The sequence below is a fragment of the Mustela nigripes genome, chromosome 9 (assembly GCF_022355385.1).
Source record: "Mustela nigripes isolate SB6536 chromosome 9, MUSNIG.SB6536, whole genome shotgun sequence".
Lineage (NCBI taxonomy): Eukaryota > Metazoa > Chordata > Mammalia > Carnivora > Mustelidae > Mustela > Mustela nigripes.
The window spans coordinates 54,908,573-54,973,315 of NC_081565.1; the positions used below are offsets into that span (position 1 = coordinate 54,908,573).

The window sequence follows — 64,743 nt, forward strand, 5'->3', positions numbered from 1 at the left end:
AGTTTGGCTATGGTGTGAGAGAAAGAAAGCAATTATCTTTCTTGAATGAGGCTGAGCATCTGATGAGTGGAGGCACCATTTCTGAACCGGAAATTTCAAAAAGGGACAAAATTTCAGTTTTGTTTATGTTTAGATTGATGTTCATCAGACATTAAGGCAAAATGTTATGGAGGCAGATAGATACGGGGAGACTGGAGTTCAGGGAAGAAACTGGGGCAAGAGCTATGCTTTGGGGAATCAGCATGTAGATGCCATTTAAAGATGTAGAACTGGATGAAATACCCAGGGGAGCCATTTCAGGTTAAGAGTTTGTACCAGAATTGAGCAAAGGGGTATTCTTGTGTTTGGAGATCAGGAATGTGAAGATACCAGCAACACAGCATGCTAAATAGCAGGCAAGTAGAGAATGATACGATCCAAGACAGAGTAATGTCCTGGAAGCCAAATGAAGACAAATTTTTAAGAAAGGAGTAATCCAATGTGTCAGGTGCTTCTGAGGTGTCAGTAAAATAAGGGTCTCAAAAGAGCCATTTTTTAACATGATGAAAGTGATTGTGTTTTGATAGAGTTGGGGATACAAATGTCTGATTGAAGTTATTCATGGAGCTTCAAGTGCCTTTATATTCACACAATGGCAGAGAGTCCCTAATGTATTTCTACATGTTGACAAGTACTTAAAACTTTATGTCATGTGATTAGGGATGACTTGTAGTACAATTACTGGAGTTTTCTGAAGCTTAATTAAGAATTCTAAGTTGGTCAGGATGCCTGGCTGGCTCAGCTTGTAGAGCATGTGACTTTTGATCTTGGTGGTTATGAGTTTGATTCCCATGTTGGTTGTAGAGATTACTTAAAAAATTTTAAAAAGGTTTCTAAGTTGATCATCTAATATATTGTTATTTGCAATACTCTTAAAATGTATTATCTTTAAACTTTCTAAATTCCTTAACTCCAAATTACCTCCTTTCCATTACAAGACCAATGAGTCCATAAAATGGAGAGATTTATATAACTGGGACAATTCCCATTTTTCTGGGAGAGGAAGAACTGAGTGGTCAGAATAGTTTGAAAGGCACTTTTGCTTTAAATTTTTACCCCATTTCCTCATGGTGCTGGCGGAGATCAAATATCAAATGCTCCAGGGCAGAGATTAGTAATGGAGATTACTTAGTTGAAAGTGCATTCATTCTTTGGAGACCAATAAATTTGTTAGTAATTAATGTTGTTCAACTGCACATTCTCCTCCTCTTAACATTATTGACTTATATATGATGCTAACATCTAAATCATAGACTTCATATTTGGTATATTTTACCAAAAAAAAAAGACAACTAGGGATATCTGTAAAGCCCATAAAATATGAAACTCATAAGGCCAAAAAAAACTGAAGTATTCTGCCAATGTTCATTATAGGTTCCTTAAAATACAATTCATAAATGAAAACTTCCAGAGGAAGCTTCTCCTGTATTATACTCTCGCTTTTTTAATTTCCTTTTTATAGGTGGGACAGTCATAGTTGGCAAGGGATTGGCAAATAGCAGGGAAAGTTGATTAGGAAAGGAAGAATATGAAAGAAATTTGCCACATTGAATTTACAACCTACAACTGTGATCTGAGGACAGAAATCATCATTCATGTACCTGGCTTGTTCTAGGAAAAAGTAGGGTTTTGATGGGGTGAGAATTTGCCATTGATACCTCTTATACACTTGCTGTCTGCCCACTTTCTTCTTACTTAGGATGTTTCCCCTTGCAGTGCTGTAGACATATGGTTACGTATTTCATTATCCTCTTCTTGAAATTCATCAGTCATGGTTCTAGAGGTGTTTTCTCTGGTTGGTCACAATGCACACTCTTAGATTTTAATGTGGTAAATGATCTGTGCTAAAAATTGCTTGGCTTAATTCTAGGTTAAAATGGAACAAAATAGCCAACCAACTAGCCTTTACTATCTTGAAAGTAAAAATAAGCAGAAGGGGGAAAATATATTAGTAACAGTTCACAAGTGGCCATTTACCCAATTCATCTATAGGCACAAAACTAACTCTGGACATGTGAATTCAGGAAAGGGCTTGGACAGCTCAATATTGGGAAATGTGGATCCTCACTGATTGGGAGGAAAGTATTTTGTTGTTTGTTTGTTTGCTTGTTTTTCTGTAGTGGGATTTCATTTGCTTTTTTAATCTTTATTATGATTTCAATATGTACCAAAGGGAATATTCAGTGTTAATTGTTATGAATAAGACAGACCCAAGTTCAAATCCCAGTTCTGAGCCTTACTGGGAGATTTGATACAGCTACCTACATTCCATGTGCCTCAGTCTCCTCAAACACAGAAGGGAGACAATCCTCACATAATGAAATTGTTGTAATGAGGATTATAACATCAATTCATGAAAAAAGACTAGTGTAAAATATAGACCCTGTGGATTTTAATTGGAAATTGAATAACATATGTTCTGGAAACAAACAATACATTTGACAAGAGTAACAGGTATATCTTAACAAAGGAAATATTGGGGAAACCACTTTTTGAATGTGGACATTTTTCAGTTATAAACAGGAAGACTTTTTGATTCATATTTAAAGTGTTTAGTGCAGAAACATATATCATTTACAAAGAACAGATTGAAATCTCAATAGATTCACTCATAAAAGAATCATCAAGGTAAAAGAAATTGTGGAGGATTAATAATATCACATCAAAATGAAATGTTTATTTGCTACATGAGTTATATAGTCAGACATCATTTCAGAATACTAGGAGATTATTTATCTACCCCAGGATGAAAGTATATCATATGAGACTTCATAAATCAATAGTGATTGTACTTTCCACTCCATCCATCTATCCATTCATCCATCCATCCATCAGTATATATGCATTTGTGTGTTTATATGTCATATCAGAATTGTAAACATCTATAAATAAATATTTGTAACAAATATTGTATGTACAAAATCTCAAAATACAATTTAGGAGACCTTAACCTCTAATCACCTATATATACCTAATCTCAATTATTCTTTGAAATTTATTATTACACAACTAAGCCTCTATCATTTGAGTTAGAATCACTAATGACAAAAGTACAATCTAAAGTATGACGTCAAAGTTGAAGTGAGCGGATCGCATACAGTTGTGGCTTCCAAAAAATTGTTGTGTAGAGGTGTGTGACTAACAGTACTGTTGACTTTATACCAGGAAGTTTTTGCCTAGAAATAATGCCTAAGTTTGTTGCAACTATTTTGTTCAACCTACTATTCAATAATGAACCTCAGTATCTTCTGGAAAATGAAACTTTTCATCATTTAAGAATACAAACAACAAAATTAGCTGTTATCAGACTTTGTTTTATTGCAAAATTTATCAAAGACCTTTTTTTTTTTTTTTTGTAATCCCTGATCCCTTGCCCTGAAAACAAAAGCAAAAACTTAATTATTGCTTATTCCTTTTCCCCCTACTTTATTTGTGCCACTGTAGTAGAAGGGAGAAAAATCATTGTAATAAATAAAAACAGAGATGCAAGAGAGAAAGATAAATCAGTCCAGATGAGAAATATTAGAAGCAACAGAATTATCATCAAGCAGTTTCAAAATAAGCTTCTTTTAAAAAGGTTGTCATATAAAAAAAATCACACCAAAAATATAGCAGCAGAGAAGGATAAATACAAGTTAATTGCACACCAATCCCATGCAAAAAACTGGGTCATTAGCCAAAGCAGTAGTATTCAGAATCCAGTTTGGGGTGTTTGTGTAGGGCTTGTGAGTCCTCTATTATGGAGCTGTCACTGAATTGGTCCAAGTCTGATGGGGTCTGATGGCCAGGGACATCATCTGCCAAAGTGTCCAGAAAGCTCCCCACAGAGATGCCATCCAGCCCATCGCTGCCATCATGGAGGCTATTGTAGCTGCCACGTAAGGAGGTGCTCTGACTCTCCAATAAACTGCACAGGCTCCCACTCAGACTGCTGCCTCGACTGGTAATGGTGGCTTTCTCTTCAATCATCCACTTGATGGACTCAATGCTCTCATTGATAACAAGCAACTGGCGCATGAGCCTGACATCTGTTGCTCTGAGGTTAACCTGCGGGTAAGGCAGAGAGAGCAAAGACATGTCAGTTATTCTACATTTTTGAGAGACTCAAAATTCATTTGGGTTCTCTCTTCTGCAGGGCATAACTTTACGTGCACAGAATCAAATATAAATTCACTCGATCTCCGGATCTTTTGAAAACTGCTGGCCAATGCCAAAAGTCATAATCAAAGAACTCACTCCCTGCTCCAAAGGGGACAGTGAAACTAAAACTCCCACTGCACACCTGACCCTAACTCCACTGCCTGGAAGAATCATGCTGAAGGTCAGGTTCTCTGGTAACAAGTATATTCTCTCTCTGGCCAGATTAATAGTTTATCCATATTAACTTGAGTATAGGTATGTAGATGCTATGAGGTGGGGCGAAGAGAAATGTGTAGTAATTAAGGAATTATCATCATCACCATCACTGTAGCAGCTCCTAGTTTCTGAATGATGATGTGCTGGAAATCATTATGCAGATTCCAACCTTCATTACACTGTAGCATCCTTAGACCAAGGGTATTATTTCTATCCCTATTATACAGGTGAAGAAATGGAAATCCACAGAAGAGTATGGAAGAGGTCTGCACTCTCTCTGACTATATGGAAATATATCTAGTTCTAAATAATGCTTTTGTTTTTAAGAACTACATTGCTTTAAAAAAGTCCTTGAATCCAAAGGATGCTATCACACTACTCTGTTCTACTTTACAAGATGAAGCATTCAGATGTCTTCCTTAGATCTGATTATTTGCCTCAGATATGTCAGGGGAAGGCCCAATCAAATTTGGTATATTAACTCTGAGAAAGTTCTAGAACTCCCTCAGATGCCTTCTAGGTGTATAGTCCTTCTGACAGTTCTATACTACTTCAAAGAAATCTGTCTTCACAGCACAAAGCAGAATTTCTTTGTAGATCCTACTATTAAACGGGAACGTTTGCTAACATCAAGAGTGTGGTGGTTCTGTGGAAGGTGGAGAGAGGTAAGGCTCCATGAACTCTCATGATTGCCCATGCCCTTGTTGTGAGTGAAGAGATGTGGTTCTTATAAAGATTCTAGCACCTGGACTGGCCATCAGGGATATATTTGGCCACCAGAGGTCACATTCATTATGATTTAAAATAGATTTCCTTTCGGGACGCCTGGGTGGCTCAGTTGGTTAAGCGGCTGCCTTTGGCTCAGGTCATGATCCCAGGGTCCTGGGATCGAGTCCCACATTAGGTTCCTTGCTTGGCGGGGAGCCTGCTTCTCCCTCTGCTTCTGCCTGCCTCTCTGTCTGCCTATGCTCGCTTGCTCTCTCTCCTTCTGTCTCTGACAAATAAATAAATAAAATAAAAAAAAAATAGATTTCCTTTTTTTTTTTTTCAGTTGGGGTCTTTAACCTAAGAAGCTGGGCCTTGCTAATTATTTCTTTAAGATCCAAGGCTAATTCAGATGTGTGGGTTTCTAGAATTCTTAAAGACATTAAGTTATGAGTGACTCAAGCCTTAAGGAAGAAAGGAGCCTATTGTCTTCAAATGTATGCATTCATATTATAAAAATATTTCCTGGTTAGGAGTTAATCCATAACCGAAGGTGAACTTTGGGTTGAGTGAATGTGATGGACAAACATTAGGAGAAGATGGAACTTCCACCAATGACTTCAGAAATGTAACATTACAGGTCATGTATAAATACGCATTAAAAAAGCATAAGGTATGATCTTAAAACTCTCAATTTTGCTAGACTATTACATAAAGGGACTTGAGTGACTTCCTTGTCTTCTCTAAAAAAAGCACCATAAACAAACTGTATACAACGTAACTGTGAAAATCATTTGTCTCTGACGTGTCTATGGACAGAAAAATGTTAACTTATTACATTTTGAGATGTTTTTCTTTCTGTTACACAGTGCCTCGGTGACACTGTTCTATCAGGGACCTCGCAGTGACATTGTATTAAGAAAGGAGGCTTTCTGGCAGTCTTTATGTTCAAACTTGCCCGCACACCCCATGAGCCATCAACATACTGTTCAGGTTACATGTAATACAACAAATATTTATACACCAACAACTCGTCTAGGTCTACTGAGGAGCCTAGAAAATCAATAGGAGCCAAAGTCTTACAAAATTCTTCTGTTAGGCATCTGCAGCTGATAAAACATGCTGTGCCCATTGTCGGCATGGTGCAATATGAATGGGACCGTTTCCCGTCAGCTCCCCCAAATGAGCCACAGCTGCATTTGTCCACATCCCCGCCCTGTCGCATGGAAATATTCTGGTCCCAGCCCAGATATGGGTGTGTTCCCTGTTAGTCTCCTCACTTGGAATACTTCCTGTCTTCCTCTTCCAATCCTCCCCATTCCTAAGGTCCTCTTCTTTTGTTAAGCACTACTTGCTGATTCCAGCCCCTTCTGCTGGTCCATGCAAAAAATGTCTTAACAATTATTACATATCTTAAGATCTGACCCAAGCATCATTTTTTTTTTTTAAACTGGCATAAATTTAGATCTGTGAGAGTTCAGCTCTTACGGCAGTTATAATGCACATTCCCAATGACTGTGTCACTCTGGGGTTAAAACATAACCGGGACAAATTTTTTCCAGCAGTTTTCGCCTGAGTTACACAGTGGCTGCATCAAACACAATTTTTTCAATCTTATTGAGCAATGCAAATCAGAGGAACAGACTATGAAGTAACAAAAGCTGCCTTTGACCATGAAATGATTTATTTAGAAAAAATCTTTTTCTTCTGAAGGCAAACATTCACAGGCCATTGAACCACTGCTGGGGGGGAGAATGACGAAAGCGAGTCCGTTAGAACACGTTGATCTGGCTGATAATGATTACAGACTTAACTTCTAACTCTGTCCTCCTGGGGAGAGAGTAAACATCGGCCCACTGTGGGAGCGCTGGGCCAGCCAGTTCACACGGTGGCCTGTCCATCCCCTGGCCCCGCCTCACACCACTCTCTCCTGGAACTAAGGTGTGGATATGCTGTTGCAAATGAACCTTGAAAGTCTGAGCAATCCACCACAGAAGGAAATCACAATGTTGCTTCTGTTTCTGGTAGCTGCCCCACCTTTCCTCACTGTTATTCATGTCATTGTTAATGAAGTGGGGCCGTCTATTAAGGAAACAGTCACCTACCCTTCAGCGGGAAACTGGTTCTTTCACTTAAGGTCTTGTAAGGTCCATTTCATGGTCCAAGTTTAAGGTCCACTTCTTGGAGAACCCCTTCCTGATTGATATGGAATCCAGTGTCCATGCCTAGTTTAATACTACATTTCTGGGGTTTTCTTTGTTTGTTTTCTTCACAGTATTTATGGCTAGTTGAAATCCTGCTTATTGTTTATGTATTTTTTTGTGTGTTCCTCATGAGCATGTAAGCAACACAGAATGCAGGGGATTTGGTCTATTCTGTTCACTGCACTGCGCACAAGACCTGCAAGTGTCCTTGGCACATAGTAGGTGCTCAATTCGTAGTTCTTCAAGGGCTGAATGATTGTTTCAGATTGTACCATCTGTCAAGGATACCCCTCCCTTGGGTTTTGCTATGGGTCAGTGATATCTGGCTTGAGTGGAAGGAGAAAGGCGGCTCTGAAAAAAGCATTTCAGCACTGAAGTGTTCCCAGCATGCAACTCCATTCTGATTCATGTACAGGATTCAAACACCCTATTGCTAGCTTAAATGTACAGATTATTGAGATAGTATCTCTGAAAGGAATGGACTTCCAGGTGTGAATATTATTTTGTTTGTTCCGAAGTGATACCTGGTGTTGGTCTTGGCAGAGACACAGGGATCTGTAAACACTTGATGAAATGAGTTAAACAAAGGGAACAAACAGGACATTGACAAAAAAAGAAAAAGGAAAGAGCAGGGAATGGAAGAAAAAAGAGAGGAAAATTAAAGAGAACAAAGGAGGAAAGAAGGAAAGAAAAGAAAGAAGAAAGAAAAGAAAGAAAGAACAAACGAGCAAGAGAGGAAGGAAGGAAGAAAATGTTTGCACCATTGATCCAAGGAGATGTGAATGTTCTTTCCTCTTTTCCTTCACCACCCCTGCCCCCACTCTGGCCCTTGCAGTATTGTGATGTGTTTCATCTTAATACTTAACTGAGGTCTCTCATGCTTTAGGATTAGTAACAGGTTTCCAGACTAGGTGAATGCTGAAATTTCCTATCATTTTTAGACAAGTAGTGGACTGGGTATATGGCAGAAATTAAAACAAGGGATCCTGAAAGAACAAATATTCTTAATAATATTTCCCAGATCTGTGTTTTCTTCCTGGCTATCATTTTAATGTTGAAAGAAGATAAAAATTACAAATTAGCATAATGGAATCCAAGAAGGAGAAAAGGTGGTCAAATTTTCAATGAATCAGGGAGTTGCTGAACAAGTCAACTTCTTTTGTGGTGCTATCCCAGGAATGCGGTATAGGGTTCTAGTCTGCCACTGTCACTCTCTGCCTGTGACATCTGGGCAAAATGCCTTGGCACATGGGATCTCAGCCTCTGTATCCAAGAAGACAAATGACAAGGTTTTATTCTCAGCTCCAGTGATCCAAAGGTCTCCCCAGGTCTCCATGGAGGCTCATTTCTGCCGGTATTGAAGAGTTAAGATGACTGAGGAACCACCTATCTCTTCTGTCTGCTTTTCATGTCGAGGATTTATTTAAGAAAATAAAGAATCTGCAGATCAGATTGGCTCAGGATTTCCCTCCATTTTGACATAGTCTCTGGTTCTTTTGTCATTCAATCAAAGCATTTGATTACTAAATTGTCTCTGCTTTGAAGAAACCATGTGGGCTATGGAGGAGACAGAACAATAATTTTGCTACTCAACAGGTCCAGCAAAATCTTTAGCTAGAAAACTCATGGCCAAAGCTAGCACTTTGAGCTCTTTGTGGATTTTAATCTCCTTATCAGAAATTGTGTGGTAATGGTAATATTTAATTTTGGCTCTTGCTATTTGAGTTAAAAAAAATCTTATTTGTGTTCTGCTCCAGGATAAACATATGTACCATCTTTCATATGCCTACTTATTAACGGAAACATGTATGTGAGCTGTGGAACGTATCTTCCAAATAGGAGCAGTGTTCACTCTATCCTGGCATATAGGAAGCTTGGATAGCACCATGTACTCCTGTCTCTCATAAACCTCTCCTCCACCATTTTTATCCTTTTAAGAGAATCAACTAGTCAGATACAAGCAGGCCATCTCCTAGTTATTATATACTTCTAATATAAAATCTACAATAGCCATGACCTAAATTCCAAATGTCCAGCAAGCTGTAATATGAATTAGAAGGGAGAAAGACTACTTTATAAATTCATAATCATGTACATGAAGAAAGGACACCAGATTAGATTTTCCTTTTATTTATTTTTTAAAGATTTTACTTATTTTTCAGAAAGAGAGAGAGAGAACATGAGCAGAGGGAGAAGTAGGCTCCTTGCTGAGTAAGGAGCCCAATGCTGTACTTGATCCCACCATCCTGGGATCATGACCTAAGTCATGCTTAAATGACTGAGCCACCCAGGCCGCCCCTAGGTTTGCTTTTTTTTTTTTTTTTAAGATTTTATTTATTTATTTGACAGACAGACATCACAAGTAGGCAGAGAGGCAGGCAGAGAGAGAGAGAGAGACAGGGAAACAGGCTCCCTGCTGAGCAGAGAGCCCCACGCGGGGCTCGATCCCAGGACTCCGGGATCATGACCCGAGCCGAAGGCAGACGCCCCAACCCACTGAGCCACCCAGGCGCCCCCTAGGTTTGCCTTTTAATGTGAGACTCTAATCCTAGTTTCTAATTCAGAGCAACAAATTCTTCAGATTTGTAATTGACAGAAGGCCTTTTTTAAAAAACATATTTATCTCTAAATTTACAGATAAATTAACATATTTTTATATCTTATTAAAAGGCTGCTATAATTGTGCTTGGAATATTATTTTTCTAGTTGTTTATCCCAGTTTCTTTGTGTGCTCCCTCTGCATAACCGAATTGAGTCCAAATCTTCCTCTCCAAATTCACCACATTCTCAATCTGATGATCACAGAAGGTTTTCTGCCTACCTATCTTTAAAATTTCCAGCAATCTTATTAAGAGCTGTATTTATAAAGCATTTGTCTAACTTTATTCTCAGAGGATCTCTAAGGATATTATTGTCTCTTTGCAGCTCAAGAAGACATTGTACAACATGTCCGCCCACTGCTCTTGGTTTCAAATGCTTCTGGAGAGCAGCCTGTGGCCCTTGACAAGGGCTGTTCTGCCAGAGCTTGTCTCTGTTTCCTCAGGCAGCTAAAAATTTACAACAAAATTTCTTTCTAACTGGGCAACAGAGGATCCCATTTTTCTATCAGTCAGCTTTGTCTCCCTCCATTTGTGTTGTTTATATGTGGAACTGAACAATAACTAAAACGGTTCTCTTTTTCCAAAACCTTATATATAGAAGAGTAATTTCCCCCAAGACCAAGCTCCATACACAAAAACACTGTCATCAGCACAGTTAGCTGATGTTTTGATAAATTAGAAAGCTGCATCTGGTTTATTTGAAAGGGGCACAGGTGACTCCCCTGAATCTTAGACATAAACTACTGCCATCAGGCCTCCTCCTGAGTTCTGCGCAGTTTCTGCTGATCAGTCCTCTGATCGCCAAAATACGACCCGGGAGATTTTCAGTCCCATCCTATCAGGTGCTAGTCCAACCAGTACTCAGACGCCTGTGATGTCAATTTCTCGTCCACACTCTAATATGATGAAAGCTGTTTCCCCTAGTGCTCCCAACATGTATATGCAAAGTGTCACTGGCTCATGAAAGAGACTATAAATGACCTGAGTAGAAATTCATTTGGGAAGACTGAAAAAAAAAAAAAAAAGAAACAAAAATGGACTTCAGACATTTGTAGCAGAGCAGCTCACAGGAATGAACAAAGACTCAACAAGAAGTATTTCCACTGGATTATAGTGAATGTTCTCTCTGCATCTGTGTTTTTCCAATTTAGAACTTAAGGTGGGATTTTATATGGGAGATGAAGATATGATGTGCTCCTCCATGATTGCAGTGGCTGGGCTTACACTGGGAAGGAAGGAAGATGCGCACGGTGGCGTGCTGCTAAATGTTTAACAACCGGTTCCCTGGGAAAACTACACACGCACCCACACACATACATTCAGGAGGAATCGTGCTGATAGAATAGATGGATAGCACACACTTTACAAATCACACTAAAACGTATGTTACCTTTTATTATACATTTTATATAATTCATTGATTCTAAAAGAACGCCCTTTGTTCATTTTTGCTGACTTTTTTTTTTTTTAACATTTATTTATTTATTTCAGAGAGAGAGAGAAAGCCCACCTGCACTGGGGGAAGGGACAGAGGTAGAAAGAGAGAAAGCTCAGGGGCTTGATGCCACCACCCTGAGATCATGACCTGAGCTGAAATCCAGAGTCAGACTCTTAACCAACTGAGCCAGCCAGATGCCCCATGACACACTTTTAAATTTAATCTGCAATATCGACATTTTCTCCATCACTGTCTTAAGACAGTCAACCAGTTAAAATTAAGTTCTGATTTATGGTGTTTCCCAGTTTCTGTGCTGTCAATACTCCTACCATAGCTAATCTCAAGCTGCCAATGTGATGCCAAATCTGAGTTTGAGGAGAAATGCTCAGTTGCACAGCATTATGTAATATTGTCAGCTTAGGGGTAAAGTACATATTTTAAATAACCTCAAGAAAATTATTAATAGTAAAATAGTTAAAAAGTGATGAGTTTTGAGCATTTATAACCTTTTTTTTCATATAACTTCTTAATTTTTAGGTTACTATGCATAATTTAAGGCTTTTTGAGATATGATTGACATACAAGATTGTGTTTGCTTTAGGTATACAACATGATGACTGATATGTACATATTGTGAAATAACTACCACAGTAAGTTCAGTTATCATTCATCACCTTGCATAGTTACAAGTTTGTTTGTTTTTCTTGTGATGAGAACTTTTTAAAAAGATTTTATTGTTAAATAATCTTTACACCTGACATGGGGCTCGAACTCACAAACCCGAGATCAAGAGTCATCTACCTTACTGACTGGGCCAGCCAGGTGCCCCGAGATGAGAACTTTTAAGATCTATTCTCTTAACCATTTTCAAATATACAATACAGTATTGTTAATTGTTAGCTTCAGCCACCATGCTGTGCATGACATCCCCAGAACGTATTTATCTTGTAAATGGAAGTTTGTATCTTTTGGCCACTTTCACCCATTGCACCTATCCCACACCCTCCCCCTCTGGCAACCACAAAACTGTTCTCTGCATCTGAGACTTCTGGTTTTTTTAGATTCCACATACAAATGAGATCATACGGTATTTGTCTTTCTCTATTTCACTTAGTGTAATGTCCTCAAGGATCATCCATGTTGTCCCAAATGGCAGAATTTCCTTCTTTTTATGACTGACCAATATTCCGTTGTGTATATATACACCACATCTTCCCTCCCCATTCATCTAGGGATGGACAGTTAGATTGTTTCCATGCCTCGGCTCATGTAAATAATGCTGCAGTGAACATAAAAAGTGCAGATATCTTTAAGACTTAGTGATTTTGTCTCCTTCAGATATATATACCCAGAAGTGAGATTGCTGGATTGTATGGTAGCTTATTTTTAATTTTTAAGGAAACTGCATATTGTTTTCCATAGTGGCTGCACCAGTTTGCATTCCCACCAAGAGTGCACAGGGTTCCCTTTTCCAGCACTCATTTATTTTCTTTTTGATAACAGCTATACTACAAGGTGTGAGGTAATATTTCATTATGGTTTTCATTTGCATTTCTCTGATGATTAGTGATATTGAGCATGTTTTCATATACCTATTCATATACCTGCTGATATGAAAAACCTACTCTTCTCTCATCTTTTAAAAATCAGATTTTTTTTGCCACTGACTTGAAGGTACTGAAAGAGTAAGGGCTTTACCTAACCTGCTGAATTTAATGATAAGTAGATTAGAGAGTTTAATTTCTCCCCAAGGGCTTTTATTTTTCTATACAGGATTAAAAACTCAGTGTAATTTTGTCCTTTCCACTAAATATAACTTGAAGGAAATTTAACTATTTATACCAAAATTATAAAAAAGTGTTTCCCATGGAAAGATTTCAAATTGAATGTAGATTATTATTATTATTTTTTAAAGATCTAATTATTTGAGAGACCAAGAGAGAGCATGGCAAGGAGGGATAGAAGGAGGAGAGAGAAACTCAAGCAAATTCCATACGGAGTGCAAACTTTCATGCAGGGCTTGATCTCGGGACCCTGAGATCACAACCTGAGCCAAAAACAAGACTCAGAGGCTTAATCAACTGTGCCAGACAGGCACCCAGAATATAGATTATTATTTAAGTATTATTGAGACATGAAATATACTTGGAAAGAGGATTGTGATGTATCTAAAACTCACTTAAGCATTTGCATTTTTATATTATAATTTTTAACAGATATATTTCTAACATATGCTGCATACTTCTCTATCTTGATAAAGAGAACCACATAGAACCAAGCTGAATCAAGTAGAAACAGCCACCATTATAAACAGCATTTTTAATGCAGTTACTCAGCAACATGATTAAGGGATTTGGGGAAATAGGGCTGTAAACTTTTTTTTTTTTAAACTTAGTTTCAAACATCCACTCTCACCCAGATATTTAATCTTCTCTATCAGGGGCTTCTTGGTGCTGGTATTCAATCTGTTCCTCACAGTCCGTATGCCCCATTTCTTCCTCAGGCTCCCTACTCTCTTTCCAATCGGTCTACAGCACTGTGGTATTTCAGAACTTTCACTTTTTCCTCTTCCTGGAAAGGGGAGAACTGAGTTGTGAGGAAAACTGATCCCACCTTGGGAAGGAGCATCAGTGGGTAAGTAACTTTCCACAAGGAAGCCACCCCTGTGGCAGAAGAAAGAGCACGGGCCTTGCTCCAGAGTGCAGGGCTTCTCCTCCTTCACCGGCACACCGGTCACCTCAGAGTCTCGTTAAAATTCAGGTTCTCTCCACTTGTTCCAGGATTCTGCACTTCCAGCATGTCTCCAGAGTATGCCTGGGGAACCTGGAAGCCTTCCAGAAGTCCCCTCCTGGTGTCTGCATCCCTGTGTGGTTCCCTGACTTTGAGCGTTCACTGGGCCTATTAACTTGTTTCTAAGGAACAGAATAGAACAAGCATGATGGGATGTCTCTTCTGAGAAAAGATAACAAAAAGGTCCGGTTTCCGTTCTGGGTATACGCTCCCACTGGCTCTGAGGAGAACCACCTGTTGGGCTGTGAACTGTCCTATTGTGAGATCTCCATGATAAGGAACTCGTATCACTGGACAAAAGCTAGCAAGGCCAAGGCCTGCCAACTGCTTACTAGCTCTATGAGTGAGGCTGGAAGCAGATCGTTCCTGAATTGAGCTTTGAGATGACCGCATCCCCTGCCGACAAGCTGGTTGCAGACTTGTGAGGAGAGCCTGAGCCAGAGACACTCAGTTAATCTGCGCCCAGGATTCTGACTCACAGAAGCTGTGTCGTAAAATGTCTGTTGTTTACATTGTTAAGTTTCAGGGTATTTGTTATTCAGCATGAACAACTAATACACCAGTGCTGGTATATGGACACTTGATGGAAAAAGGGCCTACAGATCTGTCTAATTGTGGATGATTTTGGGTAACGGATGCTGGACCACCATCTCCATGGAATGCTACTCTACTGACTCACTGTTTTACAGTTTGGGGGAAAAAAAAAAGTAAGAAAACAGAGTAATTAAATATTTAGTGATAGAGACAGAAAATGCTCAAGGAAGCTAAGGTCTTCAAGAGAGGGCCATCTACATCCCCCACAGGACAACCTTTTTTTCCCCTTATTTAGAAAGAGAAACAACATTCCACACCTCTGGTATCTGAGACATGATGCTTTCAGTGGAGGTCACATATAAACATATTCCCTATAACTTGAGGGTCATAAAAAGGAGGGTATACAATGATAAAATAATCAACTAAACTTAAGTAATAGCTTTCAGATATAATTTTAAGAGTTTAGAATACAGTAACAGATTAATGAAGCTGACATCGCTGAATTTTCAATACTGAGGATTCTACCACATTGTCATCTTGCTTTTCATAATTCTCCATTTAAATTGAAGAATTCCCTTTAATTTGGCCTCCCCAGGGGAGAGCAGGGAGGAAATTAGGGTAGGGATTAAAATCGCTTTTATTCAGAGTCTCCTATGAGCCAGTTATCCCATTTTCTTTAGAAAGAATCTTCTGGGGGCACATGGATGTCTCAATTGGTTAAATGTCTGCCTTCAGTTCAGGTCATGATCTCAGAGTCCTGGGGCGGAGTCTGCATCAGGCTCCCTACTCAGCAGAGACTCTGCTTTTCCCTCTCCTTCTGCCCTTCTCCCCAAATGATGCTCAATCTTTTTCTTTCTCTCTCTCTCAAAAAAATAAAGATCTTTTAAAAAAAATGATTAAAAAAAAATCCTCTGTAGAAAGGTCCTTTTGTGTAGGAAACATAAGTGAGGCACTGGCATTTTGATACAATCATTCATTTTTACCTAATGTTGGTAATTTGGTAATGTTGGAAATATTTCACTTCGTGATGCTGAAGATCATTTTGTTTTGTATATGATGCCCAAACACTGACTATTTTCATCTGGGAAAGTTTGGGTGGGGCTTTCCAGATGACACTAGTTAGAGCAGTGATCTCACATCCTGAAGAGTGGCCAGTGAGAAACACCTGCTACATTTCAACACTTGCTGGTAATACATGGACTGTCTTGTCCAGTGATTTATTTTGTCTCATTTATTTTGTTTCATTAGTTTTAAGAATTAGACACATCTGCCATTTATTGAATGCTTTGTATGTGCCATGGCCTTACACATTAACTTGTCTAACAAATTTAATGGCATTGTTACAACAAATAGGTGATGAGGCTGATTATTCTCATTATGGTTCCAGTCTGACCTGTAAAGTGCTTAGAAATTACCACTCCTACCTTCACAATAAGAAAAAAAGCTGAACAAACTGAAAACCACAACTCTTCTTAGATTCTGCAGACAACTGAGGTCATGGGGCAAACTGCTGCCACTGGGAGATTAACAGGTAGATGCAGAGACTTATGGCTTACTAAGATCATAAGTCCGGAATCAGAGGGCCCCAGGTGGAGCTGATACCAGCTGATAACAGTTTAAACTCTAACTGATGAATTGTTGGAGGTTCAGTGTAGAGTAGATTGAGAGTTAAAAACTCCAAGAGGTCCAGTTTCAGGGAGACCCCTACATGTTTATGAGTATCAGCTTCAGGAACCCCACCAGGTTCTCACTGTCCTCTAGGCTTCTGGCAGGGAGAGGGGACAAGATACCATTCTGAAATATGCCCATAGCCCTCTGTTCTTCTTAACAAGGCCTGTCCTCAAGGCAAACTATTTTACCAGAGCCTAATGTACTAGGATTTTTGCAGAGCCTAAGCTTGTGGGGGAAGGGAAACACCCAACTCAAGCTCATTAATTGAGACCTAATCATGGACCACAGAAGGCTTCTTCTTCCCCACAACTTATCACCATGTCAACAGGGCTCCTGGGTACTAAAAGAGGATTTCAGCTAAAAGTATCACAGACTTCAGACTCTCCTTCGGGAGTCTCTAGGAAAACCCAAAGAAAACAGAATGGACATAAACAAATAACTAGAGGAAACTTTAGTCTCTGACACCTACTGCTACAGCAAACAATAAACAGTCTAACTCCTAGTCAGATAAATGTAACACCTTGCACTAAAAACCTACCTATTCTGGTTCCTTTACACCATAGTCACCTTTCAACAAAGAACTACAAGGCATGCTACAAAGCAAAAACAAAGTCTGAAGAGACAAAGAGAGTATCAGAACCAGACTCAGATATGATACAGGCTTTAGAATTATTAGACTGGGAATTTAAAATAACTACAATTAATATAATAAGGGGTTTACAGAAAAAACTGGACATCATGCAAGAACAGGCAGGTAATGTAAACAGAGAAATGAAAACTTGAAGAAAGAATCAAAGGGAAATGCTTCAAATCAAAAACACTGCAATATAAGTCAAGAAAGCCTTTGATGAATTTATCATTAGACTGTACATAGCCAAAGAGTAAGTAAACTTGAAGATATATAAACAGTTTGAAGGGGTCTTCAAAGATATGCTGAATCATAGCCAAAACATTATTTAATTATCTGTGGGGATATACCTTTTGTGACCTGCAATTTACTACTACTTTGGCTCAGATTCATGAAGTTATTAGCTGACTTGTAGATTTGTATCTGGAAGACATGAAAATAACTTCTCTCCAATTGAAAAAAATTCAAAGGTTATGGTTTTATTGTCTTACTAGTCATTAAACAATTTGTCTATAACTCAACAAAATAATTTCATATGTCTTTTTTGAGAAAATAGATTAAACATTCCCATAATTCTTCTGAGCCAGTTGATATCATCTTGCTGGTTCTTTCATTAAATGAGATAACTAAATCTCCAACATGTGTTCCCTCTATGTTCATATGAGAACCATGTTTAAAATTCCTTGAAAATATACTTTGATAGATTTGGAGGCTGAGTGGCTTACCTGTTAGAACTAGTTAAATGAAGTTGCCTAATTGACTCCAGACTCTCTTTTCTTCTGATTTTGTACTTTCTATTCTGGTTTGTTTGCTTTGTTGTTGCTATTGCTTCAGATCTTTAGCCAATAGTTAAGTGTTTTCTTTAACTAACTGTTTAAGTCATATCCATTTCCACAAGTGGATACCGAATCCTCATGTGTAAAATGTGTGCGAACAGCCAGTTCCAGGGACTGGTGGATACTGAGCCACGTAGGTCAGTCAAAGTCACATAATCTGTAAATTATTCCCCATTTGGGATAGCACTAATGGGCAATTTGATTTCATGATGGGATCATTAGGTGATGTCTATTAGGATGATGTGAATCTATTCTCTGTTGGATGAGAGACAACATGGAGTACGGTTAGTTGGTCTATATTTTTTGTCTGGTGTGCTCAAATCTATGTAGAGGATATTCCATTCCCACTGAATAGAAAAATAACCCTTTGAGAATGTGGGTTCTATGTTTTCTAAAATGTGCTCTGTGCCTGAGGTGGTAGAACTGAAGCTTCAAATTCTGTGGAAGGCTGTGCATTTAACAGAAAAAAAACATTTTATTGCTCATTGATAGGAAAATAATATATTTTCCCATTTCTAGAGTATATTGATAATTTTAAAGTCTCTTAAGATAACAGAGATTTTTCTAAATATAGAGGCTAATAAATACTTGCAAAAATTTAGTATTCCAAGAATTTCAGGGAAATAAAGAAACTGAACTCTGATACACTGAATGTACTGACCTTTTTAAGGGAAACAAACAAACAAAAACATTTCTCATAGATAATGCTAACTCAGAAGCATGTTTACAGCAGAACCCAAGTGAATCTTTAGACAGTAACTGCGTTGGTAATTTTAGGTTATAAATAGCTAAATTTCTTTTCCTTGCTTTGTCAGTATAGAGAACAAACATATATCGTTGACCCCTGAACAATGTGGGGATTTGGGGGTGCTGACTCCTGCACAGTCAAAAATTCATGTATACATTTTGATTCCCCAAAAACTTAACTGTGCATTGCCTACTACTGAGCAGAAGCCTTATTGATAACATAACACACATTTTATACATGTATTATATACTGTATTCTTACAATGTCAACTAGAGAAAAGAAAATGTTATTAGGAAAACTGGTACTATAAAAGATATGCATATTAAATGGGCCTCCACAGTCCCAACCTGTATTGTTCAAGGGTCAACTATAATTTAATTTTATTTTTTGAGATTTGTATTATTTTCTAGTGAAAGAGACTAGGTTAATATTAACTTCCTAAATCTGTGGTGCTAGTTTATTGATGAGATAAGCTAATGATTCTTCCATACATTGTTTAAGATTAAGAAAATATTGTGTATTTTCTATATGGGATTAGAATTCTTAATTTTTTTTTTTTTTTTTTTTTTGAGAGAGAGAGAGGGAATGGATGTAACGAGGGAGGGAAGGGGCAGAGGAAAAGGGAGAAGGAGAATCTCAAGCAGGCTCCAGGCGCACCATGAAGCCTGATGCGCGCTCAACCTCAACAACCCTTGATCATCAAGGGTCAGACCTTTAACTGACAAGTCACCCAGGCACCCCTAGAATTCTTAATATTTTTAATTCAACTGTAATTTTTTCCTTCTGTGTCAGCTTGAACATAATTTGCAAGATATTTACTAACTTTAGAACTTAGACTAGTATTAAAATAAGTTAATAAAAATCTTAATATCTGTATAATATATAAGGAAGACAAAATGAAAGCTGGGTCACCGATTCTTATGAGTATCTGTTTTTTATTTTAACAATATTAAAGTGGCTATATTTCTGGGTCATTTTAATGAACATTAATTTCACGATCTTACAAAGGTGTGAAAGGTTATGTTTTTTGCTGTGGAGATTTTATAACATAGTTGTGTAAGCTTTGCTGGTCTGCTAAAATGCTTTTATATGGCAGGGAGTGATCACTCCCCAGTTTTTCTCTAAAGGATTAGTAAATTTGATGTAAAATTATGGCTTATATGGTTGGTTGAGACTTCTCTAGGAATAATCATGGCAAAGGACCATAACTAAAATGTGTTTTTGTTTATCAAAGAGGGGAATATTTTTGTTGTCAAAATTGTTTGTTCCAGAATGTGAGAGGAGATAGTGAAGAATAGAACTTACCTTGTTATAGAAAACTGATGTAAATACAAAATAAATAAATAAATAATATCTTTATTTGCCCTGAATTATATCTTCTACTAAGAATAATTCTGAAAAGCAGTAAAAAGTGTAAAAATGTTAGTAAACTTTGCTGAGTTTTGAATGAATTTATTAGAAGATAAATTTTTAAAAGAACTTGTGAATAAATTACTTCTAAACATATTAATGCAAAGCTAAAACTAATTTTGAGTTTTTTTCCCTCTGTTGGAATGAAAAATTAATATGAAAGAATTCATTTTGCTCTTACCAAGAAATAGTAAGATGTTATTCTTCTATGAAATCTGCTCAGATAGTAGAGATTCCTTATCTAACCTGAAACATTTTCTGTGCTTTGTATTGACTTTGGCACACCCTTGATATGAAATACAAGGGAATAATTTAGAATTGTACTGTATTCTTATTCTAAACTATAACCATTTATTGTTTCTAGGCACATGTGACAGTGTTCAATCAAATAACTTAATCTAATAAAACTTAACCCTTTTAATTTTGCCTTCCCAAAAGAGGAATCTAAATTCAAAGGGAAAAATTTGAGATGTTTTTTTTTAATTTTTTATTTTTTATAAACATATATTTTTATCCCCAGGGGTACAGGTCTGTGAATCACCAGGTTTACACACTTCACAGCACTCACCAAAGCACATACCCTCCCCAATGTCCATACTCCCACCCCCTTCTCCCTAACCCCCTCCCCCCAGCAACCCTCAGTTTGTTTTGTGAGATTAAGAGTCACTTATGGTTTGTCTCCCTCCCAATCCCATCTTTTATATTCAAGCTATTCTTGGGGGTCTTTCTAGGGGCCCCTGGGCAATTGCTTTAGTTGAAGCCTGCTGGACCACAGCCATAGTAAGTGAGTGGGTGTGCCTGGGTTCCAGTCAGAGTTTCATAAAAACAGATAAGCTAAATTCAGGCAGTAGGTGGTCAAGCTTCCAGTATTACAGGTATTAAAAAACATGAAGACAATTCCTGGTGAATTTAACTCAGCATATCGTTCTTAATGGACTATTTGCCTTCTGCTCCTCTGTTTCTTTCTTTATCTACCTTTTCCATCTTTATGGTTCCCATTAAGAGTTAAATAAATTTTAACCATATGCTTGCTTTATATTTGTGTGAGTCATGTCTTATTTTTTTACTGAAAAATGTACTTAGAAAGAATCAAATAACAGAGCCACAGAGAGAAATCTTGTTAGAACTGGCATAAATGGGCCCAAAACAGTATAAATAATGCAGATAAATGTGAAGGAACTTAAAAAGTTCCTTTTTAAGGAGGGAGGTTTCTGTTCAACTTCCATCCCTAGGTTTTGAACTCCTTTTTACTTTTATTAAATCACTTATATCCTATTTATTAGGGAAAAAGTTACCCTTATTGCATAAGAGAACACTCATACCCTGAAGTTAATACTTCAAATTAGACTAAATAATCTTTTGTCTTTTCTGTGTGAACCAAGGTGAATTCTATGAGGAAGGAATGGATTTGGTCTTTATTTCCTATGGATTTATCTCTCTGATTACCTTTGATTCAGTATGCACCAAATATTGTGATGATCTAGTGCTCATAATCTTACTGAGCTATTTACATTTTATTTTCTACAATTTAATGATATCTCAGGTACAACAGATTACCAGTAATTAAATTTATGTATTTCTAACTTCAGTCTTTCAGAAATTTCAGGATTGAAGCTTTCCCTTTGCATGATACCACTCTGAAAAATTGTTTCATTTATTTTAAATGAAATTAGTTACAGTCATGGATGTAATGTTGTCTAAAATGTCATTTTCATTTTTCCAATATAGTTTTCTCCTAGAATTTTACTCTAATTAATGTGGATGATTTCATCTGGATATATAAGATGTTGTTCTCCTTTGAATATGATGTAAATTGTCCTAGTTATATCTACACTGAACCATTTTCAGCAAAAATAATATACAAAAAAAATTTAAAAGAGAGATGATGGCTGATTTGTTTTTTATTCACAACTATGATGCCCTCTGACTCAACTACCCATTGATGGCATGTGTTAGTAAGAATGGCAAGGTTGACTAAAACTTCTGTTTAAGTCTTTGTTCCTTAAGAATCTGTGATTTGTAACAAGTCAACTAATCTTCCCATGTCTCCATTTTCCCATTAGATGAGAATATTGGAGATATTTTAAAATTCCTTCCAACCCTAAAATGTCCTGATTCTCCAATTTAGCACATTTTCTTCCTTTTAAAGTAGGTTCCATGCCCAGCATGGTGCTCAACATGGAGCTTGAACTCAGGATGCTGAGATCAATACCTGAACTGAAATCAAGTCAAACAATTAGCAGACTGATCTACCTATGTGCCCCTCCAATACAGTGTATGATAAGTGTACAGTTTTCATGGAGAGGTGAAGTCTCCTCCATGTGCCCAACAGCATTCTATTAGAATGATCTCAGAGTTTGAGTCTGGGAAGTGGCTGCATTGGTAGAAAGAATTTACATATCAACAAGTGGATTTTTTAAGATAGAGAATTTTTCAAGATATGGGAGAAACAAACACATCTGTGGTGACGGAATACAAAGATAGGCAACAAAGAAGGGGTAAGCATGAAATCCAGTGCAGAGGGTCTGTCCTGCCCATAAATTTTAATTTCTAACTGGCTTCTAGTACATGGCAAATCGACAAACATGTTTAATGAGAAAATTTATGAAAGGGAAAGTAACAGGGACATATGCATATAATAATATAGCAGAGAATAAGCATGGATTAATTTGCTTTGGGGAAGACATGCCAGTTAAGTAATAATAATAAAAAAAAGATAGTTTGGATATAGAGAGATGGGTATGTGTGGGCTATACCAAGATGGACGTTATAGTCTGAACCTGTGAGGGGAAAAAAATAAGGAAAGATCTAGAGATGTAAAAATTCATTTCATGCTCAGGAAGTGGCAAACTTATGAGAAGGCTTAGGGTCTAGAATGTGGTGGGAAGTGAAGGTGGAGAGGTAATTGGAAGGCATATCCTGGCTAGTATGGCGAGCCAGGATAAGTCTGGGAAATGCTGTGCCAGTGCATTCCATAGTCTTGAACAGAAGTTCTTGATGAGACTGACACCTCACTGCTGAGATGTGGGTACTGACACTGAGCCACCCTCCAAAGAGCTTGAAGGGGTTTCATCAGTGTTTTGGGCCTGATCTTTTGTGTGGGTAAAATTTTACTAATTTTTACCAACTGCAAAAAATATTAAAGAAAAAATAATTTGGCTCTACAGTGAAATTAGATAAGGACTACAGGTTCTTGACATCAGTCAAAATTTATGTTCAGCTCTTTCTGGAATGGATTAATTTGGCTCAAGTACTATTTCATTCTCCTGAATCAAAAGGATAGATTCAGTTTTAGGGGGAATCAGGCTGAGAATTCAGAGTTCATCTGTATATGTGAAGCAAGGTGGCTTTGCAATTTTTTTTTAGTCAGAAGGAAAGCTGGGGTGAAGTGCTTTTCAAGGATATGCTTGCTTTTTAAGCACATGACACAGAAATGTCCAGAGATCTTGACTCCAAATTCTTTTGATCTTTCATTTCTACCCATAAACTCAGTCTTACTGTTTTTTAAAATTCTCGTGACAAATGAGTTTTTCCTCTTGAGTTTTGATTTGTTCTCCTTATCTGGGGACATACTTAAGTTTTTCTGAAGTGTGTGTTTATTCTGCTTTTTTTAAATTGGATACAAAAGAAATTTGTTACATGCCTTTCCAGTGCAATAATATTAAATATTACTAACTTAATTACTAAACACACTTTCTTTTAAATGAGTCTATTTAAAAACATTTTTTAAAAGATTTTATTTATTTATTTGACATGGAGAGAGACAGTGAGAGAGGGAACAGAAGTAGAGGGAGTAGGAAAGGGAGAAGCAGACCTCTTGCCAAGTAAGGAGCCCAATGTGGGACTCGATCCCGGGACCCTAGGATCATGACTTGGGCCAAAGGCAGATGCTTAAAGACTGAGCCATCCAGGCGCCCTATGGCTGAGGCTTAACCCACTGAGCCATCCAGGTGCTGCTTAAAAACATTCTTAAAGCAGGATTTCCTTTTTAAATTATATCTTTGTATCAGTTTAAAGAAGTTAATGCAGTAAAAATTTCATAAAATGATAAGATGATTTGAGACTCTCATGCTTCCTTTTAGAAAAAAAAAATTGACTACTGCTCCATTCTAAGGAACAAGAATACAGATGTCTAAGAAATACTTCCAATAACTCCTAATTCACTTCACCGGGAGCAAGTTTCTTTAACAGCTTTAGCCATCATTAATATACATAACCACCTTTAAAATAATATCCTGATGCTACTTCCGAGAGATGTAGTTAAACTCAATTAGTTATAGACTGTGGCGAGATTAGATGTTCTTGGATCAAAGATATTCTTGGATGAAATATACTATGTGGTACTACTGTGTGATTATTATAATTAGGACATCACATCTCAGTTTATGCAACAACTGGGGAGAAAAAATATATATATATATTTTTAATTTTTTTTATTTTTTATAAACATATAATATATTTTTAACCCCCAGGGTACAGGTATGTGAATAGCCAGGTTTACACACTTCATAGCACTCACCATAGCACATACCCTCCCCAATGTCCATAACCCTACCCCCTTCTTCCAACCCCCCTCCCCCCAGGAAACCTCAGTTTGTTTTGTGAGATTAAGAGTCACTTATGGTTTGTCTCCCTCCCATCTTGTTTCATTTATTCTATATATTTTTTTAACCAAGAATAAGAATGTGATTCTTATTATGTAAAAGTCCTAAATATTTTCATTTCCTTTCACCCCTTAAGTTTCCCAATTAATTTTATGCCTAGTCTAAATAAAAATTAGTGGTACCTGTTTGTTTTAGCTTGAGAAGAGAGACACTTTTCCATTAATTTACAAAGAATCAGCCATTCAGATGATTTTAACAGATTGTTGCTCACACATTTTTTATACTACTTAATAGAAAGATTTCACCTACATGCTTTCTCTAAAATCAACTAAAGAACAGTAGATTTTGTTTTATTTTATATACTTTTTTTCCCCCTTTGGGCATCTTTGGGAATTTCTTTTCTATATCCTTATGAAGTTCCAAATGACACACTGTAGGGAAATTGTCTCCCAGACAGAGTAATACCCTATAAAGAACATGAGTTTGATCTTTAAAGACAGGGATAAAATATAATTCTTCCCTTAATTAGCTCCTATATTCTGAGCAGTTGGACATATAACTTCCTCTACATCAATTTTTGAATCCATAAAATAATGTTTATTATACACTTAATTAGGAGGGCAGTATGGTTGGAAGAACTATATGAGATACACATGTAGCATAAAGCCTAGCTCAATGGTGATCAATAAAGTTCAGTTTACCCCTGAATTTGATAGCAATAAAAACACCTCCATCAGAAAAGGAAAAATTTCTCAAATCAACAACCTAATTTTATACCTCAAGGAACTAGAAAAAGAAAGAGAAATCAATGTTGCAGCAAGAGGGCATTTCAAAAAAGATTAGAAGAGAAATGTATGAAATAGAGAATACAAAACAAAATCAATGAAACTAACAGTTGGTTTCCTGAAAAGATTTAAAAAAACAGTGACAAACTCTTGGCTAGACTAAGAAAAAAAAACCTTAAATATGAAAAATCAGAAATTAAAGAAGAGACGTTATAACTGATGCCACAAAAATAAAAAAAGGATTATGAGACTACTGTGAATAATTATATGCCAACAAATTGGATAATCTACATGGAAGGGGTAAATTTCTAGAAACACAAAACCCACCAAGACTAGATCATAAAGAAATTAAAAAATGTAAATAGACTTGTGATGGCATTTAGGATAGGTTGCCCCCCACCACAGCACCTTGATATATTGAATATTTTAAGCTGAAGAAGTTAGTGTGAGAAAACAGCAGAAGCAGGAAGGTCACTCTGCTTGCTTTCCTTCATTCTTCTCCTGAAATAGGTCATAAACTTTCATGTGAGAGGTGCCCTCCCTGTCTCCAGGAAAGCATTCTTACCTCCAAAGACAAGGGAATGCTGAGAAGAATCTGAACAAACAGGACTTGTTAAGTTTCCCCAGTTTATTACACTTAGGTCATACCCTTTGACCTGTCATATTTCTCCATGACTGTCTACTCTTCATCAAACCTAACATAAAAAGACTCGGGTTTAGCCATTTCTTCAGTTCTTCCTATTTCTTTATGTAGGCTCCGATGTCATGCAAAGCTTATGCTAAATAAATATGCATGCTTTATTCCTGTTAATATGTTTTGTTCATATAATTTTCAGATACAGCTGGGGATCCTAAGAGTGTTGACGAGAACGTTTTCTTCCCCTATAGCTAGGACTAGTTAGTAAAAAAATTGAACCAGCAATCAGAAACCTCCCCAAAACAAGATAGTCCAGGATTAAATGGCTTCACTGAAGAATTATCCCAAACATTTAAAGAAGGATTAACACAATCCTTTTCAACTTTTCCAAAAAATCGAAGAGGAGGGAATACTTCCAAAGTCATTTCATGAGGCATCATTACCCTGACACTGAAGTTAAAGATGTGACAGGGAAATAAAATTATAAACTACAAATTCTGATTACTGATGCAAAAATCCTTAACTAATACTATCAAACAGATTCAAAAAACCTTTAAAAGGACCAAGTAGGAATTATTCCCAGAGTGCAAGGATAGTTTGACATAGGAAAACCAATTAAATATACCACATTACAGACTGAAGGCCAAAAACACATGATGATCTTAATTGATGCAGAAAAGGCACTGGACAAAATTCAGCACTCGTTCATGATAAAAACATTCAACAAACTAGGAAGAGGTGAAAATTACCTCAATGTAATAAAGGCCATAAATGAAAAGCACACCTCATGACAGTAAAAAGCTGAAAAATTTCCCTTTGTGTTTAAGAACAATGGGAGGTTGCATTCTGTATCACCATTTCAGTGCAGTTCTGAAGGTTCTAAACAGAGCAAATAAAAGGCAACTAAATTGGAAAGGAAGAAGTAAAATATGTCTACTCATAGATGATATAATCTTACATGTAGAAAACCTTAAAAATTCTACAAAAATAAAACCCTGTAAGAACTAATCAATAAATTCAGCAAAGTCAAAAGATATAAGATCAACATGCAAAATTCAGTTGCATTTTTATACAGTAACAATGAACAATCTGAAAGGAAATAAGAAAACGCCATTTATAGTGGTGTCAAAGAGAATAAAATACTTAAGAATAAACTTAACCAGAGAGGTAAAAGACTTGTACACTGAAGACTATAAAATGTTGGAAGAAATTGAAGAAAAACATATAAGTGAAAAGCCAGTCTGTGCTTATGAATTGCAAGACTTACTAATGTTAAAATATCCATGATTTTATATATAGAAAATCCTAAGGCCTCAACTAAAAAACGATTAGATATAATCAATGAATTCAGAAAGTTGGGGGATACAAAATTAACATATGATATCAGTAGCAATTCAATATACTAATGACAAAATTCTGAAAAAGAAATAAAAAAATAGATCCCACTTACAACAGTATTAAAAACAATACTTAGGAATAAACTTAACTAAGGAGATAAATGATCACTGTACTGGAAACTAAAAGACATTGGTGAAAGAAATCAAAGAAAACAAGTAAATGGAAAGACACCCTGTATTTATGGAACAAAAGAATTAATTTTGTTAAAATACAATATCACCAAAAGCCATCTATAGATTGAATGCAATCTTTTTTTTTTTAGATTTAATGCAATCTTTATCAAGATTTCAATGGCAGTTTTTACAGAAATATAAAAAACATTCCTAAAATTTATATAGAACCACAAAAGACCCCCCAAAACCAAGGAAATCCTGAGAAAGGAGATCAAAGCAGAAGGTATCACGCTTCCTGATTTTTAAGCTATATTATAAAACTATAGTAACCAAACAGTATAGTACCGGCATAAAAACAGACAAATAGATCAATGGAACAGAATTGAGGGCCCAGAAATAAACCCAAGCATGTAGAGTCAATTAATATTTGACAAGGGAGCCAAGAATACTCATGGAGAAAAGACAATCTTCTCAATAAATGGGGTTGGTATATTGGATATTCACATATTAAAAAAAAAAAAGAAATTGGATCTGCCCATATCTTATACCACCCATAGAAATTAACTTGAAATGGATTAAAGTCTTAAACATAAGACCCGAAAACATGAGACTCCTAGAAGAAAAGAAAGAAAAAAACCTCCTTGACAGAGGTCTTGTTAATGAATTATTGGCTATGACACTTCTGGCACAAGCAACAAAATAAAAAACAGAAAGTGAGACTAAATGAAACTACAAACCTTCTGCACAGCAAAAGACATCAACAAAGACAATCTATGGAATGGGAAAAAATATTTGCAAACCATATTACCTGATAAGGGGTTAATATCCAAAACATATAAAGAACTCATATAACTCATTAGCAAATAAAATAAAATGACCCAATTAAAAAAAAAATGGACAAAAGATCTGAAGAGACATTTCTCTCTTACCTCCCCAAAAAAGTGAAACAAGCTCATGAGTAAGTGATAAACATCACTAGTCATTATGAAAAGCAAATTAAAACTACAGTGAGCTATCACTTCACATCTGGCCATCTGGAATAGGGATTATCAAAAAGGTAAGAGAAAACAAATGCTGGTGTGGATGGGGAGAAAAGGAAACCTGTGTTCCCTACTGGGAGAATGCAAATCGGTAGAGCCACTATGGAAAATAGTAGGGAGGATCCTTGAAAAATTGAAAATAGAACTACCATATGATCCAGCAATTCCTCTTTGGAAATATATCCAAAAATAATTAATACACTAACTCAAAAGATATTTGATCTCCATGTTCTCAGCAGTATTAATTACAATCGCCAAGACTTGGAAACAACCTAAGTGTCCACTAATGGATGAGTGGATATATATATACAGTGGAATATCATTCAGCCATAAACAAACAAACAAACAAAACACCAGGGAAATCCTGCCATTTGTAACAACGTGGATGGACCTTAAGGGCATTATGCTAAGGGAAATAAATCAGACAGAGAAAAGAAAAATAAATATGGTTGTCTTACTTCTTTGTGGAATCTTTTTTTTTTTTAAGATTTTATTTATTTATTTGACAGACAGAGATCACAAGTAGGCAAGGAGGCAGACAGAGAGAGGAGGAAGCAGGCTCCCTGCTGAGCAGAGAGCCTGATGCGGGGCTCCATCCCAGGACCCTGAGATCATGACCTGAGCCGAAGGCAGAGGCTCCAACCCACTGAGCCACTCAGACACCCCTTCTTTGTGGAATCTTAAACAAACAAACAAAAATCCCCAAACTCACAGAAAAAGAGATCAGAGTTATGGTTATCAGAGTTGGAGGGTGGTAGGAGGGGGAGCTGGAGGAAGGTGGCCCAAAAGTGGTATAAACCTCCAGTCATAAGATAAATAAATACTAGGGATATAATGTATAAGCTGATGACTACAGTGAACACTGCTGTATAATATATAGAAAGTTGTTAGAATAAATCCCAAGAGTTCTTATCACAAGAAGAAAATGTTTTTCCTTTTTTCCTTCCTCCTTCCTTTTCTCTATTATTGTATCTATATGAGAAGATGGTTATTAGCTGAACCTATTGTGCTAAATCATTTCATATTATGTGAATTAAACAATTGTGCTGTATGCCTTATACAGTGATATATGTCAATTATTTCTCAACAACACAACAAAAAAAATACAAGGTAAAAATAAATAAATAACCTAAATTTTAAAAAATGCCCACCACATTAGAGGATTCTGAAACTTGCTGTAATTAAGCAGGACAATGAAACAGACTGAATTGGTTTCTAGTCAGGTTGTTCCTTGTTCAAAAAGATTATTTATATATTGGATTCTGCTTAGAAAACCTGCACAATACACATTAGTTAAGTCATTTTTATTTTCTCTTTCTTTTCTTTCCTTTCTTTTTATTCTGAGAGAGTGAGCATGAGTGGTGAGTGTTGGGGAGGTGCTAAGGAGGGACAGAGGGAAAAGGAGAGAGAGAATAGAAAGCAGGCTCCACCCTGGGTGTGGCTCAATCTCATGACCCTGAGATGGTGACCTGAAGAGTCAAAATCAAGAGTTGGATGGTTAACTGAGCCACCAGCTGACCCATTTATTTTCATCTCTTAAAGATAATGCTATTTTAAGGTAAATATCTGCTATCATTGATATTCCATATATTGCATTCAGAATTAAATGTATATATGACAAACTAAATTGATGAATTCATATATGATTAATACCATTCAGTTAAAAAAATATATATATATGCCCTAAAGACAGGCATAAGAATCTCAGTTTGTTAGTGCTAAAAGATACTACAGTTAATAATTCTATGAGACAGAGACATGCAAACTAAGGATTGATGACTTGTCCCAAATTTATCACTACTTAGTGGAAGAAAGAGAACTGACACCTTGATTGTTTGGTTCCAATTCACTAATATTTCCACAAAACCAGAGTTGAGAAATATTACATTATAATCTGATCAGTGAATTTATATTGAATCAGCCTTTAAAATTACATAACCACTTTCTGATGATAGTTTAGGACTAGATAAAAATAAATCATCTTTAAGAAAGAATTCAATAACTTGGTTTAAACAGGCACTGACTTGAATAAGCATCCATGAACAATTCTAACCTGTTATATTTGATGTCATATTTTCTTGAATGTAAATTCAATACAAATTTTATAATCAAGGATTGCTCCTCACATTTTTATTACAGAAATGGAGCTCTAGATGTATTACAATTACCTAAAAGTTACACACCTATTCAAAAAAGGTAGTGGGAATAAAGATACGTTGCTGATTCCTATTTTTATCTTCTTGTATTCACTTATAACTGAAAATCACTGCTGCCAGATTAAATGGTTTGCAAATAAGCTGTTCTCTTGTAGTAAAAATTAGCATAAATTCAAAGTTAATTCATCACTTCTAGCACTGAAGGACCACAAATGAGGGTGATAAAAGCAGATGCCTGGCATATGGCAACAGATGGGTCACAACATTTAAAAAGAGCTACTGGGAATAGGATGGTTCACTTTTCTCAATCCTTATCACTGAAGGTAAGAAGGATGGGGAAGGAAATAATCAAAACAATTTGGACTTTATTAGGTCCTAATTTTCCTGTGTTTTTTAAGTGTCCCATTATAAAATACAGGACTTGCAATTTGCTAATAAGTTTATGCCATAGTACTGTCTATAATAACCATGTAGAAAAATCCATAATAGAAAGAGTCAAGCAAATATAGAAGGAACCTACAATACCCACTGGCAAAATACGGCTGGTAGTGGCAAGAATTATTGGAGCAGATGGTACATGATGAATTCATCAGGATATGTCCCAACACTCAGTTTCATAATCATACCAGATTTTTTTTTTTTTACTATTTTTGCTCACATGAAACTTTATCCTAACATTACACCAAAAATTTCATGTGTGAATAATTTACAATTTTATAAGCATGCATGCTTTTCATTACAAGTCAGAAATAAGAATGATGCTTAGGATAAAACTTTAATATTCCTTTATCCTTTTGGAGTTGGTTTAATAAATACAATTCATGAACTCCAATGATAAAAAGGAAAAAAAAAGTATATTCATTCAGGTTATATGAAGTAGTAGATGGATTTTAATGGATATGATTGTTTGCCATATATGTAGCAAAGATGATGCCAAGTCATATTTTCCTTTGAGTGTGAATTTTCTAAATAAGGCTACGTTTGGATTAGATTTGAAATCTATTAAAAATATATATATAGTTCTCATTCAAATAAAATCCTTAAGGAATTTTCTTAAATTAATATAACACTCAAAACCTCATCCTAAATTGTCATACAGAGAAAAAGATGTTATCACAATAAAAGCTTAAACTTTCACTCAAACCATCATTAGAATTTGAGATTATTTTCTACTAATTAAAATCCTCATGGATGCAGCTTAAAGATATAATCTATGTTGTATCTAGGCTCCTCTAAAAGTCGTGAAAAAAAAAAAAGAGCTGTTTTCTTTCCCCACTGTCTATCCCCTCATTCAGAAACGTTATTTTTGCAATCAGCTGAAACTTGGCATGGGTCCCTCCTAACACTCTCTATGTGCTGCTTTTATAAATTAATCAGAGTGTGATTCCCATTGCCACTCTTCAGTAGTAGCAATAGCATATTTTCAGGCTAGTTTTGCCATTACCAGAATTCATTGCTCAGGAAGTAGCATAAAGACCAGGTGTGGGTAGTATGTTGAATTCTGGGAAATAAGCATAGTACCCTTAAGTAAACCTTCTGGTTGAGGGCAGAAATAGGAAAAGTCCCAGAAGCAATGTATTTCAAGGTAGTGTAGGTTTTTATTGTTGATAATGCATTTGTTATTTTGAATATTTTCTTATTGTTTTTGTAATCCCAAATAGAAATTTACACCCATTAGCTTGTTAACTTCCATAGTGACAGCAAATACCAACAATAATGATAACATAAATGATAAGAACCAGCCTTAAATAAAGCACTAGTTTCAGATACTACAATAAGTATTTTATATGTATTTTCTCAGTTAGTCTTCATAAAAACTCTAAATGGCAAACATTATTATCAAATTGCAACCCAGAGAGGATCTAATTTCCCAGTGTCACACAATCAGAAAGTTGATGGAGCTGATATTCAGATCTAGATGTCTCTAGCTCTGAAGCCCACATTTACCTGTTTCCTTTTCCATATCAAGAGCTCAAAAACCCAGCATTCTTGCACCTCTTAAAACAAACAAACAACAAAAAAAAAAACTACTCAAATATTCAGTGTGACAAAAGAAAAAGAGATCAAGAGTAGGAAAATCATGTCACAAAAGGAAAGACACTTATTCCCCTAACCTAAGAATTATTAAAGAAATAACCTTACAAACTATAACATCACAACAAAAATATAAGAAACAAGGTATCCAATATTAAGGAAATGCACATAAAGGAGAATGTTTTTATGCAGTGCAAATTAGGTTTAGGAAAAACATATAGGAAAAGATTTATGACACAAGGTCAAGCAAAGTTATACTATGAAAAGATATAAAATAAAGTATATGTTATAACTTCAACAATGGAAAGGAAAAATTACACAAGAAAAATACTTGAATAAAATAAGATTAAATAAGTTATAATAATAGCCTCAGAGTGATAAAATCATGGTTTTTGCCCCTCCTCCTTATATTTTGTGTACTTTCTAAAATACCACTTAGGAGCATATATTACATTTTAATCAGAAAGACCAGGGGCACCTGGGTGGCTCAGTGGGTTGGTCATGATCTCAGGGTTCTGGGATAGAGCCCTGCACTGGGCTTTCTGCTCGGCCAGAAGGCTCCCCCGCCCCCGCCATTCTCTGCCTGCCTCTCTACTTACTTGTGATCTCTCTCTCTGTCAAATAAATAAATAAAATCTTTTGAAAAAATAAAAGAAAAACCATTAATTATAAAATAATTCAAATAGTCGTAAACAAAATTTATATAAATAACCAATCATGGATAAATGTCATTTGGATGATTAAAATGTTTAATTTTTTTTATTTGGAAAATGTCACCATACAAATGAAGGCAAATTAAATTATTGAGGGCATATTTTATAATCAACGATATCTATGGAATTATGGAATTATATCTGATAGGAAGAAACAAACATTGTTGAAATATTTATATCTTGCATAAGTGTAATCTCTTGTTTCTTGTTCCAAAAATACTTTTATAAAATTCATTCTATTGCAAACTTTCATTCTTCAGCAATCAGTGAGCTTTCAGTGAGCTTTCCTGTTTATAAGTGTCTCAAATATAGAACGTACTTTAAGGATCCCATAATATAAAACACATGGCAACTGGTTTAGTTCTCAAGAAACAATTGTAAGAAAAATGTTAAGCGTACAAAAATATAACAGCTTTCATTACATAACTTCCCTAAAATAATAACTACAATTGGTCCTTAATGCCTATCAAACCATATTCAAATTTCTCAGCTTAGTATTCTCATTAATTGGGATTATTTTACCTCTTCAGTCTTATTTTCATTAACTCCAACATAACCCTCTATCTACTTCAATCATTTTCATTATGGTTTCCTAGGCAGTAAATGCTTACAGTACCCCCCAAATTGCTGAAGCCATTATCTCTACCTACTGGTTCCCCACTCTAATCACTTCTCTGAAGGTCATTTCCTAAATAGCTTTATTAATTTATTCCTCCAATACTGAGCTCTTACAATCTGCTAAATTCTAGAGAGGATATATGTTGACATGATTCTACTTAGGAGAGATCAAACAGTCTAGTGAGGGATATAAAAGAGTAAACAATAAAAAATGAAAACAAAATACTATATTATCAATGGGTGGCTTGAAGGATATCAAACTAGAACTAACTGGATGAGATGTGAGGCATAGGGTGGGAAAGGAAGAAAGATATAGGCAAAAGGAACAGCATGAATAAATGTTGAGAGTCAGTCATGCAAGACACATCTGAAATGGGACTGGGTTTGTACATCAAGATGTAGAAGAACAGTTCCTAGGCACAGCATTAAATGGTTATGATATAATTTGTTTCTTATAAAAATTACCTTTTATTAAGGTTATGGACTTCAGGATTAAACCACATTTTTCAATACCATGGGGATTAAATGTTATTGTTTTAGTAGTAACCTCATGCCTTACTTACCTGATGGGTTTGTCAATAACCTGAAATCCATGTCTTCAGCTTCATTTGTATTTCTTTGGGAGTTTATACAGGAATGGGATATAGATGATTCTTAAAATTATGTTTTGCATTGACTTGATTCCTTTGAAAGAAATATATCTTTCCTTCACAGGAAAAATGAAGGACGGTGCCTCAGAGGAGCACTGTCCAGGGTGAACATGTACAGTCAAATAGTGTGTGGCTATAGAGTTTCCATCTGTCTCTAAAAGTGAGGATTTTATATTTATTCATCATCAGTATTTAATTCAGGCAAACTCTTGACCTTACACATGAAATTAAATTTTCCCCTGTCAAAAATTTGTTTGCCTGAACAAACAAATTTTGACAGGGGAAAATTTAATTTCATGTGTAAGGTCAAGAGATGACAAATAGATCCTTATTAGACTCATTTTCAAGTGTGTGAATCAATGTGACACTCTTAGTGGGTACTTAACTTATTTCTCCTCAAAAGAGTTAGAACATTGTAACAGCACTGAATTTTGCTAACATTGGGTTATTTCCATATAGAGGATACATTTTTCAAGTATTCTGATCCTGTTACACAAAATCAACTCAGTGATGTTTAAAAAAAAGTATTTTTCTCCTTAAAGAATTTGGGGTGAAATCCAAATAGAATCATATTGTCTCAAGACTGACAGCAAACAAAAATAACCTAACACTTAATGTTATGAAATTGCTGAGCATTCTCAGTAATGATGCCTGGACTTTTAAAGTTTGGAATTAAAGTTGAACTGGAAATGCATTTCCCCTTTTAATAGGGGCCGCTCCATGGTACCTTGGACAACCAGTTTGGAAAGTGGGAAATCAGGCCTTGTCTTGGTCTACTGTAAATCATCCAGTCTCTGTATCTCCATTTCCAACTCAGCACTGTAAGCACTTGACAATGCTCCTAGGAGATCTAATTAATGGTTAGGGTTTTGAATAAAACAGCATACAGACTCCAATAATAATCGTTTCAACCCACTTGCTTACTAATGCCAATGAGGTAAGATGGTTATGCTATGATTATTTTAAAGGCTCCAACATAGAAAATAGTATCCACTTATGAGTACAGCCTTGTTATTTATTAACTGATGACTAATGGCCATATTCTCAACCCATTTTTTTTTTCGTTAAGTCAGAAGTGTTCGGGCAGCTCCTTGTGCTGTTACTGCCCTTCAAAGCATGCTGATTTTCCATGTTTGGTGCCTAGTAAAGATATGGTTCACTAAAAAGATTGCTTTGTATCATGATTGGAAGGAACACTTTTGAGGAAGCTTTTTCAAAATTTTGTCTTTTTTTTTTTTAATTTTTTGGACAAAACTGTTGTCTTTTAAATTGTCTTTTAAAGTTATAGTCTGTATCAGTAAAACATATGACAATCATTAAGATCTTAAAATTCCTGATCCTATCATATGTGAATCCATTTCAGATTTCAATTTCAACAGAATGGAAGTAGTCAGTTGCTTCTATAAAATTAATCTCTAAATCCCACTTATGTTAATTATGACGTGTTTGGAAAAGGAGGGCAATTAAAAAGTACTGCCATTGAGTAACCAAACAAGTTCAAAAACTGTCTAGTCTTGAGTCTGTATGTTTAGCAGGTCTAAAACTCCTCCAAAGTATGGATCAAGATCATAGGCAGCAAATACTCATGCTGATAAAAATCAAACTGATTAATAATCCAAAGAAATTATACCAAGATGGACTTCTAAGAAAATAGTTTTATGTTGTATTAGGCATACTGTGTAGAGAATCCAGATTTTATTTCCCCATGGTACTAGACTAACCTTCTACCAGGATGCTTGTTGGTACCCATAGTGGTAACTTATACAATTTCCTAGGCTACTGGTGGATGGCGATAAGAGGAAGGAGAACCAGACAGAGTGGGGAGAATTTCAGGATCCATTTCTAAGTCTTTAACTTTGTTCCTTAATAACATGTAATCTGGATTCATCATCATGAGTCTAGTGTATATCAAAATAATCCTTGTCATATACTAGTTCATTTTCCCTCTCTGACAAAAGCACCTTACAGAGAAGACCATAAATCTCTTACTTATCCTGACTTTTTTCTCCCATATTTACTCTGGCATTCCCAAACTAATTTTTAAATTTCCAAATAAGGAATAATTGAAACAAGAATTACATTACAAAGAAAATACAAAAATGAATTTTAAAAATGAAGTAAATAAACTCAAAGTGAAGAAGTAGAATAGGAAAGTTAAAATTCTATTTTGTTTCATCAGGGTTTTCTGGGACATAGTTCCTGGCAAATTCTCAACACAGCGACACTGTTGATTTAACATATGGGTTTTACTATTAAATATAATCCCCAAAAGGAGTTTGTCTGAGTTTTTTAAACTAAATTTACATAGTAATAGTATAGCTTGATTCATTACTTCTTTGACTGAGTAACTATAATAAATCAGGCAGGAGCCTATTATTAATAGTCATATTTATTGGGCAAGTCTTATATTCCAGCAAATATTACTATAAGCACTATTAAAACATATATAGCAAATGCTTATTCATGTGTTATTACTGTACCCTCATAACCCCAGGACCGAGGATAGCATATATGCAAATACTTTGTAAACGATGTTGTACAGTACAAGATAATGACTCACAAGAGAAATATCTTAGACAAAAATGCCCAAATATTATTTTCTCCTGTGTCCTTATCTTTTTCCTTACTTAATAACAACAACAACAAAACAAAGAAACAAAATTGGCTCTCAAATCTTTCTTGTAGTTTAAATAGAAGGCAATAGTATTGAAACTGTCTCCAACATTTAAAATATATTTACTGAATGCCACCTACAGTCCCAAATCTTCCACTTATTTCATATTTTCATATGGCTCCAGAGCTCTGGCTGAAAGACGATTTTGTGAGAAGAGAATTTCTAGCGTTAAGCCAATGGGGAAGTGAGAAATTGAGGGCATGCTCTTCTAATTGCTCCTACTACGCTTCAGGTAAAGCCACTCCTGTTATCTAACCGAGTGCTAGCCTCAGGCAGGTTCCCGACTGATATGGAGTGGCCACTTACAGCACTGTTGAAAAATATTCTTAGGACATGTCTGAACTCAGCAGTGATGTAAGTTATTATGACTGCACTGTATGTAGGAGGAAGGAAGGATTCCACTTACGCCCCACAACTGTTCTTGATTTTGAGAAATGGTCACTGAAGTATTTAGAAGTAAAGTAATATCATTTCTGCAACTTTTAAATTAAGAATGTTTAAGAATATGTGTGTGGAGAGACAGCAGGGAAGGGAGGGGAAGGAGAGGGGAGAAAGAGAGTAAATGAAAAGACATGTAAAATATTAACACGTGGGAGAATCTGGGTGAGGGGTATATAGTGATTTTTGTAGCTTTTATGCAAAGTCTACAATTATTTTAAAATAAAAAGTTTTTTAAAACCGCTTGCCACATATTTGGAGCTCCTCCTACGAATGATATAAATAAGAAAGACCAAGCTTAAAAGCAACAAAAGTCCATGTGGTGTAGCTTCTTGGAAGGTGGTAAAACAAATACCCTTGGGGAGAGTATTTTTTTTTTTTAATTTTGAAATGTTTTATTTATTTAAGATAGAAAGTGAGTGAGAGACAGCATGAGCAGGGGTGGAAAGGAGAGGCAAAGGAAAAGGGAGCTGACACCCCACTGAGCAGGAAGCCAGCCACACCAGGCTCTATCCCAGAACAGAAGATCATGACCTGAGGGAAAGGCAGATGCTTAACCCACTGAGCCACCTAGGTGCCCCAAGGGGAGAGTATTTTAAAAGTTCTTGTATGGGGGCACCTGGGTGGCTCAGTGGGTTAAGTCCTCTGCCTTCAGCTCACGTCATGATCTCAGGGTCCTGGGATAGACCCTGCATTAGGCTCTCTGCTCAGCGGGGAGCCTGCTTCCTCCTATCTCTCTCTTTCTGCCTGCCTCTTTGCCTACTTGTGATCTGTCAAATAAATAAAATCTTAAAAAAAAAAAAAAAGTTCTTGTATGAACACAACAATCCAGAAGGAAACTCATCCAGTTGCTTATTTAGTAGCAATGCCAGAATATTTGGCGGCCATTTTAAAGATTTTATTTATTTATTTGACACAAAGAGAGAGATCACAAATAGGCAGAGAGACAGGCAGAGAGAGAGGGGGAAGCAGGCTCTCCGCTGAGCAGAGAGCCCAATATGAGGATTGATCCCAGGACCCTGGGATCATGACCTGAGCTGAAGGCAGAGGCCTTAACCCACTAAGCCACTCAGGCATCCCAATTCTAGTACCAAATTAAAAACAGAAAAATGGGTTGGTTCCTTGAAATTCCTTATAATTCTAGAATCTTGTAAGGATACTTAAAAAACCTAGTCTTCTTCATCCTGTTCATCCATTTTATCCATATGGACAGTACCAATTGGGATAACTATCTTAAACAGCTCAGATACCAGTCACATTGTACTCATAAGTTTTCAAGTCTATATGAAGGGCTGTGGCAAAATAGAAAGTTAATGCCCTTGTGGTTAATGCTATCCATGTACTAAATTAGGCTGCCAAATTCAGTGATTATTATTTTCAATTATAAATAAATTATTTTCAATATGGTATAGAACCAATATGGTTCCTGTGAAATATATCAATACAGTATGCATACAATACTATACTACAATGTTACAATATTTTTTTTTTCTTTTAAGTTCTTCCTTTCCACTCTGAAACTTCAAAATCTCATTCCAGAGCAGGAAAAGAGGATGACAAAACCTAAAATATGTATGTTTTTTGTTAACTTATCAGAGAAGAAAAACAACTCTTTTTCTCTTTTTATTTTTATGTTCTGCTGGCACTTCTGGGAACAATGTTTCCTGAGACTGATACCTAAAGACAGAATGGGTCCTGCAACCAAGAAATTTTGCTGTCCCACCTCTAAGCAGACAGAAAGTTGTTTTTTTTTTTTTTTTTTTTTGTCTATTTTTTTTTTTTTTTTTTTTTTTTTTGTCAGGAGTCACAGTAACATACCGGAGAAAAGTATTTTAGCTTTTTTTTTTTTTTTTAAACTAAGAACCTACATTCCATGTGGCTGGGTTTGGCGGGTGGGGTGCAGTGGAGGGACTGAGGTTCTACGTTCCAGTCCAAAAATGAAATGTTGCTAGTGCATTCCAAACACAAAAATTAGAAGCAGGCCTAAAGTGTACTTTAATTCACACATTTAACAAACGGAGTTTCTAAATAATTGGCTGGGCATTAGGGAAATACAAGCATTGATTAGTCAGAGCCTCTGTTCACATGGTGATTATTGTGTGGGGGGGGAAATGACAGTGAACAATAGTATTAACCAAGTTATACTTGGTTATAACCAAAGTTATACTTTATTAACAAGTTATACTTGGTTAGGAAAGTGACAGTCATATATATAGAATTTTGTCAAGACTTTCACCCTTGGAAATCTTTAGTCCCAGAGACTTACAGGTATTTTTTATAGCTTTATTTTAAATAATAGTGCTTTTTTGTTACAGAAAAATTTTTGTCAATGCACAATGTTTAGTCTACCATTAAATCATTAAGTTTTATAGTGTACCTAAAATCACTGATCTAAGTGATTAATTATGTTCTACTTGATAGCTCCCTGTGTATTATTTCCTCACAATTTTATCATCAGATTTTTAAATGGTAGAAGACTAGAGTATGGTTTCAGGTTCTTGCTTGTGGTTCCTGTGAAATCTTAAAAGGGTCTTTGTCTGTAATCAATTTTTCCTCATCCTTTTCTGCATTCTGGGCAAGACTAATTTGCTCTCTCAAAACCTATGTGAACATCTATCTGAGTGCTAATATATTCTACCCACCTGTTTCTGGCAAGAAGCATAAAATTCCTGTAAGCTCTTATGAAGAGACTGCGGAATTCTTTGCAAATATAACTGAAAGGGGCTGTCAATTCCATTACCTTCTTTTTTTTTTTTAATTCAATTTTTTATTTTTTTAATTTCTTTTCAGTGTACCAGAATCCATTACCTTCTTAACGTGGAGTTGCCCATAATTAACATCAGCCACTATGAGCCAAATCCTGAGGAGTCAGCTGGTTACTAATTCACCTTACTCTGCAGAGATGATGTTCCAGAATTTGAAGTGGCCCGTTCTTACATGGGCACTGATCATTCTGTGTGTTATTTCTGTGTGGAGATGACTAATGCCAAATTTAGCAACTCAGATATGCAAGATAAGGTATTTTACTATTGCCATGTCCCTTCTATGAAATAGAATAAAAGGAAGAAAAAAAATGAGTAGCAGGAAAAATTCTAGTCTCATCGTTTCCTAAAAGCATCAAAGAACTAAGTCATTAATCAAATGGAAGGACACAAAAAAATCAATGTTTAATAAGTCCCTACTATTTAGCAGGCAGAATCCCAACTAGTTTACATATATTAAATTCATTATGTGCTTAAAGACACATAGCTCGTAAAAGGAAGATCTGTGATTCCTTGAATTCAGCTTTACCTTATTCCAAAGCCCATACTCACTGACTTTTAGTTTTTAAAAAGTTCTATCTACCTATAATTTTTCTTATCAACATACAATATATACTTTGTGCAGAGAAACTGGATAAAATCAAAGATCTTGACAGAGAAAGAGAAAAAGCCAATCATGCTGTACCATTATATGATACCACTGTTAACACTGTAGGGCCTTTTATTTCAGCCTTTTGTTCTGTATGTGAATTTATCCATAAACATTTTCTCTCTTTCATAAATATTTTTGCAATATAATTTTAAAGCTACATAAAGTTCTATCATTTGCATATAAACAACCTACCATTATTTGTCATTCAGATTATTCCAGTTTTTTCAGTCATACATAATGCCAAATATATAAACTTAAATTATATTTTTATACAAATTCATTATTGTTTCCTTGGGGTAGATGTCTCTATTTAACCGAAGTATTACTGGCAACAGAACTGCTATGCCAAGAAGAACCTTTTTTCTTCGTCTTCTTTTAAGGTGCCATCAAGTTTACCTCTCTCAAGTTTCCTTCAACATCCCTTTCTCTCCAACCTCACCAATGCTCTGCGTTGCTGTTCTTTTTTCATTTTGCGAGGAAGGCAAGGAAGTCATTTATTTTAGCTACATACATACAGACCTATGAGAAATCCACCCGCCTTCTGCTGTACTTCATACCTGATGGAGCTTTCATCTTTTAAATTATAAACCCATGGCTTGTAGGCACACATGCTGGAGCACCTCTCCCCATGGTGAATGACTATAGAGTGTGCCTTCTGATGAACAACCAGAATTGCCAGTTAACAAATATAAATGAATAGATGTGCCTGAAAACAGAATGGTCTGTCTTGGGATCCAGTGAAGGATGCACTACTGAGGAAATTTAAGTGAAGAATGCATGATCAACTAGCTAGGAAGACATGTGGTATTGGTCTAAATGATCTCTGAAGTTCCTTTCCATCCTAGGATTCTGTGATGCTCTCTTCTATTTCTAGAGATTACTGACTTTGTCTCTACCTCACCTACAGCCATCTTTTTATATAAGTAGAGTGACTCTGACTTCTGTCTTTGCCAGCAATCTGTCTAAAGTAACAGCACTGTAAATTATGCTTTGAAACAGTGTGCATATCATATATATTGTATAAATATATATCACATATAATATGTATATATACATATATGTATATATGCATGTTTATATATCAATGCTATATCTAGAAAACTAGCAGCAACATGAGCTCCTAAGTCTCAATTTTAAAATTACACATACATATACCTTTCCAAATTTATGTCTATAATTATAGCTAAAGGCATAAAAGAAACTATAGGTATGCTCACATATGTTCAGAAATTTGGGGGGATATATAAAATATTATTCATAGTAGTTATCTTTAGGAAGTGAAAATTGGCAAAAGAGAGGTAGATCTCTGAATTTAGCAGCTTGAAAGTTGTACTTCATCACCATGAGGAAAGAAATTTCCTTCTCAACTTTGATCTCAAGCTTTGTTTTGTTGACACTAAAACAACAATGATGTAGTCAAGTTTTACAACAGAAAAAAATCAGGGAACGTGTTCGAATAACAGCCCATGCCAGAAATCAGTGTTGTAACAGACATAGCTCACTCTTCGGGATGTTGGCATTAAAACATTTTTATGAATTTGCTAATGGTGAGTATTAATACAACAATAATTTTATTCTTCTCATCAAATACATGGAAAGTCAAAGACTTAATTCTAGTCCACTTCAGGTGCCCTAATTTAAAATACAAAGGGAAAAAAAGAACATCCATAATTTTAATTACAAGTAGATAATGCTAATAATTTTTTAGTTCACACATGACAAGCCATATTATCTAGGAAAAAAATTTTAATTAAAAATTTTTCTAAGAAAGCAATGCTATGCTGATAGTAGAGGGGTCAGGACATGCCTGGGAATGTGCTATGTCACCTAGAACTCCAAAATGAAGGAAATGATTATCCTTTGAAAATCTGAAATCAATCATAAGACATCAGAGATCAGGTTGAGAACTCACCCCTAAAAACAGTCCAATATAACTATCTCCTGATTGAAAGGATTAACATCTTGAATAATAAAATGTATCAGAATATAGGCTGATGCAATGGCCATGCTGGCTGACCCAACCAACGCAGTTAAAAGAGGGCGCCGTCCCAAAGTGCTGGGTCCAGCAGAGCCAGGACACACTCAAATTCTCATCTCAGTCCTGCCCTGATTCCTTGTTTCCCCAATCTTCTAGCTTCCTACTGCATGGTTCGCAGACAGAGGGTTTATTACTCAGAGATATATTACAGGTTTAGTTTTATACATCACTTTCTTACAAGAGTTAACTTGAAAGATATTGAATATTTAATTGAAAGCTCATGGGGCGCCTGGGTGGCTCATTGGGTTAAGCCGCTGCCTTCGGTTCAGGTCATGATCTCAGCGTCCTGGCCCCGCATCGGCCTCTCTGCCCAGCAGGGAGCCTTCCCTCTCTCTCTCTCTGCCTGCCTCTCTGCCTGCTTGTGATCTCTCTGTCAAATAAATAAATAAAATCTTAAAAAAAAAAAAAAAAAGAAAGCTCACATGCTCTGATTATGCCTAATCTCGAGGAATAGAAGCTGTTTTGTTGTCACGAGCATTCCAAAATCTGAAAAAGAAAATCTACGATGTTTTTGAGCCATGAAGACTGACGGCACACTAAATCTGTGAGATGCCATTCTGCCTTCCCCACGTTGTACCATGTTAGCCTTTTGGTCTAACTTTTAGAATTTTATTTATATTCTTATCAGGAAAAAACCCTTCAATTAGAAGATTATGTTAAAGTGGCATGTGGCTGAGAATGAGTACATTCCAATTTGAACACTCAGTAATTTCTCGAATTGAAGAATGGTCTGATTAAGTCCGATTTCTACAAACAGAATTTACTTTCTAAAAGAACCATTTAAAGTTGGACAGTCTCTTATTATGAAAAGTGAAATAATCACCTTTTCTTTTTAATTCATAACTGATTAGGCTGCATACAGTAGATGTGACAGAATAAGATAAAAATTGACGAGGTAAACATTTCTCAAGGTATATCAGGAGTCTGTTTATATGACCCAACATCTTGTAGTGCCTACATCCTGTGTTGGTGAAGAGGGAGAAAGAAATAATACATGAAAACTATTCAGAATACTAACTGGCATACTGTAGACATTCAGCAATTGTCAGGTAACAAATAAAATACTATTATGTAAAATAAGGAAATTAAAATCCAAACGTGCCAAATTTACATAAATGTGTATGTACCATATATAGGCCAGCAAAGATGCTGCAAAGATTCAGCAAAAGACCTAACAGGATTCACACCAAACTGTCAGCAAATGATTTCTTTGAGGTATGAAGTAATATGGAGCAGGTGTGATGTCAGGGGTAGATGAAGGGGGACTTCTGTTTTTCTTTGTATAATAGGTCTACATTTCTGGAAGTTTTACAGTAAGAAATCATATATTTAATAAAGAAAATAGTGTTTTTAAAAGAATACCAAAAGATCCATTGGTACGTGTGATGAAATTACTGTAAAAATGTTTATTCATAATAACTGGGCATGCTCCGTGGTATGTCCATATAGGATAGTTTGGGGGTGAATTGGATCCAACATATACAGCCAGGCTCAGGGAAGTTGAATGAATGTTTGGGAAAGCACTTATAGCGAATTAGTCAAATTATCTAACCCCTATAAGTCATAGTTTTCTTATCTGTAAAATGAAGAAAATAGTAGCTATATATAAAAATCTAGCTCAATGTTTAAGTGCTTTAAAAATGAGTAATTCAGATTTTATTTTTAATGCTTAGACTGAGATATTTGAAACATATGTTTGAAAATTTAACCTTTTTTGTGAATTCTATGAATACAATTTATATTGGGCTCAATTTGTGTTTCAACCACATAATCAGGGAAATCCCAGCCTAGTCCTGTACAACTGATATCACTACTGAAAAACAGAATAATAGAGCTCCTGTTAGAAGAACAGCAACTTGAAGGTGTTGTTCAAATGGATACAAGATGGTGTCAGATTCCCAGTGTCCTAGTTCTATGAGTTATCTAAGATCCAAGCTTATCCAGAACAGAATTTCTCAGGGAACAAAATGCTACTAGTTGCAAGCCTGTATAACTCGGGATCATGAACACTATTGAGCTTCATTACGGTGTTCTCAGCCTTGAGCTGGTCTGGGCAGAGAATCCTTCACCAGCAGCTTTTGTGGAGTGGGAAGAAATATTTACGAAGATCTTGAAGACAGTGGCAAAAAACAAAGGGTACAGTTGCTGGGGACCAAGTGACTTTTGGATATGTTCATCCATATCTTTTTTTTTTTTAAGATTTTATTTATTGATGGGCGCCTGGGTGGCTCAGTGGGTTAAGCCGCTGCCTTCGGCTCAGGTCATGATCTCAGGGTCCTGGGATCGAGTCCCGCATCCGGCTCTCTGCTCAGCAGGGAGCCTGCTTCCTCCTCTCTCTCTGCCTGCCTCTCTGCCTGCTTGTGATCTCTGTCTGTCAAATCAATAAATAAAATCTTTAAAAAAAAAAAAAGATTTTATTTATTGATTTGACAGACAGAGATCACAAGCAGGCAGAGAGAGAGGAGGAAGCAGGCTCCTTGCTCCCCAAAATAGTAAATAAACATACAATTTAACATGTTTAACATTTTGAAAATCTGGAAGAGCGGATAAATACATTTAATCTTGGGTGTCAGTATGTGCATCAAGATATTCTAAAGCATAAGAAGTAATCATACAATCATGATCTAGAGCTCAGATTTGACTTCAACCTTGCTCATCCCCCTTATTGTGTAGGTAGTTTGAGCATTAATGATAGTCTACAATGCTTTATCTATAAAGGAGATATTACAATTATATTTAGTTGAGAGTATTATAAGGTTTTAGTGGGATAATGCACATAAGTGTTTAACTAACATAGCATTTTTCCCATAAAAAGCTTTCATTGTAAGAAGCTAAATACTAGTCTCAGTTTGCAGACATTTTAGGCTCAACCAAAAATTTGGTTCCACGGATCTTTAATCTAGGCTCCTATACACTGCAGAATGCTCAGCCCATAGTATCTGCTTCATAAATGCAAAATCTAAACTCAAAATCAAGATTTCCAGTTGTAATGAAGCTAGGCAAAGCCCATGATTTTTTTTTCTTTTTTTTACTTTTATATAGAAACATGGTTTCTGTGGAACAGGTAATGACATGGGAGGTGCCATGATAACCAAGTAGAGGAAATGCTTAAGTTTGAATCAGTCCCAAAACCACACTGCCCATCTGTGGCTAATTGTGTAGGAGCCACAGAACAGCCATGTCATTGACATAATACCCTTTTGCCATTGTCCTTACTATTTCTGAATGCCCACGTAATGGTTGATTTTCTTATATAATTTCACTAAACTTCTACAATGCCTTAATAGAGTTGCTTTTATCCCTATATTGACAAGAAAGCTGAGTCCTACAGTGGTTATATAATGTCCTCAATGCCAGACAGTGGGGAGTGAAGAAAGAGGGACACTAAAAGCCAGGCAGGTCTCCCGTCAGGGAAGGTGGGCTAAGAGTCTCCATAGGGAAGGGGTACAGGGACTTGGCAACCTGCTGGGCCCTGATGGATTGTATCTTGACTCACTCTAGACTTGACTGGGACCTCTCCGTGTAGCTTCAAACCCATGAAGGCTCCACCAGACCAGAAGCCTGCAGGTCCACAATACCATAGCAGAGATCAGACATCCCAGTGGTGAGATAAACAGGTATAGCTGAGGAATAACCTTTAAAGAAGAACAAAAGGAATATCCTTCCAAGAAAAACAACAACAAAAAAGTAACACGTTTTCAGGGACCCCAGAGACTCTAGCCATTCAGAATTAGTATTAAAAAACAAACAAAAACCCCTTAAAGTCTTAACATGTGACAAATCCATTTAAATGTAAGGTTATTCACTACAAAATAGAAGGTTAAACATATGGTCTTTTGTGCTATCATGGAAATGAACATAATCAGTCTTAAAAAAAATCTCATAAGATTCGTGGTCTCTCAAGGTCAGGCAGCATGGTTGTGCAACTTGACTGGAATGGGAGGGAATTCTTTTTGGTGAGGAAGTGTTCTTCAAGTATGTACCAATAATTCAACATACATTCCTAGGTACAGGGCGGGAGTTCATCTGGTTTTGGAAAGGTCACTGATTTCGAGTTAGATATAAATTTTCTGAACTGTGTGTCTGTTCCTAGCAAAATGACATTACTACCTTTGTGTGCACTGCTGCCGATTCTTGAGCCACGGTGTAAGGAAACCTGTTTCAACAAGATTTTTGTCAGATTTAATAAGCATAAGTGTGTGTAATAACAAAAGAAACCATTATTAGGAGTCAGTTTCCTCATCTCCTTGATGTCTTTATCCCTAATATTAAGCCCATCATTATCAGCACTTTTATGTCCTTGTCTAGGGCGCTGTCAAAAATTTCCTCAGCTATACCTGTTTATCTCACCACTGGGATGTCTGATCTCTGCTATGGTATTGCGGACCTGCTGACATGTTAGTTTGTAATCTTTCTTTGGCCAAATTATATTCCCATTTTCTCTTTTCCACTATCTCGTCAACTTATCAAGGAAGGTACTTTCTACTTTACAGTTTCTCAATTATATACCTAAGGGTTTTTCTTAGATTTTGTCTAACTTTAAAAAAAAAATCGTTAAATGATAAAACAGTAAAAATATTATTGAAACTATCTAATTATGAAAAAAATGACTGATTTATAGAACAAGTGATAGAAATCTCCTAGCTTATTCTAAAGTATATCCAAAGCAATTTTGAAGTTAATTTAATGAAATTATTTTTTGAGAGAACTTAAAATAACTTTTATTGTTATTACGAAGTCAGCGAGCCATTTCATATGGGGGCAAAATATAGAAAATATAAGTAAAAGAAAGAACCAAAAACCAAGTATAAATCTACCACTCATAAATACTGTGACATTCTGCTAGTATTATATACATATTCATCTGAGGGAATGTGTGTTTGTGTCTTGTCCTGGGAATTGGCTAGAAAACTTTTTTAAAGCGAGAGTTGAGGAACTGGGTGGAGTATTTGAATGTTTTAATAAGTAAGTGAGTAAGAAAGGATGAGTAACTAGCTTGAGATTGTTTATTCTATTAGATATATTACACAGCTGCTGTGCAAACAATTGCCAAAACATGGAAATCAGAACATAGTATTCCATAGTAGTTTTCATAATGTCACTGTATTACCTAAAGATTAGTAATCTGACATTATACATAACTGACTGGAACCAGAATGTGGCATCAACAGGTAGTGTATACTTCCTGTGAAACTACTCTTTGATATTTTCAACAGTGATTATCCGGGAAGGCAAACTGGAGAGGGTGCATTAGACCCTTCAATTCCAGATTTTGATTCTTTAGTGATTGCCTCTGTCTTAGGCAAATTTGAAATTTCTTTCAAAGAAAAATTGATGAAAAGAATTTTCACAGATGTACTAACAGTAAAACTTTTTGAATATTTTGTAAAACTGCAATATGAAATTATTACTAAACAGTAAAAGCCAGGTTTTGACAGATTATTTATATTTATTAGAAAAAATATTTTGGATATCATGAGATATTTAGAAAACTTAGAGTAGGATTTCACAAGCAATGGTGAAAGTCCTATTCTTAAGAATATTTGTAAAAGGAGACTTTGCATGGATGAAAACTATTAGGAACATGGAATAAAAAGACTGACTTTTTAAAGTAGTCATTTTGTAGTATATTACCAAGGTCTGGAGATAGATCTGGCACATAGCAGGCATGCAATAAATCTCTGATTAATGAATGAACTTCTATCTAAAACAAACCCCTCGGATGCATCCTGAGGACTTCTTTTCTTCATCTGTTAGTACTCGAGGGGGTTCTGAGCTATCACAGATCTATATGCAGACTGGAATGAGGGGGAAAGTACAGTACATGGAGTTAGATAAGAGTTCAAGTTGTGATTCTGTTCACTAATTAGCTGTGTGAGCTTGGCCTTCTAAGCCACAATGATCTCGTTTGCAAAACGTGTATGAAAATATTTCCTCTTTCCCAGTATGACTTTAGACTCGAATGATGACAATTATTAAAACACTCTGAACAGAAAAGTAGTGAACACATATTGGACAGACTTTGCACAAGAGGCCTGACATCTCTTTCCAATTTCATTATAAACTTCCTATGTATATCTCTGTGTTTGTTTATCGTATCATCAAATTTCCTTATCTCTAAATTCAAAACAAAATTGCTTACATATTGGGAAAATCTGCCTCCTCCTCCAAACATTCTGATCATTACCTTAAATTGACCTCCTGTACCAAATGCATGCCTGCAAATTTTCTTTTCTAATATTTTCTCTCCCACAAACTTTACTGACTATGGTGCTATTTATGCTGTTAATTAGGGGGTCTGGCAACAGAAACCGTTTCTCCCCCCTCTTCAATCTCTTTCAAGTTGTTTTTACAACTGCATCTCTCAGACCTCTAAGAGCAGCGATTGTAATCTTCTAAGAGCAGCGATTGTAATATCACAAATAAGAGTGAAGGGAATTCTTCATGAATATATAAATGGAGATGAGAGACAATGATGAAATCATGTGTATGTAAAGAAGTCAGTGTTAAGACTGTCTCCCAGCAGGTCTATGCAACATCCATCTCACAGGAAAAGAAGGGAGGCTTAATTCCTGCAAGTCTCTAGAAAGGTTTGTGCCTGGCTCAGGTGTTTCTTGGGAAGGAGTTCCTAGGGCAGGCCCAAAGCTTGGGAATTCCAGACAATCTAGAAGAATAATCTGTGAACAACTAAGAGTAATAAACATGAAATGTGGGGTCATGCATAATACAGAGGAGGTTAACTCAGTGCCCACAGTACAGGGCAGAAAAGAATACAAAAATCACAATGAAGTCATATTCCACTCTGGTTCTCTAACTTCTCTACATGGGGAACTAAGAAGGAGACAGGAAGAACTGCAGAACTGCCTCTGTTCAGTGTTTATAAGAAAACTGCCAAGTCTACATAAAAACAAATCTGTTGCTTCCCAGTTACCCTGAAGCTGGGGGTTTTAGCACCCAAAAGAGTTGGGTAAGAGTTGGAATATACCTGTCTCAATCTCTTCTCTAAAGTCCCATGGCTAATGTTCTTACTTTCTTCCTGGAGACCTTCAGTGAAGCACAAAGTTGTAACACAAAACATCTGTCCTGGCATAAACTCTCCTGTAGCTACTGATGCTTCACGTAGAAGATATAACAAACAGTCAATTTAGCAGTTTGCTGCTGCTGTTGTTGGGGTTTCTGTTTGCTGTTTAAAAATGTATTTATTAATATACCTTAATCACACACCTTAATATACCTTTATTAATATACCTTAATCACAAACAGCAAGAATGGACTGAGGGAGACTATGATATTTTCATTAAGAAAAACAGATAAGTCTGGAAAGTGTCCTTAGTTGAAAATAACCAGATTCCCCCCTCCCCCATGGAGTTCTTCAACACACTTGGCTTCATGTACTACCAATAATAAAAGGCAAATGAGTGCAAGAGATTTGAGAGCCTTAAACAAACTCCTTGCCTTTTTAATTTTGTATTTTCAGCACCCGTAGTAAATGCTTAATAAGTACATTTTTGAATAATATATAACCTGTGTGCATTTAGACAGTGAAACATGAATACAATAATAAAATAATTTGCATTATACATGGTGCATGAATACACATACAAATGCACATGTGCGTACACATATACAGACTTACACGAATAGAGATGTGTATATGTGTGTGTGTAATTTGCTTTCAACGTCTGAACATTCCAAGTAGGAAGAAAATAGATCCTTGAAATAGAAAACCAAAGTCCTTAGGTAGACCAACTTTAAAGATCTTGAGATATGTTTCTTAGAGTGATATTCTGGGACCTTTATGTAGATAATACTAAAAATTCTGAACACAGGGCGTGATCTCTGAAGACTGGCTTTTTATATAAGTGTAAAAGATTACTTTATGCTGTGGAATTTACTACCTCCTGAGTGTTCCAAATGCAGAGGAACTAGGGAAACACCTCTCGTTATTTCTTTTTAGAAAAGAAATTCTTCCCTAGTAGGCAGAATCTTTCATGTAGAAAATCCTTGCCGTCCTCTGGGTTGACTGAGACCACTGTTGCAACTTTCCTCCACTCCAGGCCAGTGGAAAATGCTGTTGCTTTGTGGTTAGTTTCTTCAAAGGATTTAGGAAGGAATTATTTCCTCCCACCAGTTCATTGTACAAATAAACTGAGGTTCACAGAGGCCAAGTGACTTGCCCCAGAACTCATGGCCAGTAAATAAGTTTTTCCGTTTAAGTACATCCGGAATAAAAAGGAGTCTCAGACCTTGTATTAGTCTCATTGTCCCACTCTTAAGGTAATGTTTACCAGCGACACAGAAAACAATTGCAGATTGAGGACTGAGAGGGGGAAGGGTAGGAAGTGGTCATTAGCAAATCTCTGGGCCCTGGGATCACCTGCTCGCTGGGATCAAGAGTGAAACAAGCTATTCCTAAGGACCAGTGGGCCATTGTTTTCAGAACCAGCTGTGGAGAATCAGCTTAACAGTGGCCTTGGAACAGCTGCGGCTGCGGCACCAAGGGGCGGGGGCGGTAGTGGTGGAAGAGAGAGCTAGGAAGGATCCTTGGCAGAGACCCCGCCTCGCCACCCCTGGGCAAACCAGGAAGTATTTCTGCTTAAGTGCAAAGGACCGAGCCACCTTTTGAACCGAAAGTGAGAACGGCACACAGCAGGCCCCAGACAGGCTTGGTGACTGCAAACCCTCGGTGGGCAGGCTGCCCGGAAGGCTGCGGACTGGCAGCTAAATGGTCAGAGTCTGAAGCACCGAGTCGGCGCTATCGAAAGTACACAGAGCAAAACAGGCTCTGCTATCTTGGCAAACCCTGACCGAGCAAAGTCCCGGGTAAACAAGCCTCCAGACGCGCGCCCCCTGCGCGCTTCCCTACTCCGCATTTCCCACGCGCCCGGCACTCAGCTCTGCAGCCTCAGCCGCCCTCTCTCTGCGGGCCCATCTGCCCATCGCCCCACCTTTCGGCCGGGCCCTCATTCCCACAGCTGGCGCACCACACTCACCATCTCTTGCCTGAGGAAGTGCATCTTGGTTTCCAGCCTCTCCAGGGCGCTGCAGTGGCTACGGCGGGGGGAGCCAGAGGTTGGAGAGGACGAAGAGGAGGACGACAAGGAGGGAGGGAAGCTGCAGCTGCTGTTGCTACTACTGCAGCCGCCGCCGCCGCCGCCGCTCCCCCCGCAGGGGTCCCCGTCCCTTTCCAGGGGAACCGGCTCCTCCCCACGGAGCGAGCGCACTAGGCTCTCGGGTACTTTGCGCCCCAGCTTCAGCTCTATGTCTCTGAGGTCTGGCAGCGGGCCGTCTTCCATGACTTTTCAAGAACGAGGATAATGGTAATGAAACGCAGCCGACGAGAGGCAGCAGCGGCCTCCAAGGCTGCGGCGAAATGAGCGGACCCCTCCCGGCGCCTGGGTCTCTATCCTCGGCGGATGGAGTGCGCCGGCCGCTCCATAACCGCTGTGCGTGTTCTCAACCCTGAAATCCGCGCAGGACGAAGCGGGTCGCAGCCGCAGTTTCCTGGGGGCAATGGCTCCTCCGACACTTACTAAGATTTTAGAGATCGCTTCATCCTCTTCCTTTTTGGCTACCCCTCCGCCAAACTGAGTTAATTGATATTGCAAAGAGGAGAAAATCCAAGTGTTATAAGCCAAAAGAGGGGGAAATGAAGTCTGTTTTGGCTTTATGGGGGGAAAATTCACATTATAAAACTGTCCGTTCACATCTCTGCATCATTCACTGATTGCCCATCTGGTACCACGCGACACAAAGTAATGATGTGGCCACACTCCAGGGTCGTTTCATTTTCCAGCCATATGTCTCCAAGCTTTCGGAATATCCTGGATTGTCAGAAATAATCCCTGGTCAGTGATAGAGGAGGTCGGTCGTGTGCATGGACGCATAAAAGAGATGGTTAGCTTAGCAGGAGTTTAACGGCTTCCTTGTTGTAGCAGAAATGCCCTTCTTTTCATTTAGGCAGTTTGATCCAAGTCATTGTGTTCCTCCGAGCCCTGGAAACTTTAAACTCCGCTGGCAGGTGGACCAAACCAGGGCCAACCCTTGTACCGTATTTCACAGGAAATAAGAGCAGCAGCAATTTCCCCACCCTGTTGCCAGCAGTTGTTTCAGGAACTGTTTTAGTTGGAGGTACCTAATACTGGTGTTAGGAGTTTCAGTTTTGCTGGCGAAATTGCCCGGTGATAGCCACAACCTTTAAAACAGTTAACAAAAGTTGGAAGAAGATTGACTTTAAAGGTAGTCTCATTCCCCACCGCCTATCTTCCTATACAGCAGAAGTCTAGCCTTAGAAGCTTTTCCTACTTCTACACTAGTGAAAAATGAAACTATTTCACAGGAAGTTCAGTAGGAATCTACAGAATGAATTCTTACCAAATGTTTCAGTAGTTCACTGCAAGAAGTGAAGAATTATATGGCCAGAATAATTTATATGACTGAGGTAGGAGTGGATTATAAAGGGGGAAAATTGCTAAGCTACTTTCAATAATGGGAAAAAAATATTGAACAGAGCCAGCTAGTAAAAAAGTTGTCTTTGATGATTTATCAATATATTGTTAACTATTTAGAAGATAGTTAAGGCGTAAAATCTATTTCTGAGATACTTCTACCAAGTAAGTTACTAGGCCCTACATGGATTATAGATTTAACTCAACACTGAGTTTGGGTTAATAACCTTCAAGTAGAGGATATTGTTTTCAATTCAGTGAACTCTAATTTTGGGGTTCCATTGGAATGTTTGAAAATATGGGCTCTTCTATTTTAGGAACAAATAAATATTTTTGTTGATCTTCCTGGACTCCTTTCCCATACATCACTCAGCTTTTATACTCAGCACATAGACAGATGCATCTCAGAGCCTATTCGTAGTATAGCCTCATTTAGGAATTACAAGAATAGGGAACATAGGCCTTCAGAATGAAATAGTTCATGTCCGGGAGAAAATTGTTAAAGTTTCATTATCAACATGCCAGAAATTTGTGTGTTATTTCTCATTCTTAGAACTCAATGAAGAAAACAGTTGTAAATGAAGTGGTCATTTTAAAGTTGGAAGAACCATTTATAGAATCAAAGGAGAATAATGTTAAATCTCCACTCACTGATAAAACATGTTTTGTCTTAAATTTGGAAAACCACAAACTCATTGGATAAGAATTGCACTGTGGCATAAAATCATGAAAGTCTTGCGTTTCAGTCAAGAGCAGGTTGTGTGTGTGTGTGTTTGTGTGTGTGTGTGTGTGTGTGTGTGTGTTTAACCCTTATGAAGTTCAGCACAGGGCTGGCTGAGAAGGTGAGCTCACAAACACAAGAGTGTATTGTCAAATTAGTAGTATCAATGTCCAAAAAGGGAATACCTATTTTACTGTGAGTCACAGACAGTAAAATTAGTACTTGATACAGAAGATGATGAATCAAAAATAAAAGTTTTTTGTTTGTTTTTTGTTTTGTTTTGTTTTGTTTTTCATTTTGAATGTCTACAGAGAAAACTCCTCATAAGATAAAAATACGGCCCGAAGGCATTAGAGTCAGCTTACATGGCTTTGTTAGATTCAAGATAACCTAGCATGCCCTTAAGGATCTGGGTGGTCAGCTTTTTGTTCTCAGTAGCTCCAAGACAGGAGGGTGGGAGGAAAATTGAAGACATTAATTTGGAGAGTTAGAGCCAGATACTGGAGAAACTAGAAGAACTGAGACTTTGGTAAGGACTGACAAACTATGACAGTCAGCAAGATCCAGTTCACAAATAGATAAAAACCCTCAAGGATGAAGAACAGGGCCAGAATCTGATAACTCACAAAGGTATGCTAGAGTTTTCTCATGATTTATGAAACATAAATAGTTTAAGAAACATGAAATTTCTTTCCATAGTCGCCCTGTTTTTTGATTCTTGCTTACAAAATAAATCTGGTTTCAATAAGAAAAAGACCTGTATGTGAAGTTAACACTTTGTGCCAGTGCAATATAAAACAAATGCAAAAATTTTAAGAAAAGCTGTTATGCTGAGCCTTTCAAAATTCTTCAATGGCTTATGTCATTTTAAAGTAGAGACATTTGGGGACACCTGTGTGGCTCTGTAGGTTAAGCTTCTGCCTTTGACTCAGGTCATGAGCTCAGGGTCTTGGGATTGAGCCTGCCCACCTCCCCACCCCCACCCCCCACCTTCTCATGGTATTTCTCCCTCTCCCTCAAATAAATAAATTAATTAATTATTTTTAACAAGTAAAGTAGAGACACTTTGAATGCCAAAATGTTAAATTTCTTATAGATTGTCTTAACTGCGTCATTAATGCTTTATATTGTCTTGTCTCAGGACATTCCTTACCCAAAATGTTAAAAAAATTAAGTCTTATTTTGTTTTTTTAGCTTTGGGTCCTGAGAATATTTCTCTTATCATTAAAAAAAAAAAAAAAAGTGTGAGAGGTTTAACCACTTGCTAACCTTGTATGTTAGCCTTTTATGTTAATTACACATCTTGATTTGGGAAATTTGCTGCCAAGAACTTGCAGTAATGGGTCTAAGATGGGGGTCTGGGGAGAGGGTGAGGTCATCACAAATAAGAAAGAGGAAGAACAGAGATAAATAAGGGAAAAATCTTCTGGATATTTCCCCAGGTCTCATTCTTTTTTTTTTTTTTTTTTTAATTTTATTTATTTGTTTGACAGACAGATTACAAGTAGGCAGAGAGGCAGGCAGAGAGAGAGAGAGAGAGAGGAGGAAGCAGGCTCCCTGCTCAGCAGGGAGCTCAATCCCAGGACTCTGGGACCATGACCTGAGCTGAGGCTTTAACCCACTGAGCCACCCAGGTGCACCCCCCAGGTCTCATTCTTAACAGCATTTGCTCCCTGCTCTACCCTTCTTGTCCATCTCCAATCACCTCCTGTTTCCCTAAGCCTAACATACTGAAAAGTTAAATTATAAAAATAGTTCTTATATTATTTGCTTGTGCTATACATTTTTAGATCTAGACGACTTTATTACTGTGAACTGGATTTGCCCTTTATTTTTCTACTTAGAATGCCTAAGAGATCTAAGAATGAGTGTTAAAAGATGGAGAGTAAGAGACTGACTTTCCTTCCCAGCTGGATTGTGTTCACAGAAAAGGAAAGAGAGCCCCTTACTTATCATTACAAAACAAAACAAGAAACATAGTGGCTAATTATACAGGAACATTGCTGGACTCAGATGACAGGTTTGAAAAGAATGCTTCAGCCGCAGAAACAGAGCAATGGGGTGCACGACTTCACACATTCCACCCTTCTAGTGCTTCCTGGTATGAGACAAGGTACTTTCAGCAGTAGACTCAGCAAACTCTGTATGGTGTGAGTCATGCCACTCCTTAATCTGCTGCTGGCATTGTGGTTAAAAGAAGAAAGGCCTTCCACCTTCTCTCTGGCCCTGATTGAAAGTTTGCAGCATTCCCAAGTCCAACTGGCAGAGGGTTCAAGCATGAGGGCAGAGTCTCTCACCTGAGACTCCACTTCCCACAGTGCAGAATAATAGCAAGCCGCTCACAGCCTCAAATTACGCTTAAGAATTTTAGGAAGTAACTATTTCATGGCTATCAGATTCTTTGAATTTGTGTTTTAAATGTGTAGAGCTGCTGTTCCTATAAATGTTTGTGTTCAGCTGATGAACCGCTTGGAAAGGAAGATGTCATCACAAAACTAAAGAATGTTGATCCTGTCCATACAGAGTGGAATTATAGATCTGCTAAAGCTGTGAAGACTTTACCCTGCTTGTTTAGAATCAACCTGTAATTCACCTATAATTTTGTAGTGGGGTTGGGTCTATTTTACTAAATAAAATCATCTATTTTGTTACCAACCTGAGCAACTTGTACATGAGTATGCTGTGTATATTGCCCTATCTATCATCTATCATCTATCTATCTATTATCTATCTATCACCCATCTATCTATCTATCTATCTATCATCAATCCATCTACCATCTAAATGTCTCTCCCTGAGGAGCACAGATACTTTAACTACTACTCTGGTTAGAATCTAATTAATATTTATAATCATGGCTAAACACTTCCCTGGGAGATTTAGTAGACAATACTAAAAGTAGGTCACCAGCATCTAAGTCTGCTTTATCCCCTCTTCACAATCCCTGTCAAATCTCTCTGTCTTCATTATTTGTAATAGAGTCCTTTATTAGCTTTATCGCTTTTCTGAATTCATACCAAAAGGTGCAGAGCAGGGCCCAGAAAAACTCTCTTAGGTGAAGCCAACCTTGCTCAGTGCCCCTGTAAGCCATTCCAGTTTGGCTTATCGAATGGACTTACAGGTCATTTCAGTGGCGTGCTGGTCAATGTTTGCAACTGGCTGTTGAAAACATAAAAGTAACTTATCTGTAGTTTTTGATGGTTTTCGTAGTTATCCTAAATTATAATATAGGATTTCTTATATTATATATATATATATATATATATATATATATATATATGTGTGTGTGTGTGTATGTGTGTGTGTGTGTGTATTATATATATATATATATATTTCCTATATAATATATAATTTCCTAAATTATCCCACTATGCCTGCTCTCAAGCTTCCAGTACAAGTTGGGAAAGGACAGGCACTAGTACGACATTATTATAGTATTTCCACCATACAGATACACTAGACATAAGTAGCCTCAAGAGCACAGACTGCATGAAAATGTAGTCAAATAATTAGGAAGTGATGCATTTTGATGATTTATTGCCTTTGTTTTAGCATAAATTACCTAATTTAAAATGTATACAGTGTAATTTTTTAAAATAATATCTGTGTCTAGCAATCAACTTGCAAAATTCCTAAAAATTAAACAATCTTCTCCTGCAAGCTGGTAGGGGATGCTTCCAGTGCATGTCTGGTTCACAAAATCCTGGAGGATGATCATTAATTACAATGAAGAAAGGTAACACATAATTCAAAGTCAGAAAAAGCAGTGCAGTTTAGAGTCTACAGGTTGGGCAAAGTGATGCCTGGGGAAATGAGTTCTAAATTCGGAAGCAGGAAGATTACGGAACTCCTGGAAATGTGTGCTGGGGGCTGCCATAACAAAACACCACCAACTAAGTAACTTAACAGAACTGCAGTTCTGGAGAGGAGAAGTCTAAAATCAAGATGTCGACAGAGCCATGCTCTCTCTAAAGCCTTAGGGCAATATCCAAACTTGCCCCTTCCAGCTCTTGTTGCCCGAGTATCCATTGGTTTGTGGTAGCATAGATCCAACCTCTGCCCGCATCCTCACGTGGATGTCCTCTCTCTGGGTCTCAGTCCAGATTTTCTTCTTCTCCTAAGGGCAGTAGTCATGTTAGGGTAAGGGCCCCCCCTACTCCAATGTATCCTAACTCCATTCCCAAACAAAGTCATATTCTGACAGAGCAATGAGAATTTCAACACATTGTCTACACAGGGACAATCCAACTCATAACTCTATGGACTGGTGTTTAGTCTTGGGGATCATCTCAGACATGAGTCTGTGAATAACAGAACTGGCATCTTCTTTTTGGTTGTTATTCTTTTTATATTTGGCAGAGAGCTATGGAGGCAGCCTTAAAGGCTTAAAGCCACAAGGAAGAAATAGACAACAGGCTGTCTCAATCAGGCAACATGTATTAAAAATGACAATGTCGTTTATGCCTTCATTAATAATCACCTATAAGTTACATTATGATAGCTGTTAGCTTTTTAAAAGTATGTTTTTATAGGCTAGAAAACTTTGATCACAGAGACACCCTTATCCTGCAATCCAGTGGCATAGTCATGAACATAATTGATAAAATCAGTTTTTGATATCTTTCACCAAATATCCTGATGATTTCTAAAACTGAATTTGTGGGGGGGGGGCTCTAACAATACATGGTATAAACATTAAGATAAACATGAAAAGCACAAAGAAATATGCTATTTCTGTCTTGGTTTAGAGGTAATCTTATGAATTTTCTTTGAAGAAGACTTGGCAGATTTTATTTGAAGTATTAATTAGTTTTTAGGCAGCATGGAAGCCAAGCATATTGAACTATAACCCCAGCAAGGGTAGAGGAAAGCAAGTTGAAGATACACAGGGAAGATAATTCCTAAGAAGGTTGGAGAGAACTATGATTTTCCACAAAGGTTTTGACCTGCAGATGTAGCATATGCTGCAGGATTCCCACCCGAATATCATGGCTTTGTGATCAGTGCCCATTTCTGGGGATATCTCGTGAATAGCTTCTTTCCTGTCCATATTTTAGGTTTCTAGTTTCTCCTTATTCTTGGTGTTACAGGTGTAGAAGGAAAGGTTGAACTACCTTTCAGAAGCCTTGGAAGGCAGAGAACAAGGAATGAACATTTTTATATGTTTTTTAATTTTAAAAAGATCACAAAAATTTTATGTAAAGGCACACATGAATTACTTAGCATTATTTGGGCATTAAAACACAAGAACTACCCATATTAGAATTGCAGATCTGAGTCTTAGGACTTAAGAGCATTACTGTACAGTTGAAAGTTAGCCTTCTTAAGCTATTAACTAGTGTTGCTGCATTGGGGAGAGACAATGAAAGAGAGAGACTGAAGATGTGATTTTCTTTCAGGAGTAAGTATGATCCCACAAGAATACTTTTGTGACCATAATGAGATATATAGAGTATGTGCACCTTATATAAAAGATAAATACTATAATAATGTCCTCAAAATATTAAGGCAGATAGTTACTGGTTATTGTATCCATTTGATGAATCAGCAAGAACCCTTTGAATCAGAAAAACACTTTTTTTTAAAATCATGGAGTGTATTTATTCCTTTTTATGGATACACCATAATTTATTGATTGCTTTACCCATTGTTGGACATTGGGGTTGTTTCCAGTTTGGGCTATTATGAATAAAGCTGCCATAAACATTCACTACAAAGCTTCATGGGGACACTTGTCTTCATTTCTCTTAGGAACATACCCAAGAGTGGAATTGCTGAGTCATCTGGTTGGTGTACATTTCCCTTGTATCCTGAGACTGTGTTCCTATGTCTTATTAGCTCTGGAAGCTTTTTTTTTTTTTTTTTTTTGTATATTCCTTAGGATTTTTAACATAGATGATCATTTCATCCATGGATAAGAACAGTTTTATTTCTTTCAGTCTATATATCATTCACCTCATTCCTGTTTCACTGGAGAGTACCTCTTGGACAAAGTTAATGGTGAGAGCAAACAACCCGGTTCTATCCTGACCTTATGGGAAAGCATTCAGTCTTTCACTATTAGGTATAATGTAAGGCTAAATGTAAATTTTCTTAGTTGCTTTTTATCAAGTCGAGGAAGTTCCTTTCTATTCCTACTTTGCTGTAAGTTTTTGTTATGAGTGGATAGAGATTTCATCAAAATCCCACAAGCTGGCAGAGAGGGAGGGGGAGAAGCACACTGCCCGCTGAGCAGGGAGCCTGACATGGGGCTTGATCTCAGGACTCTGAGATCATGACCTAAGCTGAAACCAGACAGTTAACTAACTGAACCACCCAGGCACCCAATCGAATGGTTTTCATGCCTCTATCTTTTTTTTGCTTTTTTGATGTAGTAAATTGAATTATATTGACTGGTTTTTCTTTCTTTCCTTTTTTTTTTTTTAATATTTTATTTATTTATTTGACAGACAGAGATCACAAGCAGGCAGAGAAGCAGGCAGAGAGAGAGGAAGGGAAGCAGGCTCCCTGCTGAGCAGAGAGCCTGATGAGGGGCTGGATCCTAGGACCCTGGGACTGTGACCTGAGCTGAAGGCAGAGGCTTTAACCCACTGAGCCACCCAGGCACCCCTGCATTTATTGGTTTCTCATGTGTCAAACCAAGCTTGTGTAACCAGGATAAATCCCACTTGATCTTGAAGCATTAGTCTTGCTATTTATTGTAGCATTTGGTTTGCTTAAACTTTAAGGACTTTTGTATCTTAAGGACTATTGTTCACAAGGATTATTGATCTGTACCTTTTGGTTTTGTTTGGTTTTGTGATATCTTTTTCCTCATTTTGGTATTAGGGCCATCTTCACCTCCCAGAATAAATGGGGAACTGCGATTTCCTGGGAGACTTTGTGTAGAATTGGCATTCTTCCCTAAATGTGTGATAGAACCCACCACCAAGGCCACCTAAGCCTGCAGTGTTCTTTGTGGGAAGATTTTTTGACCACACATTTAATTTATTTGTAGTCATAAACCTATTGAGGTTATATATTTCTTTGTTTTTTAATTTTAAAAATTTTTTTTTAAAAAAATTTATTTTTTATAAATATATAATGTATTTTTATCTCCAGGGGTACAGGTCTGTGAATCGCCAGGTTTACACACTTCACAGCACTCACCATAGCACATACCCTCCCCAATATCCATAACCCCACCCCCATCTCCTAAACCCCCCTCCCCCCAGCAACCCTCAATTTGTTTTGTGAGATTAAGAGTCACTTATGGTTTGTCTCCCTCCCAATCCCATCTTGTTTCATTCATTCTTCTCCTCCCCCCTTAACCCCCCATGTTGCATCTCTATTTCCTCATATCAGGGAGATCATATGATAGTTGTCTTTCTCCACTTGACTTATTTCACTAAGCATGATACCCTCTAGTTCCATCCACGTCATCGCAAATGGCAAGATTTCATTTCTTTTGATGGCTGCATAGTATTCCATTGTGTATATATACCACCTCTTCTTGATCCATTCATCTGTTGATGGACAACTAGGTTCTTTCCATACTTTGGCTAATGTAGATATTGCTGCTATAAACTTTCGGGTGCACGTGCCCCTTCGGATCACTACCTTTGTATCTTTAGGGTAAATACCCAGTAGTGCAATTGCTGGGTCATAGGGCAGTTCTATTTTCAACATTTTGAGGAACCTCCAAGCTGTTTTCCAGAGTGGTTGCACCAGCTTGCATTCCCACCAACAGTGTAGGAGGGTTCCCCTTTCTCCGCATCCTCGCCAGCATCTGTCATTTCCTGACTTGTTGATTTTAGCCATTCTGACGGGTGTGAAGTGATATCTCATTGTGGTTTTGATTTGTATTTCCCTGATGCTGAGTGATATGGAGCACTTTTTCATGTGTCTGTTGGCCATCTGGATGTCTTCTTTGCAGAAATGTCTGTTCATGTTCTCTGCCCATTTCTTGATTGGATTGTTTGTTCTTTGGGTGTTGAGTTTGCTAAGCTCTTTATAGATTTTGGATACTAGCCCTTTATCTGATATGTTGTTTGCAAATATCTTCTCCCATTCTGTCAGTTGTCTTTTGGTTTTGTTAACTGTTTCCTTTGCTGTGCAAAAGCTTTTGATCTTGACGAAAACCCAATAGTTCATTTTTGTCCTTGCTTCCCTTGCCTTTGGAGATGTTCCTAGGAAGATGTTGCTGCAGCTGAGGTCGAAGAGGTTGCTGCCTGTGTTCTCCTCAAGGATTTTGATGGATTCCTTTCTCACATTGAGGTCCTTTATCCATTTTGAGTCTATTTTCATGTGCGGTATAAGGAAATGGTCCAATTTCATTTTTCTGCATTTGGCAGTCCAATTTTCCCAACACCATTTATTGAAGAGGTTGTCTTTTTTCCATTGGACATTCTTTTCCTGCTTTGTCGAAGATTAGTTGACCATAGAGTTGAGGGTCTATTTCTGGGCTCTCTATTCTGTTCCATTGATCTATGTGTCTGTTTTTGTGCCCATACCATGCTGTCTTGATGATGACAGCTTTGTAATAGAGCTTGAAGTCCAGAATTGTGATGCCACCAACTTTGGCTTTCTTTTTCAATATTCCTTTGGCTATTCGAGCTCTTTTCTGGTTCCATAAAAATTTTAGGGTTATTTGTTCCATTTCTTTGAAAAAAAAAATGGATGGTATTTTGATAGGAATTGCATTAAATATGTAGATTGCTTTAGGTAGCATAGACATTTTCACAATATTTGTTCTTCCAATTCAGGAGCATGGAACATTTTTTTCCATTTCTTTGTGTCTTCCTCAATTTCTTTCATGAGTACTTTGTAGTTTTCTGACTATAGATTCTTAGCCTCTTTGGTTAGGTTTATTCCTAGGTATCTTGATGTTTCCAGTCGGCTACGAGAGAAGAATTAGACAGAAACAAGTCAGCTGCAAGAGATTGGTAGCAGGGGACAACAGTTGAAAAGGACTGCTGCCAGGAGCAACTCCACAATCTCACTTTTATTGGATAGAAAACAATAGCCAATGGAAGGATTGATGAAGGTCAAACGTTAATCCCATCTTGCAGACGTGCAGGAAGGAGGATAAAGTTTATAGTTAAACAAGCACATTCAAAGGACTCATCTAACTAACAACGGGTGCTTCTTGGAAGAGAAAGGAGCAATAACGGATAAGGGAAGCAGGCGGTTTTTGTTCCACCGCGAGCTGACCCTGCATTCCCAGGTGCTTGGCTTCCCTAAAGCAGGCGGCATTCCGCCCTGGGTGGACCGGGTGTTCCCGGCTGCCCGGCTTCTGTGAAGGGGCGGCATTCCACCCTGAGCGAGCCGGGCATCCCCAGCTGCCCAGCTTCACGGTCGTATATCGTCCTTCTCCCCAAAGACCTGTTGTCCGTATATGTATTTTTTTTAAAGATTTTATTTATTCATTTGACAGAGAGAAATCACAGTAGACAGAGAGGCAGGCAGAGAGAGAGAGAGGGAAACAGGCTCCCCGCTGAGCAGAGAGCCCGATGCGGGACTCGATCCCAGGACCCTGAGATCATGACCTGAGCAGAAGGCAGTGGCTTAATCCACTGAGCCCCAGGTGCCCAGTATATGTATTTTTTGAGGCCATATATAAATGTGCTTGGTAACTAGTAAAGTCCTCCAGGGGTTACAATTTAAGTAACAAATTGTTCCAAGGGGCAGCAGCAGTATCTTATAGTTTTGGGTGCAATTATAAATGGGATTGACTCCTTAATTTCTCTTTCTTCTGTCTTGTTGGTGTAGAGAATTGCAACTGATTTCTGTGCATTGATTTTATATTCTGACACTTTACTGAACTGCTGTTATAAGTTCTAGCAGTTTTGGAGTGGAGTCTTTTGGGTTTTCCACATATAGTATCATATCATCTGCGATGAGTGACAGTTTGACTTCTTCTTTGCCAATTTGGATGCCTTTAATTTCCTTTTGTTGTCTGATTGCTGAGGCTAGGACTTCTAGTACTATGTTGAATAGCAGTGGTTATAATGGACATCCCTGCCATGTTCCTGACCTTAGCGGAAAAGCTTTCAGTTTTTCTCCATTGAAAATGATATTTGCGGTGGGTTTTTCATAGATGGCTTCGACAATATTGAGGTATGTGCTCTCTAGCCCTACACTTTGAAGAGTTTTGATCAGGAAGGGATGCTGTACTTTGTCAAATGCTTTTTCAGCATCTATTGAGAGTATCATATGGTTCTTCTTCTTTCTTTTATTAATGTATCACATTGACTGATTTGCGGATGTTGGACCATCCTTGCAGCCCTGAAATAAATCCCACTTGGTCGTGGTGAATAATCCT

General features: G+C 37.1%; 1 protein-coding gene across 1 annotated transcript; it reads right to left on the minus strand.

Moving 5' to 3' along the window:
• Positions 1-2,409: 2,409 nt before the first annotated feature.
• LURAP1L (leucine rich adaptor protein 1 like) lies at positions 2,410-53,283 on the minus strand. The gene is made up of 2 exons (XM_059411632.1): positions 52,265-53,283; positions 2,410-4,086 (listed from the first exon to the last, which is right to left on the minus strand). The coding sequence occupies exons 1-2, from the start codon at positions 52,565-52,567 to the stop codon at positions 3,712-3,714; spliced, it is 678 nt and encodes a 225-aa protein (XP_059267615.1). The 5' UTR covers positions 52,568-53,283; the 3' UTR covers positions 2,410-3,711.
• Between the last annotated feature and the right edge of the window lie 11,460 nt (positions 53,284-64,743).

What these genes read in the sequence shown, in the direction of transcription:
- LURAP1L (XM_059411632.1), bottom strand. Translation starts at nt 52,567, where the DNA reads ATGGAAGACGGCCCGCTGCCAGACCTCAGAGACATAGAGCTGAAGCTG. An exon ending in ACTTCCTCAGGCAAGAGATG is followed by an intron (nt 4,087 to 52,264) that starts GTGAGTGTGGTG and finishes CCTTACCCGCAG; the next exon opens with GTTAACCTCAGAGCAACAGA.